Consider the following 71,753-nt stretch of genomic DNA (forward strand, 5'->3'; position numbering starts at 1 on the left):
CGATCGAAGATCCATCGCAAAAGTGTATTAGGAGCGCGGGCTCCCGGGTTGCGGCCACGTGGCCGCCCACCTGTAATTTATCATTTGACACCGAATAAATTAGTTCGAGCCATAATCGTTTCGAGTTTATTTCCGACCTGCGAGAAACGTCCTGCCGCGAGGGCTGTCCCCGTTATCCACTGTGTCCGAACTCCTGGCCGTTCGTGTCGTAGAATTCTGTCGGCGATTGCGAGAAGAGTCGAAGCTCGTGTTCGACTTCCGCGAACACGAGACTTTGGTGTTCTTTAGTGCGGTACTTCCGAGTACCTGGCGCCCGAACAATTGTTCAGTTAGTGTTCCCTTCGAGTATTCTCGTCAATCGCATTTGTCCCGAGAGGACCGTGTCCGCGCGGCAGCGCACGGCCCGTCCTCAGCGACTGTAAATTCTCGGGGTTGACCCCTTTCGCCGGTCAGAAAGCCGAGCGAAAAGAGGCAACGTCACAATATATATATATGTATATGTATATATATATATATACAGGGTGTCCCAAAATTCGTGAAAATCCCGCAAGGGGGTGGTTCCTGAGACCATTTTAAGCAACATTTTCCTTTGCAAAAATGTTATCCGCGGCTTTGTTTAGGAGTTATTAACGAAAAACACGGACCAATCAGAGCGCGACCTAGACGCGAGTTGGCAAAGTCGGCCCTGCGCGCCAACTGTCTATTGGCCGACTGTGGCAACTCATGTCTAGATAGCGCTCTGATTGGTCCGTGTTTTTCGTTAATAATTCCTAAACAAAGCCGCGGATAACATTTTTGCAAAGGAAAATGTCGCTTGAAATGGTCTCAGGAACCACCCCCTTTCGGGATTTTCACGAATTTTGGGACACCCTGTATATATATATATATATAATGACATAGGATTATATTATATATAATATACATACATTTACATTGTCTATAATATACATACATTCATATTATATTTTTGTATATAATATATTAGGACCTTGAATAAGTTCTCGCTGTTTCTTCAAAGATGGCAGTAGCAGTAGCCCGTTCGTGAAATTTCGAATGGTAACACACATGCAAAGCAGTAGTGTATCTAACCTTAAATTTCAGTGTATGGTAGTTCACTTTAGTGTAAACAAAGTAATTTTTTCTTAGTTCTGAAAATGTCTACTTTTGTGCCAAATAAAGTGTATTTGCGGGGAATTTTATTGCACTACTTTATTCAAAAGAAATCTGCAGCTGAAGCACATAGAATTCTTGTTGAGACTTAGGCCGTCCACACACGGGTCGATTGTAATCGCGTCGTGAAGTTCGTACGTCTTGCTCGTCATGTACGATTCATGCGACGGACGCGATTGGCGTCCACACACGGGTCGATTGTAATGGAGTCGTGAAGTTTGCACGTCTTGATCGTCGTATGTTTCATGCGACGGACGCGATTGGCGTCCATACACGGGTCGATTGTAATCGCGTCGTGAAGTTCGTACGTCATGATCGTCATGTACGATTCATTTCACGGACGCGATTGCCATTTGCACACGGGTCGATTGCTGTCGATTTGTGTTTTTCACACATCAAGAAACACGTTTTCATTTTAAAAAAAAACTTAAAAAAAAATTAAACCGACTTCGAAAAAACGCACTAAAAAGTATAAAAAAGTGTGAAATAAAAAAAAAACTATTTAAAAAGAAAAAACGCACTAAAAAGTATAAAATAATTTCCATTTAATTTATGTGAATACACACGAACTTAAATACAATACAATCTTTTTGGAGGCGGCGCAAATATATTATTTAAATATAAATATATTAGTATTTAGAAGAATTAAGGATTTTCGTAATTTCAAGTGTCGAAAATTTTCAATTTTGCGCTGCCTCCGAAAAGATTGTATTGTATTTAAGTTCGTATGTATTCACATAAATTAAATGGAAATTATTTTATACTTTTTAGAGCGTTTTTTATTTTTAAATAGTTTTTTTTTATTTCACACTTTTTTATACTTTGTAACGGTTCTGCTCCCGACGGATGTGTCGCCGCGACGTCGTACTCTCTCGTGCTGCGATAGCTCGTCGTGCCAGGGTCGTGAATCGGCGAGAGAATCGACGGAAGCTGAAATTGGACGAAGTGCGCGGGGCGTGAAATAACGACAGCGGGTTTATGTACTTTCGGGCTCACTATACGCACGTTCGCGAGCTAGGTGTGCGTACAAGTCGTGTTACCGGGCCGTGCTTCTACTGGTGTTTACTACGTGAACATTTATCGCGGCGCGACGCGATCGCGTACACCTGGTGCAAGGTTTCGACGGTTGGGTTCGGAAGGAACGGTTCAGGAAACCCGGCCACGAGTTGGGAAACTCCTCGTGGCGGTTCTACGGCAAATGTAGAGGATGCTGCCCCTACATTTAATCGTCTCCGGATGCTGTCGGAGTTCTCGGGATGCTGCCCGAGACGGGTGTTCGGGATGCTGCCCGAACGACAGAGAAGGATGCTGCCCTCTCTGTTTGGCGTGCTTGCTGTCACGCCGGTAGGAAACGCCGGTGTCGAGGAGGCCGATGCTGCGGACAGCTCGACGACGAGCGTGGGAAAATAGGAAAGTACCAGTAACACTTACCGATACTTTGGGATGTGCCCAGGATGCTGCCCAGGCTGGAAAAGAGGCCCGTGCCTCGTTTGCATCGCCTTTTATAGGCGAGGATTCGTGGTGGGGGAATGGTGTGTAGGAAACGGATGTGTGACGTCGAGTTTCCGTCTTCCTCAAGATGGCGGAACCTCGGCGTCCGTTTCCCGCCGAATATGGTTTGGAGCGCGGGACCGCGCATCGTAGCGCGTCGTATACCGACGGCGCGTTCGGTGATCTTCGGCGTCGCTCGGTTATGTTCGGCGTGTGTCTCCTAGTGACAGGCCTGCACCGTACAGGTCTGTTACACCCCCCTCCCCCATCGGAACAGCGAACGTGCGTGAGCGAGCACCCTTTTATTGGAGAGAAACAAGAGAGAACACCGAATACAGCAGATGGTTGTGTCGTGACATCGTGTACGCATCTGAAACGCAGGGAATGGAGCGGGGGTTGTGAATAAGACAACACAAGGAATTGGTTTCCACACAGACAAACGTAGTTGGTTATATTCACACATAGTTAATCAAAATTTCAACACCATTACATTTATAGCCTGGTTGGACTGGTTCCCGTCGTCGTGCCGGCGGTTGTCGGCGAAGAGAAAAAAAAACAAACCGCAACTGAGTGATTATTCGCGAGTCACTACCTAACTATTAATGATGCGAGGAAAACGGAACTCGCGTTGCAGAGCGCTGCCGAGGGAAAAAAAAAGAAAGAGCTTCTGGCGCTACTGTTTGGTCAGCCCGCGGTAGCTGCCGCGGTGCGTGACACAATGTATAAAAAAATATGACGTATGAGAGGAACGACTACCGTTTATGACCCTCCCCGGCGCGGGGTTCGTGTTCATCTATGGTCCTGCCGTGTCTCGGCGCTTACACCGGCGGAGGCGCCCATCTCGCTCGAACAGGAGCATCCAGCGCTCGGTGTCGAGCGACGCTCGGTACTCCCTTCTCGCCACGAACCGCGTGGGTACCTCCACGTGGCGGCCGGTCGGCAGCAGGTACCATGCGGTTGGGCAGGGCGCATGTACCCCCGTGTAGGTTATTGGAGCGGGTGCTCCCGGCGCCCTCCGCCATGGTGCTACCGGCTGGCCGTCGTTCCCTGGGCGCTCCTCGTCTGGCAGTTCGGGGTCCCTCGTCGCCGTTGCCCGTATGGGCCGGATTACCTCCTCTGGTCCCCCTCCTGTCCGGACTGCCGCTGGTGTCCGGGTAGTCGTTCGCCCCTGTGTCCGGCTGGGTCCCGGTGTTGCACTGGGCTGGTGTGGGCGTCTTGTACCCCCGGTGCTGCGGGGATCGTGCGGTCTTTGCCCTGTGGGTGAGCGGGTCCGCTTCTCTCGCTCTCTTGACGCGGCGAGGGCCGATGGCCGTGGGTCGGTGGCCGCGTCGGCCGTGTCGGTGGTCTTTGGTTTCGGTGGCTCGAAGCCCCCCGGCTCAGAGAGTTCCGCCTGACTCCGCGTCGCCCCTTGTGTCTTGTGCCCTCGGTTCGGCCTCGGTGACATGGCCGAGTGGCGTCGCGCCCTGGAAGCTGACCGGCTCTTTTTCTCCGCCTTGGGCACCAGTGGCTCGTCGGGCCACCATTTGGCCGGTTCTGGGGTTTCGATCCGGTGGGGTTGGATCGCCGGCGGGTGGCCGATTTGCTCGCGGTGGTCGTCTATAGACAGCGTGGGTAGCTGCTCCGCCGGGGTGAGGGCACTGGTCGACGCCGTGGCCGGTTGCGTGTCGATCACCCTGACTGGCCTGGGGAACCACGTGACCGCCCGTATTTTGGGCGTACCCGTCGTCCGCCGGACGGTGGTCGTCCCTTCTCCTGGCTTCGTGGCGGCGCCCTGTCTCCGCGGGGTGACCACTGGCTGTGGTCGCGTGGGTTTCCTCGCGGCCACCTCTATCTTGCGCTCCGCCGCTGTCCGCGTGCGGACTGTGTGCCGAGCGCTGGGGCCCTCGGCCCCCTTTGTGCCCGTGCGTAGGCGTACCGCTTGGCGCACGGCTGATTCCGTCGTCGTGGTTGTCGTCGGCATCGGCATTGGCGTCGGCATGCTGGCGGTTGGCGGGGTCCCTCTGGGGCCACCGGTGGCCGTAGCTGCGGTCACCGGTGGTCGCATGGCCCATTCCGGAATCGTTGGCGTGGGTGGTCGTCCTTCGGTGTTCGACGGCTCGTCGAACAGTTCGCACAGTTCGCCGTAGAAATCGTCCATCGTGGTACGTGGTAGCGGCTGCTGCGAATCTTTTCCTGGACCTGCTTGCCTGTGACATAGATTAATATCGTTCGTTATTTTCCGTGGGCGGCCGCGCCGGCGTGGTGGTGGGGCTGACTCTGGGCTGGTGTTCGCCGCCGACCCCTCCGTGGTGGCCCTTGCCGTGACCTCCTCGAGTTCCCCGGGGTCGGCGTCGCCCTTGGTATGGGGCTTTAGGTCTTGCACATGTATGTGCCGAGCCCACTTCCCTTTGGCGTCCCGGAGGTCGACTATGACCGGAGACACAATGCGTCCGACCGTGTACGGGCCGCTGTACTTCGGCGCGAGTTTCGCGGCGATGCCTGCCCCTTTGTCCGACAACGTATGCTCCCGCTTCCATACGCTCTCGCCGACCGTGGGTTTCCATTCGCGATGTCGCAAGTTGTAATATTTTTCCTGTCGGCCGAACGATTTGGCCAAGTGCAGTTTGGCCAGTTCCTGGGCCTCACGGAGGTTCTTCCACCTCTGTGCTGCCGGTTCGGTGTTGTCACCCGTCACGGGCTGTCCCGGTGGCCGCAGCTCTCTCCCCTGGTTGAGGTAGGCTGGGCTGTACCCTGTGGCCTCGTGCCATGCGGTGTTCATGGCGAACCGTGCTTCGTCCAGCTGTTCGTCCCACTGCTCGTGGTGGTCTCCGGTGTATTGCGCCAGCATGGTCTTAACGACCTTGTTGGCCCTCTCGACCGGATTGCAGTGGGGAGAGTACGGCGGCGTGCGTCGATGTTGTGTCCCGGCGGCCTGCAGCATTGAGGTGAAGGGTTTGCCAATGAATTGACGCCCGTTGTCCGTAATGATGATTTCCGGAGCTCCGTGTCGAAGGATGACATCCTTCAGAATGGCCGCGGTGACGGCGGTGCTGGTGGCTTTTCGAAGTGGGGTGAGTTCCACCCACTTCGAAAAACGGTCAAGTGCGACGAGCAACCAAATGTGGCCTCGCCGTGAGCGTGGCAAGGGGCCCACGAGGTCGATTGAGACCGTGTGCCATGGCCGTGTCCCTGGATTCGCGTGTAGTTGTCCCGGGGGTTGTTGCTGTGACGTCTTATATTGTTGGCACTTCGTGCACCCTCGGACGTAGCGGGCCACCTCCCTGAACATTCCGGGCCAGTAGTACCTCTGCGCCAGTCGAACGATTGTTTTCGCTATGCCGAGGTGTCCGGCGGCGGGGTCGTCATGGTTTTGGCGGAGGAGTGTTTCCTTCTCCCCTGCCGGCACACAGATCTTCCAGGCATTGCTGGACGTTGGCTCGTTGTAGTCAAGCTGGTGTAACAGGTGCCGAAACAGTTTCCCCTCGCGTATCTGGTAATCGGGAACGGACGCGGGGTTCTGGTGGACTGCTTCGATTTTTTTCTGGTACCACGTGTCGGTGCGCTGTTTGGACTGGAGCAGATTTACCTCTGGTACTGGAATGTTTCTGGAGAGCGCATCGGCGACGTAGTTAAGTTTTCCTGGTCGATATTCGATATCGAAATCGTACTGCTGCAATTCGAGGGCCCATCTTGCGAGCCGTCCCGTTGGGTTGTCGATCTGTTGCAGCCAGCGGAGTGCCTGGTGGTCGGTTACGACAGTAAATTTGTAACCCTCGATGTATGGCTTCATCTTCCGGATGCCCCATACTACAGCGAGGCACTCTTTCTCCGTTGCGCTGTAGTTTCGTTCGGCCGAGCCGAGGGTGTGGCTCGCGTAGGCAATGACCCTTTCCTCATCGCCTGTGCCTTGTGTCAGGACCACCCCTAGCCCGTAATCGCTGGCGTCCGTTTGGAGCGTGAAACGCTCCGAGAAGTCTGGGCACGCCAGTATTGGAGCTGCGACGAGGTTCCGCTTCATTTCCTGGAAGGCCGTTTCCTCGGCCTCGGACCACCGCCATTTCGCGTTCTTCCGCGTAAGCTTGGTTAGTGGTTCCATCAACTCGGCAAAGTTTGGCACGAACCGGCGGTACCATGACGCCATCCCGTGGAATCGTCGTACGTCCCGGATGTTCTTGGGCGTGACGATTTTGGCGATCGCGTCTGTTTTCTCCGGATCGGTGCGTATTCCTCGTTGGTCTACCACGTGTCCCAGGTATCGGAGGCTGTCCACGCCGAATCGACATTTCTCTGGGTTCAGCCTGAGCCCGGCGGCCCGCAGGCGTTTGAAGACCTCACGCAGATGCTGCTGGTGGGCTTCAAATGTTGGGCTGACGATAATAATGTCGTCTAGGTAGGCGAAGGCGTAGGGTTCGAGTTCCGGTCCGATGATACGGTCTAGGAGTCGCTGGAACGTTGCTGGTGCCGAGTGCAAGCCAAACGGCATTACTTTAAACTGGAAGAGCCCTTTGCCGGGCACCGTGAACGCCGTCAGAGGCCGACTGCTTTCCTCTAGTGGGACCTGCCAATATCCGTTTTTCAGGTCGAGCGTCGTTAGGAACTTGGCGCCGCGCAGCTTGTCAAGCGTTGCTTGTATGTGTGGCAGCGGGTACGCGTCCTTCTCCGATCGCTCGTTTAACTTCCTGAAGTCGACGCAAAACCGTGGCTTCCCGTCCTTTTTTTTCACGACGACGACGGGCGAGCTCCAGGGGCTGCTGGAGGACTCGATTACCCCGTCTCGTAACATGGTTTCAACCTCAGCGTCGATGACAGCCTGCATCGCCGGGTTTCGGGGGCGGTACCGTTGTTTGACCGGGGTCTCGTCCTTCAATTTAATACGTTTTGCACGAGATTGGTACGGCCGGACACGGTGCTGAATAACTCCATTTCTGCGGCGACGAAACTGTCCAGTCGTTCGCGGTCGGCGGTGCTGGGGGGGCGTAAGCCCTTTTCGGTCTCTGGGGACGGCTGCGCTTCGGCGATGTACGCCACGGGCCACGTGGCGATGTCGGCCGGGGGTTGTATGTTAATTCCCAGAGCGGCTATTGTCTGTATGCCCAGTAGTACCTGCGGCCCCATCTTGGGCAGCACGGTGAATTCGTGTTCCCATTCATGTCCCATGGTGACGAATGGAAGCCGTAGTGTGCCGTTGGGACGTGTATTTGACCCGTCCGCCATCCCGACCAGGCCGGTGGTTGCTTGAGGGACGATGCCCTGTTCCCGGGCCCATGCTTGCACGTCTTCGTTAACGCAGGACAGTTGTGCACCCGTGTCAAGGAGGGCTTCTACCTGTCGGCCAAGAATTAGTATTGATAGCCGTGGTCTGGGTGTAAAGTTTATTACCGGGGCCTGCGGTCGGTCTACTGCGACACGCCCCTTGGCCCGTTTCCCGACGCGTTCCCGGTGTAGTTGTTATTCGGCGGGTGACACTCCCGCGTGAGCACTCCGTCGCGTCCGCATCGTGCACAGAATCGGCGGTACACGTTACGGCATTCGAAACGGTTGTGGCCCCGCTGTTTGCATCGCCAGCAGTGTGTAACGGGGCTATAGCGGTCGTTCGCGGGGGCTGCTGGTTGTTGGCCGGCGGTGCTCGTGGCCGCGACGTCAGGTGTGCGGTGTTCCGGGCCGACTTCGTAGGCCGGGCCCCGGCCGAGCGGCTTCTGGGTCTTATTCTTTCGGTCGAGGGCCCTCTCGATGCGTTGGACCTGGCTTAGCAGGTCGTCCAGGTCCTTAACGTGCGCCGGGTTTATCACGACGGTATGTTCCGGTAGCATGTTCTCGTATACCGTCTCCAGGTAGTCGGTGGTCGGTATGTCGGCCCGTCGCATCAGCGTTATGAGGGCGTTCATGTACTTTTGGAACGGCTCTCCTGGTCTTTGGACTCGTTCCCGGGCCTCTCGTTCCCGCTGTAATTGCGTTTGTTCCGCGGAGAAGTTCGCTATGAACTTCTTCTTGAAGTCCGCCCACGTGGTAATCCCGTGTCTGCTATTCCGGTACCAAACCTGTGCGTCTCCGCGCACAAGCTCGGTAACTCCTCGCAACAGTTCCGCGTCCGAGAGGCAGTAGGTTTCTTGCAACTCGGCGAGGCGTTCTATGAACGTATGTGGGTCCTTCCCATCAGTGGTACATGCCCATTTACGCATGCGATCCATGTTTTTCCCTGGGTCGTCCGGTGACTCGACGGTGATGAAGGTGTGTGCGGGTGCTTGCGTGGGCGTTGGTGCGGGCGGCCCGCTGGCCGCTGGTTTTGGTTCGTCCATTCTGAACAGTTGCTCGGGTACGCAAAACAAATCCTCCGTTTGTGTGCGGATACAGTTCTCCCAATGTTGTCGGAGTTCCTCCGGGGTCCCGGTGATTGACAGTTTCAGGCGTCGCAGTTCGGCCAGAATTCTCTTGACTTGTATCCTGGTGACTCGTGCAGAGCAATATGGCATGCCCCGTTGCCGGGACTTGGTCCTTGGTTTGCGCGACGCGTTCAAATTCCGCCCGCGCGCTCGTGGTACCGCCGCGTACTCCGAGATGGCGCTCACTCGCACTCTCGGTCACCGGCACTGTCACTGGCGATCGGCGCTAGATGCCGCGGCACTGTCACACTTGTCTGACTTTCTTTCACTGGTCTTCCGGCTCGAACGCGAGATGTCGCGCGCGATGCATCACTCCCGACCGGCGAGGTGGCCGCACGTTAACCTCGAAATTCTGCCACGTGGCCGCTATTCCGACGCGTGATTCTCGCACCAGGTCCCTGTTCGGGCGCCATGTAACGGTTCTGCTCCCGACGGATGTGTCGCCGCGACGTCGTACTCTCTCGTGCTGCGATAGCTCGTCGTGCCAGGGTCGTGAATCGGCGAGAGAATCGACGGAAGCTGAAATTGGACGAAGTGCGCGGGGCGTGAAATAACGACAGCGGGTTTACGTACTTTCGGGCTCACTATACGCACGTTCGCGAGCTAGGTGTGCGTACAAGTCGTGTTACCGGGCCGTGCTTCTACTGGTGTTTACTACGTGAACATTTATCGCGGCGCGACGCGATCGCGTACACCTGGTGCAAGGTTTCGACGGTTGGGTTCGGAAGGAATGGTTCAGGAAACCCGGCCACGAGTTGGGAAACTCCTCGTGGCGGTTCTACGGCAAATGTAGAGGATGCTGCCCCTACATTTAATCGTCTCCGGATGCTGTCGGAGTTCTCGGGATGCTGCCCGAGACGGGTGTTCGGGATGCTGCCCGAACGACAGAGAAGGATGCTGCCCTCTCTGTTTGGCGTGCTTGCTGTCACGCCGCACAGTGTGCCAAATGGCCTTTTTAGCTGGACAAAACTCTAAATCGCCTATTTCTCTATATTTATCAATTGATATGTTTACAGTTGTATAAAATATGAATAATTATTAACTTTTTACAACATTTAGTTGGTTTTTGTTAATTAAACAATATATTTTAAGTTATTTAAAATTAAATATAAATTACAACAAAGTTAGTAATGGACCTATATAGCACAGAATGATTTAAATGATGTAATTTTTAATTATGGACAAACTGAATGTAAATATAATTTATTTATTTATTTGTTTTTTGCAGATTCAGATATATTCTAACGGGAAAAATTTATTTTTTGGTTTAGTATAAGGTTTCAATTTACAAATAACAAATCTGGTTCATATTATAGTTTATTATGTTAATAAAAATATAATAACAAAAATATAATAACAAAAATATAATAACAAAAATATAAATTATACAAAAATATAAATTATACAAAAAAAATAACAGAGATCAAAATCAAAGTATTAAATAGTAACGTTCGATTGCAGGTACAAACATTTTCTAATAAATAATTATCAAAAAAAATATTAAAAAATTAATCGATTTCAGTATTATAACAAGATTTTAAGGAGAGTATTATAAGGAGATTGCCTTCTGAAACTACGTATCTTCACAGCTCGAATCACCATCAGAAGATTCAAGTTCTGTGAAACAATCTGTTTCTTCAATTCTCGACTCTACATTATCTTCTAATAATTGAAGATCTTCAGGGGACAGAGAACTTTTTTTTTTTTGTGGGATTGTGCGAAAATTATTTATTAATGGGTCGGACGTTATTAATAACATTGCTAATAAATCGAAATTGGTATCCGATCTCGACGTTTTTCGTGCATTTTTGAGTCTAAATCTACGACAATCTTTATGTCGTGCTTCTTGCGTCTCCTCTGTCATTTGACCAATTGGAACGATAAACGATTTAATAACATCTTTCGCGTGATAAAATAATTTATGTATCGATACGGGCATGTAATACCATGAATATAACTTTATATATAAATCTTTCGTCGATGAACAAAACTTTGAAAATTTTTTTATATTTATTTTCCGGCCACAGGATAACGTTCGTAATAATATTCCTAAATTTTTAATTAATGTTCTATCTACTCCGGTTATATCTGAACTTTTTTCAAAAAATTTAAAAAATCTTCTGGCTGTATTGCCATCGTTGGACGTGCCAAATCCTTGTTTTGGTTGATCTACTATTAAACCCATTTCCTTTTTAAATCTTTCTTGTATTAATAATTTTCGTTCTTTAAAATCTACTTTATCCACTTTTTTCCTTATTTGCCATTTTTTAATATTTAAACGATAACTTATATGTAATAGACATTCAAAAGTGCGGATCCATAAATGAAGGATTGATAACCCAAATCGATAATTTTCAATATTTATATTTTCTTCTTTAGGCTCATTATTTAAAAATTTCGGTGTCGCTCCGCAAATGTAACACGTCATCGATGAAGATGTTTCTGTAACTACATTACACACCTTCCCATCTACCATTGTCAGAAAAAATTTATACTTTATTGTTACTTCCTTTCCATCAATTTCTAATTTTGTTGGGTTTAAATTATTTATTTGATTCTGAAAATTATCTATTTCGCTTTTAATTAAACTATCGCTTTCTTTTTCAAATAGGAATTTGTGCGGGCGGCAATATCTAGTTGAACCAGGGCTCGGATTTTCCCAGACTGAATGTGCTTCATTTGACATTTTAATTGGTACAAAAGATATTAAAAATAAAAATTGATCGTTTCCCTCGGTGGACGTATATTTCTGTTTGTATGCGCTGTGCCCTGCGCTCCCGTCACATCCCCATTTACAAAATAGTTCCAAATTATCTTGGTCATTGAATAGAATTGTATTACCATTTAATAATCGGGATGTCCAAAGGTTTAATCCTATTTGTAAGGGAATTTCTGCACTTTTTTCCGTTAAAATAATGCTGTTTTCAGGCGGTAGACAATTATACTTTGCTTTTTGGACTTCATGATAGGACGGATACATTTTATGCCCTATGCTTAAAGCTTTTTTTCTATTTATTTTATATGCATGTACAGTACTTTTTGTGTCTATAAACAATGCTAAAGCCTCTTCCGGAGTCATTGATCTTTGCTGTGTCTTTTTTTCCCTTAAATACTTTAATTCTTTTGTGATCGATGAAGCATTACCTACTAAACTTGCAACACTTCTTTTTCCTTCTGCTCGTAAAGCGACTTCTGTAGCAAACGTTAATTTAGTCGCAGAATTTTCTTCGACAAGTGTCGAGACCCTACGCTTTTTAGTTTTATAAGAAGCATCTTCGAATGATGTCATTTTCCTTCCAGAAGAGCTTGAGGTTGAAGGTATTGCAACGTTTGCGTCAAATACACCTTCAAATAAAATAAAATTTTCTTCCTGAAGCCAGTCCGAATATCTTTCTACGAAATATTCTTTTCTTCGCTGACATTTGTTCCAGCGATCTCTCACTCGGCTTACTATTTTAGATATATTTTTCCTTATTGTAAGAATAACTGTGCTTGATGCATTAATACAGCCAATTTTGTGTAAAATTTTTTGGCACAATTGATCGAAATCGTCTTTATTTCGAAAAGGTATCCAAATTTCAAAAAAATCCATCCTTGCGATAGTGACTAAAAATAATAATAAGATATACCCATTAGAACTAAAGAATCACTAAATCTCAACGGAAAAATTAACATTAATTAAATTACAGAATGGACTAGAGTATTACTTTCTATAAATAAAACATGTACAATACGTAATTACCTCGATTCATTTTAACGGTCTTAAGTGTCCTTTCAGTTTTTTCCCTTATGTTGTTTATACGAATGTTGTTAGATTAATCTAAAAATTTGTATTTCCTATTTAAACTTTCCATAATTTTTATAAAGCATGAAATGTTTTGATTCAACGTACCTGATTATATCTAAGGAAGATTTTGATATAACGCTATCAAGCATAAAGTGATAACGTAACACATAAAACACTAACAACACTCACAGTAATAATAACAATAACAATAAAAAACAACAACAACAATAAAAATAAAAAAACTGAAATATATATGAAAAACGCAAGGGAGATGTAGACTGCACGCTGATCGCTCTTAGACTGAAGAAACGAATTTTCATAGGAAGAAAGTTCAGAGGAAAACCTGACGATAGTATCATTGTATATTTCTTATATATACAATGAACGAAACCAATCCATAGGTTTCAACGAGTAGACTAAACAAATCGCTAAGTGGCGATGGTATCGGCTGCGTTCGGAACGCGCGCCCGGCCCGGGCTGTGATTGTCACGAGCGTGAACGTAAAACGACGTAACTTCATTGTAAAAATTAGTATCCATTAGCAGCGATTAGCAAGCTAAGTTGGGTACCAAAATAAAGTAGAGAATCTCTACTTTATAATAATGTAAATTTCATCGCGTGGACCGACGTGGACCATATACTAATTCATTAACGAAGAGGAGTAACATAAGCGTTTCTGTGGAAAAATAAGTACCGTCTTTGACACTTAATTTACAAAAATAGAGGAATGTTATCGATAATTTGGAATTACTAAAGTGAAAATACATGTTTTAAGATGCTATATCCATTATACAGAGAAAATTTAAATACTCCTTAGTACATTTTAACATATTTCTAGCGCGTATGGCAATGTGCCCATTCATTTATAGGTTAGGCGTCCGCTTTTTAGGTGAAGTTTACACGCTCTGTAAACATATAACAAAAGAATTTTCAGTTTTAATATTCAAGGATTTTAATCCAGGGTTATTTTAGAGCATATTGGCCCAGTTAGTTTTTGTTGATTTGAAAGTTCATTTTGTCCAGCTAAAAATGCCATTTGGCACACTGTGCGCCGGTAGGAAACGCCGGTGTCGAGGAGGCCGATGCTGCGGACAGCTCGACGACGAGCGTGGGAAAATAGGAAAGTACCAGTAACACTTACCGATACTTTGGGATGTGCCCAGGATGCTGCCCAGGCTGGAAAAGAGGCCCGTGCCTCGTTTGCATCGCCTTTTATAGGCGAGGATTCGTGGTGGGGGAATGGTGTGTAGGAAACGGATGTGTGACGTCGAGTTTCCGTCTTCCTCAAGATGGCGGAACCTCGGCGTCCGTTTCCCGCCGAATATGGCTTGGAGCGCGGGACCGCGCATCGTAGCGCGTCGTATACCGACGGCGCGTTCGGTGATCTTCGGCGTCGCTCGGTTATGTTCGGCGTGTGTCTCCTAGTGACAGGCCTGCACCGTACAGGTCTGTTACAACTTTTTGGTACGTTTTTTCGAAGTCGGTTTAATTTTTTTTTTTAAAGTTTGTTTTTATTTCACACTTTTTTTTATCTCTGTCAGCCGTCACATTCCAAATCGTAATTTATAAATATCTGAAAGCCGCAATCGATAAACATAAACATATCACAAAAAAAAAGAAAGCGAAGAAAAAAAGGCACATACAGATCGAATTGAGTAACCTCTTGCTTTTTCGAAGTCGGTTAAAAATGAGCAGTTCTAGTGATGAGGAGGCCTGCTTTATGTATCTGTGGTACCGGCGGATGAAAAGAAAAAGAAACCGCAAATTATGGGTGCATCCGTATATAGAAAAAAATTTTAACACGCGTTTATTTGTTGGTGCACGAGAAATGCAACAGAGTGACGATAAATTTCTGGCATTTTATAGAATGACCAAAGAAACTTATACACATCTCGTAGAAACTATTTCTCCAGCCATTCACTACACGAACACAAATATGAGGGAATGTGTCAGCGCGGAAGAACGCATACTGATAACACTAAGGTAAGCTTTTTATTTATATAGTTGAATATAATAATGTAATACGAAAAACAAAAACATTAGGCAAAGTAAAAACAAAATTTAATTAACAGGGATTAAGGAACAAACTATTGTACAATATTTTAAAAAGTATTTTCACTTGGTGTATTCGGCGTAGATTGAGCTAAATTCGTAGAATTTCCTCCAAGCTCATCTATGAGTAGCAAAGCTCCCCTTTTGTAGCTCCTCAGTTGTATATCACTCAATTGTACGAGGTCTGGCACAAGGCTGATTAGAAAATTTTTGATTCCTTCCTCTCTCTTGTCCCCTATATTTACTGGTGTAAGGGGGTTTGATAGTTTTGCATGTTTAGCTGAAAAATATGCTGCAATAGCTTTATCTGCTGCATCATAATTTAAAACTTTTCTTTTTCTTATCGGCTGCCCATGTGGACCTCTTGCTCTAATAAGTATTGATTCCGATGGAGGAATCGCCGCAACTCCGTCCCCCTGATGTGCCAATGGTGGCGTTAAAATTAGGGCAGGCTCTCTTAGCATTTCCTCTGTAATATCAGTACTTTCTTCTTCCTTATCTGTCTCCTCGTCAATTTCTGCTGTTGATGTGGTGGCTTCAGTTAAATTACCCGTAGGGTTGCCTACAACTTTTACATATGGAATCGCAAACTGCATTGCGTCCATTAGGTAGTAAGGCTTTTTCTTTGTTGCGCCACTACCACTCGGTTTAGGTTTGAGGTGTCTCACAAATGTACTCCTCAGGTTCCTCCATTTTTCCTTGCATTCATTCACTGTAATACGGAAAAAAGTAGGTAAGTGCCTCGTTAAGTAAGTACAGTACAGTAATTTTTCGATCGGAGTCCCAACACCCGGGTTTTGGACGGACTTGGGTAGCGTACAGTGGCTATATTTTTATGACTGCGTCTACCGCGCCGAGACTTCAAACAACGAGCCGAACATAGAGAAGGACAGAATGAAATAGGATCACGTGTCGCCGTCGCCAGCACAGTTTAAAGGCCCGTGCGTCATCACAATGAAACACCAAGACCTCAGCTTTTTTATTTTCTATGATATCATTATGGAACTTTCACCAACATATTCGTGGCATTTCTCTGATTAAAATGATACCAAACACGATATAATTTGGCCAATATTTAGTGGTTTAATCGACGATGAAAGTTTCGAACGCAACGAAGAAGAGCGTATTGGAAAGAAAGAGACGCGAACAGTAGCCGCCGCCGGCACGCATCTCTTTCTTTCCAATACGCTCTTCTTCGTTGCGTTCGAAACTTTCATCGTCGATTAAACCACTAAATATTGGCCAAATTATATCGTGTTTGGTATCATTTTAATCAGAGAAATGCCACGAATATGTTGGTGAAAGTTCCATAATGATATCATAGAAAATAAAAAAGCTGAGGTCTTGGTGTTTCATTGTGATGACGCACGGGCCTTTAAACTGTGCTGGCGACGGCGACACGTGATTCTATTTCATTCTGTCCTTCTCTATGTTCGGCTCGTTGTTTGAAGTCTCGGCGCGGTAGACGCAGTCATAAAAATATAGCCACTGTACGCTATCCAAGTCCGTCCAAAACCCGGGTGTTGGGACTCCGATCGAAGAATTATACTGTACCAAGATGTCTTCATCTGGATGCTTATTTTCAGGTACTTGGCCACGGGTTGCACATTCGTTTCGTTGGGACTATACTTTTGCCGAGGAGAGTCTACAGTTGGGAAAATAGTATCTGAGACGACAACGATTATATGGAATGAGCTGAAAGATGTCTACATACCCCGCCCTACCTGCGACCAATGGAAAAGTATTGCTCATCGTTTTCAGACCCTATGGAACCTTCCAAATTGTATAGGGGCCTTGGATGGCAAGCACATCCGCATAGAGAAAATACCTAATACTGGGTCCACTAATTTTAATTATAAATCGTACCACTCAATTGTACTACTAGGATGCTGCGATGCTGATGGTATTTTCACTATGATTGAAACTGGATACGCTGGTAGAAACAGTGATGGAGGCATTTTCAGAGCCTCTGCAATTAAATCCATGTTATCCAATTCACAACTTGATGTCCCACCCCCATCTGAGCTTCCCTGCGCTGATTGTTTGTTCCCTTATTACTTTGTAGGAGATGAAGCTTTCCCATTATGTCGATATTTATTAAGACCTTACTCAAAACGGATTCTAGACAATATAAAACGAATTTTTAATTATCGCTTAAGTCGGGGAAGGAAAACAATTGAATGCACGTTTGGTATGATGACAGAAAAATTCCAAGTACTCAGTACAGCGATACGTTGCCGCGATGAGAATAAGGTCAATGACATTATAAAAAGTGTTTGCGTGCTTCATAACTACATTAGAAAAAGAGAAGGGTCTCAGTATTTACCGCAACAAGTGGAAGAAAATGTCAACATCACTGGTTCTGCCAACCCCATTGATCTAACAGATCGAGCCAATATAAGCATTTATTCAGCCCCTTATGCTATTAGAGATTATTTAGCAAAATATTTTCTGACCCCAATGGCATCACTGCCTTGGCAGTGGAATTATTGCATTTAATGTGCTTGAATAAAAGAAATTGTAAAAGAGATGTAAAGCAGTGTATTATTAATAGTACATACTCTGTACTCAAGTACAATACCTACAGCTGTAAGATATTGAATTTACTAATAAATTAAAAACCTTACCTGACAAGTTCACTTCCTTTGTAACATTCCCCCAAGCTTTTTCAGTGGCATCCCTCTTTGAGTACGCTTGGAGGGTGTAATTATATAGCTCCGGGTACTTCTCCACTTCCCCAACAAATTTGACATTGAAAGCCTAAGGCCGAATTAACCAAATATCTCTTATTTCTTAATTATTATAATTTCTAATAATAATTTCCTATCTTTAAATTGATTAGCAATTTTATCACATTATTTTTATTTAACTTATCATATTGACTATACCCCTCACGTTTAAGAATATTTGGATTTTTAACTACTTTCCGATAAACGCTTTTCTCGATAAAAAAAGATAATAAAGATAATAAATAAATAACCCATATGTAACCTAAATACATAGACCACATTGAAGAGTGCAATGCACTCAAACTACAAAAAATATTGGCAAGAACTGCACAAACTTACCTCCATGAGTCGCGCGAATCGTACGATGCACACGATTTTCTAACTTCGCTGCCGATCGCACGTGATTAGAATCGAGGCGATTTCAGTCGAGCCGATTTCAGTCGACCATGAATCGACCCGTGTGTGGCTCTACAGTCATTTGCATTGGAAGTCACATGGAGGGGGGAATCGCATGCGACTGTTCTCGCGTTGACCGAATTGACGATCGACCCGTGTGTGGACGGTTCATTTGACGGACGCGATTGCCATCTGCACACGGGTCGATTGTAGTCGATTTGTGTTTTTCAAACATCAAGAAACGCGTTTTCACTTATTCACTTTGAAAAAGAATTTAATAAAACAAAATTAAACTGATTTCGAAAAAACGAACTAAAAAAATTCACTAAAAAGTAAGAAATAATTATAAGTATAAATAATTATGTGAATACACACGAACTTAAATACAACACAATCTTTTAGTGCGTTTTTTTGGTCCATCCATCTCGGCGAAATCGGTGAACATACATGAAATAATTCATTTTTCGCAAATAAAATCGTACGGAATAAAAAAATGAAAAATTTTTTTCACGAGACCACCCCGGAGACATACTCTACAAGATGCAAAAGGTTTCGTTCCGATTGGTCCATCCATCTCGGCGTAATCGGTGATTTCTTACCTCCATGAGTCGCGCGAATCGTCCGATCCACGCGATTTTCCAACTTCGCTTCTGATCGCACGCGATTAGATCGCGACAATTTCAGTCGAGCCGATTTCAGTCGACCACGAATCGACCCGTGTGTGGCTCTACGTTCATTTGCATTGGAAGTCACGTGGAGGGGGGAATCGCATGCAACTGTTATTGCGTCGACCGAATCGACGATCGACCCGTGTGTGGACGGCCTTATGGTGACAATGCTTTGTCGGATACGACATGCAGAGACTGGTTTCGACGCTTCAAAAATAATGATTTTGAACTTGAGGATAAAGAACGTTCTGGCGCACCGAAAAAATTTGAAGACGAAAAGTTGGAGGAATTACTCGATCAAGACCGATGTCAGACGCTAGCAGAACTTGCAAAACATTACAATTAGATGAGTCAACTGTTTCAAAACGTTTAAAAGTTTTAGGAATGATCCAGAAGCAAGGACATTGGGTACCGTATGAATTGAAGCCGTCGAGAGGCGTCGAACGGCGTTTTCTCACGTGTAAACTACTGCTTCAACGGCAGAAAAGAAAAGGTTTTTGGCACCGCATCGTGACTGGCGATGAAAAGTGGATACACTCTACGATAATAATCCAAAGCGTAAAAATTCGTGGGGTAAGCCTGGCCATGCATCAACATCATCTGCAAAACCAAATATCCATGGTTCGAAGCTTCTTCTCTGTATTTGGTGGGATCAGCAGGGTGTAATTTATAATGAGCTGCTCAAACCGAATGAGACTATCACGGGGGAGCGCTATCGACTCCAATTGATGCGTTTAAGTCGAGCCTTAAAAGAAAAACGGCCGCTATAGGAGCAGAGACACGACAAAGTGATTTTGCTACATGACAACGCTCGGCTTCATGTTGCAAAACCAGTGAAAACCTACCTGGAAACGCTTCAATGGGAAGTTCTACCCCACCCGCCGTATTCACCCGACATAGCCCCTTCTGATTTTCACCTATTCCGTTCGATGGCACATGGCCTAGCTGACCAGCGCTTTCATTCTTATGAAGAAGCTAAAAAATGGATCGATTCTTGGATAGCCTCAAAAGACATGTCGTTTTTCCGACGCGGAATTCATATACTACCAGAAAGATGGGAGAAAGTGGTCGCTAGTGATGGGCAATACTTTGAATGAAATGTTTTTGTTCCTTATAATTTAAATAAAGCTTTTATTTTGTAAAAGAAACAGCGAGAACTTATTCAAGGTCCTAATAAATTTTTGAATAACATACAATTGTCAGCCGTAGGCGACACAAAGTACTAAATAAATAACATACAATTGTCAGCCGTAGACGACACGCAGTACTAAATAAATAATAAAAAAAATTGTATTGTCAGCCAAGGGCGACACTCATTTTTTAATACGATACAATTGTCAGCCGTAGGCGACACAAAGTACTAAATAACATATTGTCTTGTCAGCCAAGGACGACACCTTTTGAATAATAAATAGTATACAATTTTCCGACAATACGAAAATGAAGGTAAAACGTCAATCACGAAAAGCCATCAATAAAAAACGAAAATATGATTATCTCTCCCTTAATAATAATGTTGTCAATGAGAGCGAAAAAGAAGAAAAACGGAATGCACAAATAAGACAGGCCGTGCAAAAATTACGGTCTAAAAGTACATATAATAAAAATAATGAATATGAGAAAAATAGAATGCGAAACAGAAAAAAATATCGTGATAATATTGATTGGAAGAAAAAATACATTAAATCTACTCGCAAACAAATGCAACGGAAACGACTGAATGACGATTTTCGTAAAAAAGAAAATGAAATGAGGCTAAATCGAAAGAAACGAACAAGAGAAAATGACGATTATCGTAACAAAGAGAATGAAACAAATTTAAATCGAATTAAACGTAAACGAGAAATTCCAGAATTTAAACAATTGGAAAATAGAAAAACACTAAGTAGGATGAAGATATTGAGACAAAGAATAAATTATATTGCAAAAGAAATTGCCAAAAATTCTGCAAGAAATAAAATACTACGGCATAATGATGCATATAAGTCCCGAGAACTTGCCAAAAATTCTGCAAGAAATAAAATACTACGGGATAATGATGCATATAAGTCCCGAGAACTTGCTGAAAATATTGCACGAATTAAGATGTTGCGGAGGAATCGTGTGCATAAGAAAAATGAATTACAACAAAATATTAACCACATGAGAATAATGAGGAAACATAAAAAATACAAATGTAAAGAAAGACTTAATAATATTCACAGAATACGAAAATTAAGACAAAGCTTGAGATATAAATATCAAGAATCATTAAAAAAAACAATATGTCAACAAGAAAAGAGAGACATTGATGTATTAAAGTTTCGAGATTCTTTATATAACTGTTTATTGAATCAAAAAGATGATAATACCACTGCGAAATTGAAATGGCAATTTATCAAATGTCGTATGGAAACGCCTTCGTTCATATGTTGCTGTTGTGAAGGTCTTTTTTTAAAATCTACCGTTGTAAAATTAAATGTATTGAGAATCGATAAAGCAAATGATGAAATATTATCTCAAATAAATAATTTTCCGTCAGTTTTTATTTGTGGAACTTGTAAAAATTATGCTTATAGAGGCAAGGTATATAAGTTGTCAACAAGCAATGGTCTCAAGTTTCCCACAGTTCCAAAATCAGTGAAAGAATTGACTGATCTTGAGGAAAGAATGGTATCACCGATTCTGAATTTTATGCAAATTCGCGCACTGAAACCATATGCTTTAAATCCACAATTAGGCCTCAAAGGTAGTGTTGTTAATATTCAAATCGATGTGAATAATATGTTAGAAGTATTGCCTCGAAAATTTACGGAAATGGAAACAATTCAACTGAAATTGAAACGTCTGTGACGTGGCAGATTCCGCCTACGTCACTCCGAACCTTAAGCGAAAGACCGGGTCACTGAAAAGCGGCATAATAGCGAAACGACAATTACGAGCGCTCTCCCTGGGACATCCGAACGCCCAAAGAATAGAATTATCGCATTTGAATGTCGCGCCGCGGGGCGCGACAAGAGTTTTCAGAAACCACCGAAATCGGCGAGGAGCCCGATATCTGTCTCCGGCCGCCGATTGGCAGAAGGCCGCAAGCAGAGACGCTCGGAACACCAATCACAGGGCGCCGCTGGCGAGGAAGACGGCGAGGATTGGACCGAGCCCGGATCTGTCAACCCGGAGAAAGCGACGAGGCTGTTAAACATAAGGACGACCAGCAGTCCACCCTCGTCGACGTCTCATCCGGAAAATGCCATGAGAGCTACACCGGAACGGCTCGGATCCATGGATGCCGAATAACCGCCTTATATCGGCCGGGCTTCGGAAAATAGAAAATACCGAAGGCCCGGGCCGACATGTCATCAAGTCGTCCCTGCGCCCAGAAACAACGTGATTGGCCCGAGCGTCGCCGAAGACGAGAGTGGGGGGAAAACTCGCTTCCGCGTTCCGAACCATCTCGAACTGGGCCATTGGGTCAGGGAGGGCAATCTCCCATGTATAATGTATTGTGGGAATGCGGTATGCAGTTACCAGTGTATGCTAACCACGGTAGGAAGGATGATGATTTTCAGAAGGAATTGGGAGAGTCCCACATACCTCTCCACGTGTTGGATGTGAAGGAAATTGAGAGTTACAACGAGCCTCAGTCACCAGTGTTTATTCACGATGACGGTCAATATAATCATCAGTCAGAACTATGACTGAGAACACACAATAGCATCAGAATGATGCAGGAGCAAACACGTTTATAAAACTTGGCTAACACGCTGGAGTACTCGCTGACAATGTTGAGCACGTCTGTACTCATTGAACGTTCGAACAGAAGAGAGCGAGCGTTCGCTGCGCTCAGCAATTTCGGCGGAAAGCCGCGAGTGCGCAGGCGCGGTACCCCACCAAGGATCGGGGTAAAGCCGAGCCCACACACTCCCCCCCTAGTGCAAGGCACGATTCACAATAACATGGGGTGATGTAATACAATAAAGAGAACTTATGCAAAATATCCATTTACAATTTCATTTTTAAATTTCGCAGAGCATCACAACAGGATGTAGGCGGTATCAACCAGCGCTTCATTACATTCATAGCTTAATAGAAACTGCTTTTCGCGAATAAGTTTTTAAATTGGCGGGGGCCAGACCGCTCGAAGCAGGGTCGCTATCGACCGTATCGTCGAGTGCTGGATTGACCAGAAAGGCTGGTTTCAGCAACTCGATGGATACATTTTTCGACGTGCCATTAACGTCAATTTGAAATACCCGATCAGAAGGACGGGAAAGAACTCTGTGAGGTCCCGAGTATGGTCTCTCCAGAGCCTTTTTGGCCATGTTACGCATGAAGACATGCGAACACTGATACAACGATTTGAAAATGAATGCGCGCTTCTTGTTGTGATGAGCTGCAGGTACCGGACGAACCTGACGCATGTGCTCGCGATGTTCCTCCAAAAATATATTTGGGTCCGGCGTGAAATCCTCCGGAAGAAAGAATTCTCCGGGGAGACGAAGCGTTGTTTCGAAGATAAACTCTGCGGGAGACGCATTCGTGTCCGTACGGACATGGGATCTCAAGCCAAGTAAGACCGTGGACAGCGAGCGCGTCCAGTCAGTGTCACGATGACACATTAGGGCCGCCTTTAAGGGACGATGCCATCTTTCAATAAGTCCGTTAGAAGCCGGGTGGTATGCAGTTGTGCGGATTCTCTCGCATCCGACGAGAGATAAGAGTGCCGTAAATAGACGCGACTCAAATTGTGCACCTTGGTCCGTCGTTATGACTTTCAGTGCGCCATAACGCGAAATCCAGGTATCGAAAAACGCACGAGCGATGGTCTGAGCGGATGTCTCAGTAAGTGGGACAGCCTCGACCCATCTAGAAAAACGATCGATCATCGTCAAAATGTACTGCATACCACGTCGAATTGGCAAAGGACCAACAATGTCCAAATGTACATGGTCAAAACGACCATCAGGGGCAACTATCTTGTCAGGCAACATTTTCACGTGCCTGGATATTTTGGACTGTTGACAGTCCACGCACTCCTTGCACCATCGCTGAATATCGCGATGCAAGTTAGGCCACACATATCGGTGCCTTATCAATTTATCGGTCACTTGAGGACCAGGATGCGCAGGCAAGTGAAAAATGTTGAAGACAGTTCGGCGCATCTTTGCAGGAATATATGGCCGAATGGCCTCCGCTGAGATTTCGCAACTGATAGTATGATGCTCAGAGCCCCATGAAATATCTTTAAGAACAAGGGAATGATCGGTTGACTTGCGGAGTTCCGCCAGTTCACCGTCATCCTTCTGGCTTCGAGCCAAGTCTTTTAGGTTAATTTCGCAGGGGAGTCGGAGGGACTCTACCCGCGACAAAGCGTCTGCGACTACATTCTCCGGGCCCTTCACATGCTCAATGCGTGAAGTGTACTGCGCAATGTAAGACAGCTGAGAGAGGCTTTCTCGGGACGCTGTAAAAACGCGTACAATAGAGGCTTGTGATCTGTCACAATTTTAAACTCGCGCGCTTCAAGCAGGTACGAGAAATATTTGATAGCCTCATAGATCGCAGTTAATTCCCTATCATATGCGCTATAATTCTGCTGCGCAGGGGTTAATTTCTTCGAGAAGAAGGCGAGGGGCTCCCAGGCCGGGCATGTGTTCCCAAGAGGATGATTCCTCTGTTCAAGGACCGCGCCTATTGCAAAATCTGACGCATCGGTCACAAGCCTAAGCTCTGCCCCAGCATGGGGGTGCACAAGAAGGGTAGCCTGGGCAAAATCTTCTTTGATTTTGCCAAAGGCACGCTCCGCCTCGCTATTCCATGGAACTTCTCTCTTATCATTCCTCTTTGAATCAGAGAGGTAGGCATTTAAGGGTGCCTGAGTGGCGGCTGCCTTAGAAATATTGCGGTGATAAAAATTTATCATGCCCAAGAACCTCCTAAGTTCCACAATGGTCTTGGGTTTGGGGAAGTTCAAAATTGCCTCCACTTTTGATGCCGTGGGGCGAATGCCCTTGGCATTTACGAGATATCCTAGGAATTCTAGCTCCTGAACTGCGAAAACGCATTTGTCAACATTTAACCTGAGATGGTATTTTCGCAAGCGGTCAAACACCGTGCGTAAATGAGAATCATGTTCTTCCATCGAAGACGAAGCAATAAGAATGTCGTCTATATACAGAAAGACAAAGTCCAGATCCCCCAGCGCTCGATTAATGTAGCGCTGGAAGGACTGACTGGCGTTTCTGAGACCAAAGGTCATATACAGAAATTCAAACAGCCCGAAAGGGGTTGTAATAGCAGTCTTTTGCACATCTTCAGGGGCAACCGGAATTTGGTTAAACGCCTTGTGCAAATCTAGGGAGGTGAAGACTGATTTCCCCGCCAGATTATTTGAATAATCATGCAAGTATGGGGTCGGATATCTATCCGGAACGGTGATGGCATTGAGCTGCCTATAGTCACCGCAGACGCGCCATGAGCCATCCTTTTTCTGCACCATGTGCATTGGACTGGCCCAGGGACTACTGGAGGGACGACAAATGCCGTTCTCGCACCACTGTTTGAATTCTGCTTTAGCAGCAGTAAGTTTGTCCGACGCCAGACGACGCGGACGCGAAGATACAGGAGGCCCCTTTGTCAGGATGTGATGATACACTTCCGACGAGGAGGGTGGCAACGGGTTAGAACAACCCGTGATCTCCGGATATTCAGCTAAGATCGCAGAATGCGAGGATTTAGCTGCGCTAGTATGCACAAACCTTACAAAAGAAGCGTGATATCTTCCAAAGGAAGTCACGTTAGTTGCCTTATCGACCAGACAATGACTTTTTAAGTCGACAGAAATACCATAATGGTGAAGCAAATCCGCACCTATGATAGCGGTGGGAACGTTGGCAATACAAAAATTCCAACGGATCACTCGTCTGAGGCCAAGATCCAATACACGGAATGATTCGCCAAAAGTGTCGATCCGGGAATCATTGGCAGCGAGTAATTTCAATTGAGCAGGCTTGCAGCGTATCTTTGGATCTGCCGGAAGCAGTGATATGTCTGCGGCTGTGTCAATTAAAAATTCTTGACCAGAAATTCGGTCATGAATGTGGAGACGACGAGATTCCCTATATCCCCTACCAACGGTCTCCATGCGGGAGGGAGAATTTAGTTTTTTGACGCTGAGAATTCAGCGAACTTAGGGCATCCAGGTCTACAGGACGTAGGATTGTGCGGGTAACGCGCATGCGCTAAACACAACGCACCTTTCCTGGATGAAGAAGTAGAGAGTGAATTTGATGGAGATTTACTCCGGAATGGTCGCGGATGCGACGGCGAACGCGCATTAGCGCGAGCGCGGCCTGGATCTCTACTGCGCCCAGGCGGGGCGTCTAATTTCGAAATAATCGATTTTAATAACGTTTCAATTCTGTGAAACTGGTTGTGCGATGATCTCGAGGGAACCGATGTGTCCTGAGAACACGAGGGAAGTGAAGTGTCCTGAATGGCAACACTCACCTTGGGCAACTCGCCTGACATTGCAACTAACTTGTCAGCTAATTCTGCCACTTTATCCAAATCGGTAAAACCAGTGGCAACCAGGATTTCACGCTGATGCCCAGTCAGCTGCTCTAGAAAGATTTGTTTGAGCACCGTATCGGTGCATTTACATGCGGCATTCAATTGGCGTAATTGCCTCAAAATCTGCGAGGGACGACAGTCTACGTTGACTTGCCCTCGAAGAAGTTTTCTAAGGTTCTCTTCATCTGAGGGAGCATAGACCTTGATAAGTCTCGCTTTTGCGCTCGAGAACATGTCAGAGTAAGGGGGTTCCTGCAAAACAATGTCGCTGATGTTGGCCATACCATCATCATCGAGGGACATGGCTAGATAATCAAACTTCGCCGTTTCAGAATAAACGCCAGCACGGCGCAACGACGCTTCAATCTGGTGAAACCAGAGAACAGGATTCTTCCTCGAGAAGGGAGGAATTTTAGGAATCTTAGCTACTGCGACCTGGGTAACCCCTTCAGACCCTCCCCTTTGGGAATTTACTGCTGAATTTACACCTGACATTGAGGCTTTAAGAGCCGCTAATTCGCGACACACGTCTGCTAGCTGCGATGCGAGCAGAGTGGACGCATCGTTTTCGGAATCGGAACCTGACATGGTTATCGCAAATGCAACAGGACCTAACCTTACCTTACGCGCGAGCGTATCACAACCTGTCTAATGTCGCGCACAAGCGCGTTACAAATATTTGTGCTAATGAATTTATCGCGATAAAAATGCGAACTAGCAAAGCCAAATAACGGAATTTGCTTCGAAAGCGTTAATGAAACACTAGAATGAACGCGGACTCTAAAAAGATCGCGTAGAACGCACGAACTGTCACGCGATTCTCTAACCTAACCTCTTGGAACACCGCGAGCACACGCGCGCGGTTCACGAAACATGAGGACCGTGTACACATGTACACCGGTTAGACGCAGTTCAATGTTTTTTCATGCAGCAACGCACGCACACAGTCACTAGGCGCCGGTGTCGATGTACAGTACGGCTGATGACACCTCAAGGACAATCTCGCCAAATAGCAGGAACGATGTCGAGGTGTTGACAACAAAGTTGTCCTTGGCAAGCAGCGACCAGCTAACAGCACACAGCAACGGCTTGGCAACAGGCACGATGCTGGATTTGACAACAAACGTTGTCCTTGGCCGCAACAATGGCGGCTAACAGCTTGGTAACAGGCAGCGTGACGATGTTCATCAACAAGGCTGACCTTGAAGCCCAAGCTGGCTGGAAACGGTGAAACGACGAAAATGGCCGTCTGACTCAACCGTTGGTAGAATTACCCGCTGAAACAGAGTTTTTTGCCAAATAGCACGGCAGTTTTCTCACCAAAAAAATGCAAGATTTTCGCCGGCTGCTCTTCCGTCCCGTTAAACGTCTGGATCCGAAGAACCAGGGGCGACGATGAAACGCTGCACACCTGTTGTTGGACCGGAATGGCCAGCCACGTGTTGTAGAATGCCGAGGAACCTCTTCTGCGGCGTATCGACGATGGAAACGTTGGAAGGCGGTCCTCGTAGACACGTTAATCGACGGATGTCGAATTCAGCTCCTCCAAGGAATTCCTCGATGTCCAGGTGTCGATGCAGACCTCCAGGAACACTCTCTCTCCGGCATGCAAATGCACGATTCCACGAGACACAGAAACAGTGTCAAAATGGCCGACAACTCATCACGTCGGGGTCACCAATGTGGGAATGCGGTATGCAGTTACCAGTGTATGCTAACCACGGTAGGAAGGATGATGATTTTCAGAAGGAATTGGGAGAGTCCCACATACCTCTCCACGTGTTGGATGTGAAGGAAATTGAGAGTTACAACGAGGCTCAGTCACCAGTGTTTATTCACGATGACGGTCAATATAATCATCAGTCAGAACTATGACTGAGAACACACAATAGCATCAGAATGATGCAGGAGCAAACACGTTTATAAAACTTGGCTAACACGCTGGAGTACTCGCTGACAATGTTGAGCACGTCTGTACTCATTGAACGTTCGAACAGAAGAGAGCGAGCGTTCGCTGCGCTCAGCAATTTCGGCGGAAAGCCGCGAGTGCGCAGGCGCGGTACCCCACCAAGGATCGGGGTAAAGCCGAGCCCACAGTATTGTGGACTCTTGGTCCAGCGTAGGAAAAGTCGGAGGAAAGAACGACACACACTGTTTGAACGTAACTGAATAACTTTTTATTTAGGCGTGCGCTTTGCACGAGGCACGTTCGTAATCTCTCTGAATTTCTTCTTTCGAGCGGGAGGCTTAAAACTAAGCTTACCAACTGCTTAACCTAAAACTTAACTAGTGACTACAAAGGATTGGTAACTTAAAAACTAACTAACCTAGTTACAACTATAACGCGCGGCAGCACTGTCGATCTCATGTCGCCACAGTACTCCCCCCCGAATGAGTTAATATATTTTAACTTGTGAATCTGACACTTCTTCGTGAATACGTCTTTGGTATCTCTTTATTTGCATTCTCTTGTGTGTATTCACAAAAAGCGGGTTTAAGCCGCTCAACAGAAATGTTGACCTCTCTGTCATTGTACTTGATTTTGAAAATACGATCTGTCACCCGTTTAAGTACTTTAAACGGACCCTCGTAAGGCGCCTCAAAAGGTTTCCTTACCTTGTCGATTCGAACAAATACATGAGAGCACGAATACAAGGTTTTATGTGTAAATGTCTTTGGTTTGCTGTGATGTCTAATTTGCCGCGGTTTAATCTGTCTTATGTGTAGTCGCAGCTTTTCTAGAAATATCTGTGGATCAATTTCTTCATCTGGATTTACAAAAAATTCTCCAGGCAGTCTCAAAGCAACACCATATAACATTTCTGCAGCTGAGGCTTCAATGTCTTCTTTGAAGCTAGTTCGGAGTCCCAACAACACTGTAGGCAAGATCTCTACCCAATTTTCAGTTTGATGGCACATAATGGCTGCTTTCAAAGACCTGTGCCATCTCTCTATCATGCCATTTGACTGAGGATGGTATGCCGTTGTCCTAGTTTTGTTTGAACCTATTAATTTTGTGAATGCTTGAAAAACTTGGGATTCAAATTGTGAGCCTTGATCTGTGGTTATTGTTGTTGGAGCCCCGAATCTTGCAATCCAATTTGTATACAATGCGGTTACCACCTGGTCTGCTGAACCATCCTTAAGTGCTACCGCCTCTGGCCACCTGGAAAACCTATTTATGATGGTTAAGCAAAATGTGTAGTTGTTAACTACTGGCAACGGTCCCACTAAATCTACATGTATGTGTTAAAATCGACTTTTTGGTATCTCTATTTTCTCTGGTACCAATTTGTTGTGACGATGGATCTTGCTTCGTTGGCAAGCTATACAATTACGTGACCACTCGGATATATCCCGGTTCATTAGAGGCCAGACGAAATCCTTCCCTATCAACTTCCTAGTTGTTCTTCCGCTAGGATGTGACAGGTCATATACATTGTGAAAAATTACTTTTCTTAAATTCTGTGGCACGTAAGGCCTTATGCTATCTTTTACAATGTCTCCGTACAGGTATTTATCTGAACCGTCCAGAAATATTTTCTGGAAGTTCCACCTGTTGGAATTTTCTGTTATCAATTTAGCCAGCTCTTGATCTTCCGCTTGCGCCTGCATTAACTCTTCTGTTGAGACAATAACAGGCATTTGAATAGACTGCAGTCTGGAAAAGGCATCGGCCACTACATTCTCTTCACCGTCTACATGAATGATTTTGGTGGTAAATTGGCCGATGTAATCCAACTGCCTAACTTGTCGCGGACTGGCTTTGTCTGCTTTTTGGAGGAATGCATATACCAACGGCTTGTGATCCGTTTGTATCTGCAATTCCTTGCCCTCTACAAAGTGCTTGAAAAATCTGAGGCTCTTGTAAATGGCTAAAAGCTCTCTGTCGTACACACTATAATTCGTCTGGGCCTTCTCTAACTTCCTCGAGAAAAATCCGAGCGGTTCCCATTTACCATCTCTACATTGCTCAAGCACTGCTCCGATAGCCACGTCTGAAGCATCCGTGCGTAAAGCCAATGACGCGTTTGCTTTTGGGTGACATAATAATGATGCCGTGGCTAATTGCCTTTTAGCTTCCTGAAATGCTTTTTTAGATTCCTCGTCCCAACAAACCGGTCTCTTATCCTTTTTTCTGGCTCCCTTGAGGTGTTCATTTAAAGGGGCCAACCAATCTGCTGCTCGGCGTAAAAATCTCTGGTAAAAACCAATTACACCTAAAAAGGACGCAGATCATTAATTGTTTCCGGTTGTGGATAATCTTGAATCGCTTTCACTCGTTCGTCCAACGGGGCGATTCCCTTATCACTAATCTTATATCCTAAGTATTGCACGGAGCTTTTCGCGAATGTACATTTTGCTAGATTAATGGTAAGTCCGCTTTCCTTAAGTTTAACAAACAATGTGCGCAGGTGCTTCTCATGAGTCTCCATATCCGGGGATGCTACTATTATATCATCTATGTAACAATTGCAAAAATCTAAACCTCTGAGTATGGAGTCCATGAGCCTTTGGAAACTTTGGGCGGCATTGCATAAACCGAATGGCATGACCGTAAACTCAAACAGTACGAAGGGTGTGATCACTGCTGTTTTTTTAATATCTTCAGGCGCTACCGGTATCTGATAGTACGCCCTGTTCAAATCTATTGTTGAAAATATTTTGCATCCGTCGAATTGATGCGACACATCATGGATATGTGGTAGTGGATATTTGTCTGGTACGGTCCTGCTGTTCAGTCCTCGGTAATCTCCACACGGTCTCCAAGCACCAGATTTTTTTGTGACCATGTGGAGAGGACTAGCCCATTGGCTTTTAGACGGGCGACAGATGCCATCCTTTAACATTTGCTCGAATTCTTTTTCAGCCGCTTTTAACTTCTCCGGAGGCAACCGCCTAGCTCTCTCCGCGACCGGGGCGCCCTTTGTCTCTATATAATGGCAAGTATTATGTTTAATATTTCTCCTGGCAACCGGCTTTGTTATTTCCACAAATTCCTTTAACAAATCATTGAAGAAACTATTCTGGTCAATTGTGGAAATTGTGGGGACGCTACTTTTCGTTATTGCAGCATTTTTGTAAATTTTTGTGTTTCCATCTAACAATCTTCCATTTCGCAAATCTACTAATATATTATAAAAGTGAAGGAAGTCTGCGCCAATAATTGGCTTTGTTACTTCCGCCAGAATGAATCGCCAGGAGAAATCTCGGCGAAGTCCTAAATTTAATGACAATAATTTTTCGCCGTATGTGTTTATGACTGCTCCGTTCGCGGCATAAAGTTTGAAAGCATCGACTTCCAGGCTCTTACCTTCGAAATTCCTAGGAACGACCAAAACATCTGCACCCGTGTCCACCAGGGTCTGTGATGATGAGGCGATACTTCCACCGGTCGTCTCCCACTGCCTCAAGCCGAGACGCCCTTTCTAGTTTCCCTGGTGCTGTTTGTCTGTGCCTGTCCAAGTACATGGTTTGCGGCACTTCCAGGATTCCGCGCCGAATCTATTATGATAAAAACAGAACCCATTGCCGGTTCTCGTTGTTTCCCTGGATCGCGAGCTGCTTCTCTGCCTGAAGTACCGTTTCCTGCTGTTGCTACGGCCGTGCGGTTTGTTCAGCCGCGTCTCCAGTCTGGACAACCGTTTCACGATGGCAGCCAGTTCGCCATCTTGGAGTCTTACCACGACGTCATCGCGCGCTTCCCTTGTAGCATGGGTCGCGTCGGAAATGGCGGCCATCTCTGCCACCCCCGATCTTTCTGTTACCTTGTCCGCAAGCTTCGCCAACTTTTCCAGATCGGTGTCGTCGATGATTGCCAATATTTCTTGTATTCGGGTCGGCAGTCTCTGGATCCACAGCGTACGTAGTGCCTTGTCTCCTACGCTTTTTCTGGCTAGTTGGGACATCTCCCTTAAAAGCTCGGAAGGCTTTTTGTTTCCCAGCTTCACGCTGGTGAGCAATTTTCTGAGGTTCGCTTCATCCGACTTTGCGAGTCGATCAATCAGCGCTTCCTTTATATGCTCGTACGTGGATCTGTCCGCCGGGCCTTCGATCACGTCCAAGACGGTTTTCATCGTTGCTTGATCGAGGTTCCTGATGATCGACGAACATTTCACCGCGTCTGCTTTGACGTTATATGCTATAAATTCTCTTTCCAGCATCGTGAACCACAAACGCGGCTCATCTTTTCAGAAAGCTGGTAGCTTCACGTTTCTGAACTCGTGTGCCTGGACTTCTTGCTTGCTCGGTCCGCCTTTGTCGGTCATTTTCTTTCTTCTCCCGGACTTTTCCACGAATTTTCTTTTCCCGGGTTTCGGCACCAATGTGGACTCTTGGTCCAGCGTGGGAAAAGTCGGAGGAAAGAACGACACACACTGTTTGAACGTAACTGAATAACTTTTTATTTAGGCGTGCGCTTTGCACGAGGCACGTTCGTAATCTCTCTGAATTTCTTCTTTCGAGCGGGAGGCTTAAAACTAAGCTTACCAACTGCTTAACCTAAAACTTAACTAGTGACTACAAAGGATTGGTAACTTAAAAACTAACTAACCTAGTTACAACTATAACGCGCGGCAGCACTGTCGATCTCATGTCGCCACAGTATGAACCTTAGCACCGCCATCTATCCTAGTACCCTCAACTAAAACCTATATATATAGCTATACGATTCTATAGCTATATATAGCTATAGATATATAGCTATAGATATACCTAGTATACCGCTTACTTTAAACTCTAATTGTAAGTACAAGGATACAATAATTTTGTATAAACATAGTTTAATATAACAATTTTTTATTTTAATGTATTATAATAATACATAATAAAATAATAATAAACATAATAAAATATACATAATTTGTCTTGAGCACTCATGGTATCCGCTTGACGGTGAAGATGCTCCATCACAACTTGTGATACTCCAGTCTCGACTGGAATTTTCCTTAGCATCTTCTTCAGTGTTGTTTCGCTGGGTAAATTACACAGCTTCCTCAGTAGCTTGTACGATTTTGCTGACTGCTTCAGAAGTGCCAAGGCCAATATCTTCTCATCCGTCGTGTAGCGCCTTCCCTGAAAACATATTTCATAAAGTTATAAATAAGTTACAAGTAAATAACGCAATGAAAATACAGCATTCTTACCAGACTAGATTTTCCAGTCGTGTCTTTAAATCTTCTCTCTTCCTGTTTGCATAACGGTTGCGTTTCAGTAATTTCTTCACAACGCTGTACAATCTGGCTGCAGTTGGGGTCAATTGGCACTTTTTCATGCCCCGCAGTAGTACATTTTGGCTCTTCTGTGTGGTTGAACACTGCTGTAACTGTCCTGATGATGTACTTGGACCAGCTTCGTTGTGTCCATCAATATCCCACGCTGTTTCTTCGTAAACCATATCTATACTTGGCGTAATCAGTTCTTCATGATTAGTGTCTTCATTTCTCAGCGGTGTAGCAGATGCTGGATATTCTTCTGCTTCTATATTATCATCTGCATATTCCGTCTTCTCACTTTGCAGATGTGTCTTCTGCACTATTATTTTTTCATGCACTTTTTTCACTTTTTCTTCTAACTGCTGCACTCCTTTGCACCTCACTGTCCACTATCCTAAAAAAACTTTAAAACATTTTGTAATTTATGCACAAAATTCCAAAAATAAGCTCAAAAATAAGTTTCCTGAGTGTCGTTCAATTTTGCAAAATTATTTGTAAAATTGATTTAACACTGAGCAAACTTCTTTTTTCGAGGTTATTAATGTTCTTTTGTGATGATAAAATATAAAATATTATTTTAAAAATCCTGTCAAATCGTCGCTTTTGCAATGGTTCACACAATCTGACACAATCACAGCACGGGGCACGTGATTGACAATTGAAAGTTGATTTTGGCGGTAGTAGGTAGTAGTCAAATATTAGCGCCAAATTCTCCGCCCAATAGCGACAGGGAATGAAACAGTGCTGTGATCGTGGTGCCATCTAGTCTAGTTCCCTCGACCTATACTGGGCGGTCCAAGGCCATACATAAGAGTTTTCTCCCCCTGCACTGGGTCGAAAGACTACGATTAGTCAGAGAGTATATGAGAGTGCTCACGCCCGGGTTTTGGCCGTGCCGCTTTTGTCTCCACATCATGTTTAGCCTGGAACAGCTCCTACATCATCTTTAGCATGGAACAGAACCTACATCATCTTTAGCAAGAAACAGAACCCACTTTACTGTTAGCACATCTGACGACATCTGTGTCGCTCGAATATTTCTCTTACGCCCTCTAGGATATATTCTGACTGGAGTGAGGAACAGGAGGCCACCAGAGGCCACCACAGAAGACACTGTATCGTGTTAGCAACGCGCCCGCGCGCTACACTCACCAGCGTACCTTTACTATATCCGTGTGCGCTGCTTGTGCGCTTATGCCAGCCACAATCTATTTTTAGCACTTGCCATGTTGCCATGTTCTATTGCTTTACGGCGGAAGCGAAACTGAAATTCGGCTGTCGAGCCGTCGAGCGTATGAATCGCAATCTGGAGCTAGCATTCGAGTCCCCGTGCAGCGGGGATTTTTTTTTAATTTTTATTTTTCATTACTTTTTTAATTACATTTTTTAACCTTCCAAAAAATTAAAAATGTAAAAACTATGTTCAAAATATGTATTCATTTTAAATAGAAACGTTTTGTTACTGTCATAATTGCATTAATAAAAATTGGTATATGATCGAGAACAGGTTGATGGTATTTATTTGGACTGATTGGAGAATACGAAAATGCAGGAAGTATTTTTTATATAGTTTATGAAACAATTTGTAGATTTATTAGTTGTCAAACAAATAATAAAATAAATTGTATAATATATATAAATTGATTTTATACTAGCATACACAAGTTTATTTATTAAAAAATACAGTCATAACTATAATTATAATAGAATTTCATAAAATGTATATTGAGGTTATTGCAAACTCATCTTTTTTCGCAATGATGCTCTAATTTCATTGCTTCTCTCGAATGTCCATTTCCTTCCGAGACAGTGGCGTTTCTAGCAGGTGTAAATAAAAAATGTTGATATAAAATGTATCATAATTAAACTACAATTATTCTAATAACGTGGAATGTAGTACATATTAAGTTTTAGTTACCCGGATTTTCTTCTTCGACGTTAAGCACTCTTTACTGCTTCTCGTAATTTACGTATATGCAACATTAGGGTGGACCTTATTTTTCGACCATGAAATTTTTTTGGTCCCGTAAACCAGAATTGTGACAAATGTTGAGAAAATGGTCTGGAAAAATTTTGGGGCCGTTTGAATAATGGGAAAATGAGTTTTTAATGGAAAATGGGAATTTTTTAAATCTTGACATAAATAGACGTTATGATATATCGTTGAATTTGTCTTTTTTCTCTTTAAGAATCCATATATAGCATAAACAGTTGTTGATAGAAAAAACATCCGTGACCTTGAAAACTTTAAATAATGACTTTGAAAAAATTTTTTTCCTTTGATACTATATCCACCTCCTTATATACTACAACTTTTGTTTGAAGAGTTTTTTCATATATACATAACTGGCAGAGATATTACATATAAATAAATTCATTAATACGATCCAATCTACAAAAGAACAAGAAAGCGAGCTAATAAAAACGTGGTAAGAATAGTTCTAATATCGGAAAAAGAAGTTATTATGAATAATAAGTAGTCTGACTGAAACATGGACTGAAGGTGGTCAATGATACCGCTGAACGGGGCGTTAAACTAATGGAGGATCATAATAAAATTTTATCTAGAAACAAATAGAAGAAATAATATATGTATACTATACAAACTGTGATGGAAAGCAGTATCCTGACGCCACAAAGCAGAATTTGTCAAAGGATTTGTAAATATTTTTTAATATCGCGAGAAACACCTGATCAATCCCTACATGATTAATTGCATTTTTAAGAGGCATTGAAGACAGCTTATTAACTGAGAGTTATTAAATTTTTCATTTTCCTCAGAGTCAGTAAGTTCTTTATTTTTCTCGGAGTCATTAAGTTTTCCATTTTTCTTGGAGTTATTAAATTTTTCATTTTCTTCAGTGTCGTCAAGTTTTTTCATAGAGTCATTGAAGTTTCCATTTTTCTTGGAGTCATTCAATTTTTCATTTTCTTCAGAGTCATTAAGTTCTTTATTTTTCTCGGAGTCATTAAGTTTTTCATTTTTCTTGGAGTCATTGAAAAGTCCCTCTTTGTCGTTTACGCGCTGTCGTTAAAAAAGTTCTGGTATGTTGCTAGTCTAAAAATATGATCAATGCTATTTTTCAGTTTCTCTAAAAAATCTGAATTTGTCTAATTTTTGCGTGTTTTTCAGTTTGTGTAATTAACATTTTGAACCAAAAAATCGGGAAAAAATCTCAAATATCAATTTCAATTAAATGCACTTACATGATTAAATTAATGCAAGTAAATAGGAAAAATTGACCGAAAATTGAATGGCGCAACGGCTGTTTTAATAATTCGAAGGACTACCTCGTCCGGCTAGACCCTTCATTCCAAATTGTAATATTCCAATATTTCAGTATCATTTTAAATATTTCAAGTACTATTTAAAACTATTAATGAGTTTTAACAACAAAATATTTTAAATGGAAAACTAAATTTTGACAAATAAAATACGATTATAGCAAGCTTGCTATAAATGTCGAAAACTCGAGTCTGGCCAGAGACATTATTTTCAGGAAACACTAGTCTATGATGACGAACGGAAAAAAGGGAAGTGAAGCTCGAGGGCTTCGGTTGCCGCGGAGTGGAGTGAAACATTGTAACATGATACGGGTCGGGTCGGGTATATCGATGTAAAATAACACAATATTTTTTAAGAATTATTATTTTATATTAAAACGTTTGTAGCTCATTGCAACGTTGACCGATTTTGACGAAATTTTCAGAATATGTTTAATTGACACATATCTATAAAACGTATTTTTTAAATTTTCAATGTAGGCCCATATAAAGATGTTGTAAAATGCAACTTTTAGTAAGTAAGTAAATACGTATTTATTTATTTATTTCAGCCTCGTGGCCCAGAAATTGGACTTGGATTATAATTCTCGAAGCCATTCATCCCTCTATTTATCCATTCATCCGTTCCTCCACCCATCCATCCATATCGCATGCCACATCAAATACCTTATTGTCTATGTTGATCTATCCCAATCCCAATGTCTCCCCGCTAATCCCGCCTCTCTCTTGATTATCTCTTGTGATTAATTCTTTCCTTTTTTTCTCTATACTCCTAACCCATTCTACAATTTCTCCCACTCTTTTCTCCTGTACTATCTTTTCTATACTTATGTTAATTTTTTCTACCCCTTCACAGTCTTCTGCCAGGTGTTTTAGTTTCCCCAAGTGTCTCTCATTTTTTCTACAATTCCGATCAGTTGCTATTTTTGAAAAAATTATTTTCACATCCTGTACTAAACTAATTGTTCTAGCTTCCCAAAAAGTTCAAATCGTATAGTACAATATTAAAGAAGTTATCATTTTTAGAGCGTCCGAAAATTTTTGCGAGTCACAGTATGTACATATATCGCACAGAACACAATTCTTCTTTCTATTAAATCGCATTTCTTAGGTCAAACAATTGCGTTTTGTAATGTATAATAACATGTAATAATAATGTAAAATGTAATAACGTTAAAAATTACTTAATATACACCCGCGGTAAAATCAGTAAGTATAACTTTCGTCCTCACAGCAGAAACGTCGAAAAAATTTTGACAATGATGTCCCACAATAAAAAAAATCTGAAAAAACTTGACGACACTGCCTGCTGTAGTACTTTATCAAGGAACCAAACAGTAGAATAGCATGTTTTCATATTTTCTAGAAATCTGCATTTTTCCGATTTTTGGGGGTTTTTCATTGTTTACGACTACAGTTTGCAACCAAAAAATCTGAAAAAATTCTATAAAATGCGTCTTAGGATCCAAAATATGTAACATTTTTTTTAGAATTTTAGAACGTATTTGAGACCGGAAAATTGCGCTCGACTGTGCAACAGGCCTAACGGTTCTGGAGAACCGATTACACTGTCCAACACCAAATTTGTTTTCAATATACTGTTGGGTCCTTTTTATAGAGTTTTTTGCGCTGATTCCGAATCTGTCCTTAATTTTTCTCCTATACGCACAGTTTTTGAAAAACATGGCTTTGAAAAAAAACATATTTTTCAACTTTAAACAAATATTGTGGTTATTATAAAAGATATTGAATTGTTCTTTACAGCAAAAGATTCTGTAGACTTTCCCGAATACAGTGATATCCATATTAATACATTATGATTGTTTAAACATGTTTAAACAATGATTAAAGACGGAGAGACACTACTTTTGCACCAATTTTTGAGGATATTTTTCAATTTATCTCAAAAAATTAGGGTCCAGCGGAAAATCGAACTATACCACGCGATAGAGCAGACTTTTATCTTGAGAAACCACCCTTTCAAGTTTGTAACGTCGACGTTTTTTTCGAACCAGAAAACAAAATAACTAATATAGAATATTAGAATGTAATGGAGAAGCGTTTGAGCATCTTCTTCAATAAAGACATTTTTTGAAAATATCTCGAGATCTAATAATTTTTTGCCATGTGTACCCCAATCATTTTTTATGTAGAATGAACAGAAGAATCGATCTGTGTAAAAAACAATATGCATTTCTATATAAAGAAATGATGCAATTGTTAATTGCACATGCACTGCTGCATCCAAAAAAAGTTAAAGACCTACAGATGTAGTTTTCTTCGAACCATTTATCTTTCTCCTTTTGCATTTTTTTGTAAATGCAATAATAACCGAGTTATGACTTGTAACAATTGCGTGAATCACCCTGTATACTTAAAATTTAAAAAATACGTTTTATAGATTTGTGTCAATTAAACATATTCTGAAAATTTCAGGGTAACCCTAAAGTTATTCTTCTAAATTTTCGTAGAAAAAATTGGTTTTCAATTTGGTTTAATTAATAATAACTGTGCCTAAAAATATGAAAAAAATTGGAGACAGTATTGATGACAGTAAGTATTTCATCATTAAATTAATTTCCAAGATGGTGGCTTTTAAACTTCGATATAAAATCTGTGTTTCTTCGAAATCTTCCGGCTTTTCTATTTTTTAAAACTAGAGTTTGCAACAAAGGCTCGGGAAAAATTAAAATACTTCTATGAATATAATTTATATTATTAGAGATTTGTATATTAGTTACATATTTGATATAAAACAATATAAACTGTATGTCCTAATCCTGGCCAATGATGATGTACGATCTGATCCAGTCTAAAGATGATGTAGGATCTGATCCAGGCTAAAGATGATGTAGGATCTGTTCTAGGCTAAAGATGATGTAGGATCTGATCCAGGCTAAAGATGATGTAGGATCTGATCCAGGCTAAAGATGATGTAGGATCTGTTCTAGGCTAAAGATGATGTAGGATCTTGTCCATGCTAAAGATGATGTAGGATCTTGTCCATGCTAAAGATGATGTAGGAGCTGATCCAGGCTAAGTACTAGACTAGGGGGCAGCACTATATGGGCACGGCCACCGACGAGATACTATTAAAGACTGCCAGCCCCTGTGTCACCGACGAGATACTGTTAAAGACTGCCAGCCTTATGGGAGTTGGCGGGACTCGAATTTTTCGGTATTTCTTACGCCCTCTAGGATATATTTTAGCTCCATCCAGAGAAACAGAAGGCCAACGACGGCATTTTGTCGGTAAAGAAGACCACTGAGGAGATTCTCGTCGCGATGCATCGGTGTGAATGCGAATTATTACGAAACCATATCGATTATTATTAAATGTTACATTCTCCGCCATATTTCAGACGATGTTTTGGCACTATTTTAACACTATTTAGAACTTTTAGCGATGTGGTATATCAGATCACTGTACCTTTCACGTTATCCCCGCGCCCACTCGCGCCCACTTACTGGTCCCGCGGAATAACACAGGGGCTGGCAGTCTTTAATAGTATCTCGTCGGTGCCTGTGTTATTCCGCGGGACCGGTAAGTGGGCGCGAGTGGGCGCGGGGATAACGGGAAAGTTACAGTGATCTGATATACCACAGCGGTAAAAGTTCCACAATCGACGAGATATTCGTCAAGTTGAAGAAGAATGATATAGTAGAATGCTGACATTACCTATTCTGTAATTGCCTTATAATACTATATATAATTCACTTATTGCATTCTTATTTTCCTTATTATCACCATTGTAATAATTGTTTACAATATAATCGATAGTTTATAGATGTAGGAAAAATGGAAGTAATTACTACGTAATATTCTACAAATGTATTGGAATTTAAAAGTAATTTGAACATTATTGCGTTATATATAAAATAATGATTCTTAAAAAATATTTTGTTATGTTGTGTAATGACAAAATTCAATCGTTCTTATTAAGATCCTTAGTAGGAAACAGAAAATTAATTTTTTTACTTATTTATCCCATACTTGTAATGCTCGACAGCATTATTGACTGCAATTATTAAAGTAGAGGTAGTAACAAGATAAAAGTATTAACTAATTAAACTAATTTTCGACGGCTCCTATCCATACAATGTTATTTAGAGGCAGTATTTCGTACGAAGATATCTAAAAAAATAATTCTATTTGACTCTATACGAATATTTCTTGCACCATATATGACGCTATTTAAAAAGTGCTTGTAACATTATTTTATTTCATTCTGAACTGAACCACTTCCTGAAACATGATTCATTTATGAGTACATTGTGCGACGAGGCGAAGATCTAGCAGACGAAGTCGAAGTCGAAATCTTAAAAGAATAAGGACTCTCCGCGTCTCTTCTTTTCCCGACGCTGTCCTTCTTTGTGTCCGAAACTTGCGTCGCTCATTGCATAAGCAAATATCATCGGAATTATATAATTTTGGTATCATTTTCATAAAAAGAAACAAAATTCACCAAATATGTTAAGGAAAATCCTATAAAAAAGTAATGATAAATAATTAAGCTTTGTTGTTTGATTAGTAGTCTCACACCGATATACCCGACCCGACCCGTATCATGTTACAATGTTTCACTCCACTCCACGGCGACCGAAGCCCCCGAGCTTCACTTCCCTTTTCTCCGTTCGTCATCATAGAATAGTGTTTCCTGAAAATTGAATGTCTCTGGCCAGACTCGAGTTTTCGACATTTATAGCAAGCTTGCTATAATCTTATCTTATATGTCAAAATTTAGTTTTCTATTTAAAATATTTTGTTGTTAAAACTCATTAATAGTTTTAAATAGTACTTGAATATATTTAAAATGATATTGGAATATTGGAATATTACAATTTGGAATGAAGGGCCTAGCCGGACGAGATAGTCCTTCGAATTATTTAAACAGCCGTTGTGCCATTCAATTTTCGGTCCATTTTCCCCATTTACTTGCATTAATTTAATCATATAATTGCATTTAATTGAAATTGATATTTGAGATTTTTTCCCGATTTTTTGGTTCAAAATGTTAATTACACAAAGTGAAAAACACGCAAAAATTCGACAAATGCAGGTTTTTTAGAGAAATTGAAAAATAGCATTGATCATATTTTTAGACTATCAACATATGTACCAGAACTTTTTTTACGACAGCTCGTAAACGACAAACAGGGACTGAGGTACGAGGCAGCCGACACAGTTCAAAAGGCTGCGTACCGATTACATCAATGCACATAGGAAAGTTTTTTATTTTTCAATCTTTTTTTACGGAATTACCAACGTATTTGTGAGATTCTTCTAATTAAAATGAGCCTAAATACGGCACAATTTGAGCCATATTTACTTATTTAAAGTGTGATCATAATTACCTAATATAGGTTATTATAATATAGGTCATTTAATATAATATATTTATAATTATAAATAATTTAGGGATGTGCGGGCCGCTCGATGTTCGGGTTCGAATCGGGTCGGGTCGCAGAAAGTCCGGCGGCGGCCCTTCGATTCGACTTCGAATTCGTCGGGCGGGTACGAAAAGAATAGAACAAGTTCGGGCGGACGAGTTATTGCGTTATCCGAGATTCAAATACTCTGCGTTCTTATGACATAGATAATGGTAATAATGGTTTTCTTTCTTTACTTATAACGTGATTTTTAATATACTTGGTTTTTTTATAACTACATTAGGTATATTCGCCAAACGCGTGCTCTTTATTTGTATTAAAGCTTGAATAATGCACGTTTCATGTGAAAAACTTAAAAGACAATATTTCTAGCTTTTTAACGAATTTTCTCCGAATGAACTTAGATATGTATCGATAATATCATTAAAATGTCTTTACGGAAGTTATACAATACACCTAGAAGATTACAATATGGTAAAGTATGGCAATAATTAAAAACGAAATATAAATATAAACATTATACGTATTATATTTCGTGTTTATATTTTATTCTGTATTATCTATAGGCTCTATATAATTAACTTCCCGATTTTATAGGGAAGTTATTGTAATGACCCCGAAAATGGAAAATCGATTTTTTAGCAGATCTTCACGTTTCATGGTCATTGCAGTCATTTTAGACTATTTTCAGCAAAATGTTCGTATATGTGTGTGTGTGTGTGTGTGTGCGTGCGCGCGCGCGCGTATGGCCGTTTCGATGTAATCAAATTTTTCGTTAACGTTTTCAGAAAAAGTAACAACGCGATCAGGATGATGAATGATGCAATCGATATGCCCCGCTGTAACTTAGAGCTGATTAGATTTTGGTCCATTTTGGTCAAGTAGTTTTTTAGTTTTTTTAGTTTTTTCGAAAGAAGTTCATTCAACAATGTAATTTATACGAGAGAACGGAAAGTTTCCACCGAAGAAACAAACGTAATTACACAAAAAATTTTTTTTTCGATTTTTTAAAATAAAAAAAAAATTTTTAAAAAAAATTTTTTTTTGTACCTTACGATGATGTTTCCGCTTACAATAATCGAAAATTATCCCAATGCAAGAGTGAGTTAATCATCTCTACTCCCGAGAATACATTTTCAAAGAATATCGATGAAAGTACAAAAAAAATTTATATTACAATCTTTAAAAAAACAATCAGTTCAAAACGAATTATTAACTGAGCTTAAATTGAAAATTAATATAAACTATATGATAATTATTAATAACATTGATGTTGAAAACGGATTTATTAATGGAGCACACATGCGGAATATTAAAATTTATTACTTTTCAAGAAAATACTAAAATTCCGTCTATATTGTGGTTAGATTTTCAATTGGCCAGAGTAGGAGTGAAAGTAAGAACTCGTTATCGTGATTATATGAAAAATGCACAAATATTGATCAAAATTTTACACCAATAATAAAAATATCGAATCAAGTAAATATGTCGAGTGAGGAAAAATATCAAATCACACGTAGTCAATTTCCAGTGGTTCCTGCTGAAGCGATTACGATTCATAAAAGTCAGGGACAAACATACGAGAAAGTATGTTTGGATTTTAAAAAATCAGAAAGGCGAACTTTACAAATATTGTATGTAGCACTGAGCAGAGTTTCAAAATTGAGCGCAGTTTATATATTTTGGGACAATTTAAATTAACAGTATCGAAGAAAACCAAGATCACTACTGCAAACCCGGATAATGAGGAGTTGTATCGTTTGCGAAAAACTAATTAAGACAATTTATTTTGCAACATTAGTATGCTATAACAAGGAACCAAGCGAGCAACGAGCATACGATGTTGGTTTAATGTGACGCCATATAGCAAACATTTTGATAAGTAGAAAACTATTGAATTTCCCTGAAAACGTATAATCTTCTTAAAACGTACACTTAATAATGATAATAATATACTGCAACTAACGAATCGGGAAGTTCTTTGTGTGGCTCGTGGAGAGTCACACACCAAATAAAAAAAAAACATTAATAGCTATAGGTACTACTAGCCATGCGTACCACTAACCCTTTCGCAAGAGCAGTCCTATCCGCGAGCGAGCAAAGCGAGCGAGCAAAAACAACCCTACTCGCGAGCGATCGAAGCGAGCGAGCAACAATAACCCTCTAGTTTTTTATTTTATATGATTTTATTTTAAGTTAATTTCTATTTTATTTTATATTGTATACTATATATTATCTTTTAAGAATTTGTGTAAGATTAATGATAGTTAAGTAGGTTACTTAACAGTTAATAAAAACATCACCCACTGAAAAGTTATCATAACTTATTACATACCACGTTGTAAATATTTTCTTATAATTTTTTCACGTGAAACGTGCATTATTTCAAATTTTAATACAAATAACGATCATGCACATGTCTGCCGAATATACCTAATGTACTTATATAAAAATCACATTATGGACAAGTTATGAAAGAAATACGTACCATTATTATTATTATCTATTTCATAAGAACGCACAGTTGATTCTCGGGTATCGCGATAACTCGTTCGCGCGATCTTGTTCTATTGTTTTAGAAGCCGCCCGACAAAGGTGAGTCATGAGTACACTGCGGATCTTTATGCAAAATAAAAAATGTTTGCATTGATTGCACGGCACATGAGCCAAATATAAATTGTATTCTTCTTTTAATTATCCTATTAAGCTGAAACTAATACATTGATGTCCTTAAATATTTTTAACATGTCCACTGCTTTAAATTGAACGTGTACATTTTTGTCATACATGCATAAAATCCGCAGTCTAGTCATAAGCTTCCCGATGTGTCTGATGTATCGCGTACCCGACTCGAGCCCGATATGCGAAAAACCAAGACAAGGTAATAAAAGTAGTGGTTTTTCCCCCTCCCCAAGTTAGCACAGGGTCCTCGATGTCGAAAACTGAGATTCGACTCCCCAGAGTACCCCTAAATGACGTGTCAAAATTTCATTAAGTTCGGAATACTTTCCAGGTAGACGCCTTTTTTCGACCTGCCGACTGGACTATATGAAAAAACTTGACGACACTGAGGAAAATGAAAAATTGAATAACTCCAAGAAAAATGGAAAACTTAATGACTCCGAGAAAAATAAAGAACTTACTGACTCTGAGGAAAATGAAAACTTTAATAACTCTCAGTTAATAAGCTGTCTTCAATGCCTCTTAAAAATGCAATTAATCGCATGTAGCGATTGATCAGGTGTTTCTCTCTCTATATTAAAAAATATTTAAAAATCCTTTGACAAATCTGTTTTGTGGGGTCAGGATACTGCTGTCGATATTCCATCACAGTTTGTATAGTATATATTATTTCTCCACTTTGTTTCTATATAAAATTTTAATATGATCCTCCATTAGTTTAACGCCCCGTTCAGCGGTATCATTGACCACCTTCAGTCTATGTTTCAGTCAGTCTACTTATTATTCATAATAACTTCTTTTTCCGATATTTTAACTGTTTTTCTTTTGTAGATTGGAGCGTATTAATGAATTTAGTTAAGGTAGTAGAGAGACTTCCAGGATTGCAAGATATTCATTTACTCATTTCTCGATAATACAAACACGGGGTTTTTCACTAGTCAAAAACGCTAGATAAAACATCGATCTAGGGCGCTATCTGCCTCAAAAGTCCTATTTTTTCGATTACGAGGCGTAATTTTCATTATTCGGCAGCATGTAGCTATGAAAATAGCTATATGCGCAGTTGTATGCTTCCGAATAATGCAAATTACGCCCCTTAATATCTCTGTCAGTTATGTATATATAAAAAAACTCTTCAAACAAAAGTTGTAGTATATAAGGAGGTGGATATAGTATCAGAGAAAAAATTTTTTTTCAAAGTAATTATTTCAAGTTTTCAAAGTCACGGATGTTTTTTCTATCAACAACTGTTTATGCTACATACGGATTCTTAAAGAGAAAAAAGACAAATTCAACGATATATCATAACGTCTATTTATGTAAAGATTTAAAAAATTCAAAATTTTCAAATTTGCTGCGCCTTATTTTCCCATGATCCAATCGGCCCCAAAATTTTTCCAGATCATTTTCTCAACATTTGTTACAATTCTGGTTTACGGGACAAAAAAATTTCATGGTCGAAAAATAAGGTCCACCCTAATGTCCATATACGTAAATTACGAGAAGCAGTAAAGGGTGCTTAACGTCGAAGAAGAAAATCCTGGTAATTAAAACTTAATATGTACTACATTCTACGTTATTAGAATAATTGTAGTTTAATTATGATACATTTTATATCAACATTTTTTATTTACACTTAGAAACGCACTGTCTCGGAAGGAAATGGACATTCGAGAGAAGCAATAAAATTAGAGCATCATCGCGAAAAAAGATGAGTTTGCAATAACCTCAATATTTTATGAAATTCTATTATAATTATAGTTATGACTGTGTTTTTTTATTATAGGAAGACAGAAGATCAAATAAACTTGTGTATGCTAGTATAAAATCAATTTATATATATTATACAATTTATTTTATTATTTGTTTGACAACTAATAAATCTACAAATTGTTTCATAAACTAAAAAATACTTCCTGCATTTTCGTATTCTCCAATCAGTCCAAATAAATACCATCAACCTGTTCTCGATCATATACCAATTTTTATTAATGCAATTATGACAGTAACAAAACGTTTCTATTTAAAATGAATACATATTTTGAACATAGTTTTAACATTTTTAATTTTTTGGAAGGTTAAAAAATGTAATTAAAAAAGTAATGAAAAATAAAAATAAAAAAAAAATCCTCGCTGCACGGGGACCCGAAGGCTAGCTCCAGATTGCGATTCATACGCTCGACGGCTCGACAGTCGAATTTCAGTTTCGTTTCCGTAAGCCGTAAAGCATGGCAACATGGCAAGTTCTAAAAATAGATTGTGGCTCGCACAAGCAGCGCACACGGATATAGTAAAGGTACGCTGGTGAATGTAGCGCGCGGGCGCGTTGCTAACACGATACCAATACAGTGTCTTCTGCACCGACGAAATGCCGTCGTTGGCCTCCTGTTTCTCACTCCAGTCAGAATATATCCTAGAGGGCGTAAGAGAACACCGAAAAATTCGAATCCCGCCAACTCCCGTAAGGCTGGCAGTCTTTAACAGTATCTCGTCGGTGGCACGGCCAAAACCCGGGCGTGAGCACTCTCATATACTCTCTGATCATACGAACGTATCGAGATTATCAACAAAAAGAGACGGTAGACGGCGCGGCGCGCGGCACAGCGTCTTTGACTTTGACTTTGACACGTCGAAACGATCTAACCATTCTAACCTAACTACCTACATAATATCTACATCGATATCGATATACAATCTATGTACATTTGACATTTGTACATATACAGTATACATTATACAATATTATCAATGATACTAATGATATTAATATTTATTGTATGTAAAGAATAGAGATAATTACTTTCCAAAGTTTGACAAGAAAAATCTAATCCACATAATCAAATTATGCATTACTAATTAACTATAATTGAATTAACAGTTAACAGTATATTATTCTAATGAGACAATGAATTTGTTAAGAAATTTGTTACACAAACAAATGTAACGCGAGAACACGTGTAACGTATTTAGTATTTATTCATGTATTTTAAATTTTAGTATATTTACTTTATATTAGGCGACACAGAAGGAAATTATGAAATGAAGAAAAAAATGAAGCAATCACAAAAATATATGTTTTATTTTAAATTGTAATGTAGGAAACAAATTTCCTCGATATTTGTTGATAACAATCGGGTCCGATTTGGAGTTACTATGTTCCCAGCTGACGAAAACAAGCGTTCGCTTGTACATTGCGTCGCGGGAATGGCAAGATAATTTCTCGCTACTTCACGCAATAGTGGATATTGAATTTGGCATTTCCACCAATTTGCAATATCTGTTACACTCGGAACAACTTCGACACTTAAATACGTGCGTATTTCTCTGTCTTTAATGGTGTCCTGCGTTCCTGGTCCTTTGCCTGCATTGCCAAGTTTTCGTTCAAAATATATAGACAGTTTCGACTGTGGTGTGGCTAAAAAATAATAACATATCATACTTATGAGAATTGCTATGTAATTTTGTAAATTTCAATTGTTAGTTATTCGTTTTACTTGATGTGCTCGGAATACTTTGGTTTTCAGTGTCGTCTGTGATTGTGATGCAATTCATCTTCTCTTTCAATTTTTGTATTGCTTGCTCCCTCATCTCTTCCGATAAAAACCGATCTTTAAAACGAGGGTTCAATAACGTCGCTATAATGATCGGATCACTTTTGGCGATAAGATCGAACCGTTCCTAAAATTTAAAATTTAGAAAATTACAAGATTTAATTAAATTCTTTTTTCCTTTGTAAAATTATAGTATGTAAATAAAAAATCACAAATACCTTTAACGCTTGGCAGAGATCTCTACAAATTTCGGCGTTCATATTTGATTGCTCTATTTCTTCTTGTAGTATTGTCATTAATCCGGTATACATTGGTAAATATTGCGATAACGTAGGATATGTTTCCCCGCTCATAATATCTGTTGCTTCTTTCAGTGGGTTTAATGTGTTGACTATTTTTTCTATTGTGTTCCATTCATCATTATTTAAATTTTGGGGCATATTATCTTCGAGTAACGTCATATTTAAAGGTGCTCTCAGTAACAGTAGTCTGTGCATCATATTATGTGTTGAATTCCAACGTACATCTACTTCTTGAATTAATTGTAACGGTGTCTGGTGTGGTTCTAACAATTTTTGTGTTTCCATAAATTTTTGCCGGGCTGTGGATGAGCGTGAAAAATAGGTTGCTATTGCTCTGCATTTCTTGCGGATATCATTATACTGTGGTAATTTTTGCAACGTGCACTTGATCGCTAGTTGCAGGCAATGTGCAAAGCAGGGCATGCGCGACCATTTTTTGTTTAGTTTGATGGCTTTAACTAAATTTCGCCCATTATCGGTGGTGAAAACTATTTCTTTGTCCATGGAATTTATCCCCCAGGAACTTAATAAATTTACCAATGTTTTTTGAATGTATATGCTTGTATGTGATTTTGGTAAATAGTGTAAATTTAACATATAGCGGCGGATTTCAAAATTCGTTGTCGTGTAATGCAACGTTAACGATAAGTAACTTTGGACAGCTCTCGATGTCCAACCATCTGTTGTAAGGGCAAATACAGTAGTGCCTGTAAATAATATACAATTTTGTTATAATATTAAGAAGGAAAGTGTAAGTAATATAATTAGTGATAGATTCTTACCGTTATGCATATCTGCATATATTTCCTCTTGTACTTCTTTCCTTCTTTTTTTGTACATTTCAGGTATCACACTTCGAGAAAATGTTGTACGACACGGAATTTGATACCGCGGTTCCGCGGCACTTAATAATTCGCGGAACCCTTTCTGTTGCACAATATTATACGAGTGTAAATCCAGTACGATCATACGTTCTATTGCACGTGTAATTTGTTTTGCTCTCAATGAGTCTTTGGTTAACCAGTTGATTTCTGAAGTACACGTAGTATAATTTGTTGATGCTGTATGCGTACTTGTACTTATTGAAGGGATGACTGTCGTCGGATGTACGTATTTTAGATGTCGCGATAGTCCGCTGGTGTTGCCGTATTTCATCTTAAACAGTCGTTTGCAAATATTGCATTTTGCTTGTGTGTCGTCAATTTTTGCAAAATGGTCCCACACCGTACTCCTCCTACGATTACTTCGTCTAATTGCCTCATTCCCATTCCCAATTTCTCTCATACACGCGTCAGTCACTTCATTTACTATATTCACTTCACGCACTTCATCCACTTCATTTTCATTAAAACTGTACATAATGAATACTTAAAATAAACCATAACTACTACTAATAAAAAAAATAACTACAATAAAAAGGAATAGAGAGAGGAAGAGAGAGAGAGAGAGAGAGAGAGAGAGAGAGAGAGAGAGAGAGTCGGAAGCTTGTGTTTTATTTTGCCAAGTATCTACAATAAAGTTCTGTATTTGTTAATCGACGACTATAACAGCATTTATCCTACACTGTTAACTGTTAATTCCATATATAGTCAATTAGTAATGCATAATTTGATTATGTGGATTAGATTTTTCTTGTCAAACTTTGGAAAGTAATTATCTCTATTCTTTACATACAATAAATATTAATATCATTAGTATCATTGATAATATTGTATAATGTATACTGTATATGTACAAATGTCAAATGTACATAGATTGTATATCGATATCGATGTAGATATTATGTAGGTAGTTAGGTTAGAATGGTTAGATCGTTTCGACGTGTCAAAGTCAAAGTCAAAGACGCTGTGCCGCGCGCCGCGCCGTCTACCGTCTCTTTTTGTTGATAATCTCGATACGTTCGTATTGTTACGTCGCAGTGTGGTGGGATTAGGGAATTTATAGGGTTCGGGTGCCCGTGGAGCGCTAAAGCACTCTGCTCGTGGAAGGTTTTCAGAACAAACTCTTAGCAAGAAGATGTAACGAAAAATAGACTTTATTTAATAGTGAAACGTTGTTGACTCTAAGATCTCAGACAAGAATCTGCTCGTATCCTCGTGTATCTGCTTCGTATTTTCCTCGTCCTGAAGTTTTCTCCTTCCAGGTTCCTTTTCCTTAGCCAATAGGAAAATTCGGATCTTCCAGCTGGACGTTGATTCGTCGGGTGGCTCGTCCTCGGTTGCAGGTCGATGGTGATTGGTGGTGGAGGTGCCTCAATAGCGCGCGCACGAGAGTGGGGTACGCGCGAGGGTGAAAGCCCGCCAAAACAAGGGTCGTGGGACCGAGCGAGAGAGAGGTCCGAGGGAGTCCCAAGAGGTCCTTGACTGTGAATTTACGACTTCCTGTCCTCGACCGATTCTAGACTTCGACTGTCTCTTTATGCGAAATTGGAGAACTCCTCCAAAAGGTTACGTGACTTTACCCAAATTCCTCGATTAGTCTCGCCCATCTGGTTTCGTCAAGGATCTCTGTGGAAGCCCCTTGTTTCCCTTACTTATTCTAAGCCTAAGCTATCGTGCCTGAATAAAATATGTGTATATGAAATATACGGTTTTGAAACATTAAGTTTTATATTCAAATTTCCCTCTCAGCGCCATTAATGGAACATACAGGGCAGTAGCGCTATTCGCGGCTATGTTCGCGTGATCAACGGGTCACGCTACACCTCCCCCCTTATTGAAAAGGTGTTTCCTATGGGAACAGCTTTTACTACTCTATGCTATTTGTATAAATAGTTAATTACACGGCGTGTGATTTGAATCTACTGTAAAATTTCCAATAACCTACGTTTGAAAACTGCATACGAACGTGTGTGTGAGAACGCATGTGTACCTACGACTCGGAATTCCTGGTGTACATATATTTATGTATGTTTGCATTACAATTATTTAGGTGAGGTTAAGTTTATTCGTAAATACAATCATTTCTATTAATCTAATCGTATGTAGGCTAGTTTTAATTTATTCGCATGTACGGTTTTAAATTTATTATTACCTATTTCTATCTCTATTGTTAAATCGTTGTATACATTAGTTATGCTGTATGGCCCTGTCCAATCGGAGTCGAATTTTGATGTTTTTGGTTCCCTAACTAGATAAACATACTCTCCTACATTAAACTCACGAGGGTTAACATTTTTATCATACAATCGTTTACTTTTCTCTTTTGCTTGGTTTAAATTGTTTGCCGCCATCGCTTGAGTAGTAGTAATCTTTGTAAATAGTTCGTTCAAATAATGGAAGAATGTACGAGGGATTTCCTGTTTGCTGAATTCAGAAGGGATCAAGGCCTTGACGCCAAATACTAATTCGTGCGGGGTAAATCCTGTGGCTTCATGTACCGAAGTATTATATGCGAACATCCCAAATCTAATCCAATCATCCCAATCTGTTTTTGTGCAATAGTGTTTTAAGTATTCTACGAAGACTCTATGGGCACGTTCGAGGGACCCTAATGATTGTGGATGAAACGCGGTGGAGGTGATCCTTTGGATCTTGAAGATTTTGCAGAAGGTCTTCATAACTTCACTCGTGAAGTTTCGTCCCTGATCTGTATGAATAGTCCTGGGACATCCAAATCTACTAATAAATTGTTCTGCCAGGGCAGTGGCAACGGTTATTGAATCTATTCTGGCTAATGGAATGGCATCTGAATACTTCGTCAAATTATCCTGTAGAGTGAGTAAATATTTATTGCCTTTGTTGGTAATGGGCAGTGGACCTACGATATCCATTTGTACCTTTTCGAAAGCTCTACTTGGGGTATCAGTGATGCGCATGGGTTGTCTAGTTCTCGCGGAAAGTACTTTGTTCTGTTGACAAGAAGGGCAAGATCTCACAAAATCTTCGATTTCTTTTCCCATCCCAGGCCAATAGAAGTTTTCCCTAATACTGTCACGTACCTTGGTCATGCCATGATGACCACCGATGGTAGAATTGTGGTGTTCCTCGATGATTTTTAATCTATCTGATACTGCGGGGGTGATTATTTCTCCGGAACAAATGGTTATGACGTATTGGGGGTCAGTAAATATGGATTTTATTGACTGTTCCAGAAGGTCCCAGCCGATAGGTTCTAGTCCATTGTATTTTCTAGAAATGCTGAGAGTTTTTGTGTTTGTCCTGTCTACGAGCCATTTGAGGGATTTTAATGAGGCTACGATGTTCTGAAGGTCAGATCTTTCCTCAGAGGTAGCTTTTACGAACAAGTGAAATATGTGAAATCTATCTCCGGGTATGGTTAAGGCGTCTCCAACATTGACATTGTACTGTTTTAAACTTTGGATGAGCGATTTCTCCCGTTTCATGATATCTTTGGTAGTTTCTGTAGCACATGAATAATCTGTGGGGATGAAGTGTATAAGGTTGTCCTTACGCATGTAGAGGTAATCCTTAGAATATTTCAAAGTTGGGAGAGGAGTGGGGTGAGGGTTGAGTATACTGTCCGTGACTCTAACAGGTAATACTTCATTCGCCTTTGGCGTTGTATCATAAAGATTCTCCATTTCTATCTCAGGTTCTAATGAGGTCGTCCCTATTCCGGATTGCGTCCCTATTACAACCGGCTCGTCAGCCCAATAAACCAGCGCTTTACCACGCAACACACCACCAACGATGGCTCCCTGAGACGGGGTCAGGGGGTTTCCCGGAGAGCCGATTTTCCAGGCGTCCGAGTCGCGGCAAGCCAACGATGCCCGAGACGGAATCCGAATATCTACACTCTCTTCACGGTTGCCGTGTCTTTCAACGACCTCGTCCAGATCAGAGAGTGGTTCCTTCCCTCCTACGTGAAATTTCATTGAGGGCAAAGGCGTCTCGTCTTCGTCAGCAGTATGGTAATCGTCACTGTCGTCATTATCACTGTCTTTATTATTGAATTTACTGCAACTGTCTTCGACCTCATTTATAACTACTGCTTCCCCGCGCGCAAGGAAAACAGAAGCAACCTGTTCTTCACAGTACCACTCTAAGCTTTTGTCTGGGTTTGGATTTGTCTGAAGGTTCGTGAGCAGCACCTCGCCGGCGCCTGCGAGGGCCACCCCCGAATTCTCCGGACAAGGATCAGTTGAGTTCGTTTGGGGAGTTGGATTATTTTGGAGGTCAACAGGGTTTCGGGACAATGCGTCAGCGTTGGAATTCACCTTACCGGGTATGTACACGATGTCGTAATCGTATTCATTTAATTTAATTCGCCATCTCATAATCTTTGATGTGGGATCTTTGACGTTGTGTAACCAAACCAACGGGCGATGGTCGGTTACTAGAGTGAATTGATGACCGTAGAAATAAGGTCGAAAATGATCTACTGCGAATAAAACTGCTAATAGTTCCTTTTCTATGGTAGAATAATTGCATTCTGCTTCATTTAGGGTCCTAGATGCATACGCGATGGGGAGGTCTTTCCCTATAGGCCCTTGGCTCAATACGGCTCCTAACGCGAAATTTGAAGCGTCTGTGGTAACTACGAAGGGTTGTGAAAAATTTGGAAACTGGAGGAGTGGCTCAGAACAGATAATGTCCCGGAGGGTTGCGAAGGCAGTCTGAGCTTTATCGTCCCATACCAGATGAACATCTTTTTTTAATAGCTGAGTAAGAGGTTTGGCGATTTTCGCCATATCCTGAATGAATCGTCTATAATAACCTACGAGGCCCAAAAACTGTTTGATATTCTTCTTAGTTTTAGGTATGGGGAACCGTTTAACAGCATCGATTTTTACTGGATCAGGTTTCACACCATCACTAGTAATGATGTGGCCTAAATAGGTAACTTCTTTACGGAGGAACAAACATTTTTCCGGTTGAAGGGTTAAACCGGCGTTTTGCAGTCGGGCTAGCAAGTTCCGTAATTTCCGGGCATGTTCTTCGAGGGAATCAGCATAGATGACAATGTCATCCATGTATACGAAAAGTTCTACCCCTTGCAGACCGGACAATACTAAATCCATCATTCTCTGGAATGTGGCTGGCGCGTTTTTTAATCCAAATGGCATTCTATTGAATTCGTAATGACCGTAAGGGGTTGAAAATGCAGTCTTTGCTTTAGCCTTTTGGTCGATGGGAATTTGGTGGAACCCAGAAGCTAAATCTAAGGTACTGAAATATTTTGCTCCACCAAGTTGATCTAATATATCGGTGATGTTAGGGAGAGGGTACGCATCACTAACCGTTTCCTCGTTTAGCTTACGGTAATCAATTACCATGCGCCAACGAGCTTTGCCGGAAGAATCAGGCTTTTTGGGAACAATCCATACAGGCGAATTATAAGGGGACATTGAGGATTGAATTGTTTCGTCTTTAAGTAAACTATCCACCTGTTCGGTAATTTCGTCTCTATGGGCAGGAGGGAACCTATATTGTCTAGTGTTAATGGGCTTTTCGCCAGCTGTTATTATAACATGTTCAGCCGCATTAGTACAACCTAACTTATCCCCAGGGAGATGAAATTGATATGGGAAATCGCCTATTATTTCTAAAATGCTATCCTTTTCTACTTCGTTTAGATGGTTTAAATTGAGGCCTTTGAGTAGTTCGGCAACTCTTCGACCATGGGCCCTAGATCTTTCCGTATCGGGGTCTCCTTTCCGAGCAGATCGCGGAGATGGGGATGCGACATCAAAATCCTCCAATTCTACGGGAGGTAATTTAAGAGAAACATGGCTGGGAGTAGTATTGATTGCGAAGATTTTTGTAAATCCACCTTCTTGCCTGGCCAGGACTTCCCCGATGAAGATTCCTGGTCCAGCGTCTATCCTACGAATGTAACCGAATTCTCTATCTGATTTTACAGGGACTGTTACTAAAACTTTAGTGCGAGGAGGCAATTCGACGGACGCAGAGGCAAGAGGGTAACGTCTGCCTCCGAGTTGCAAAATATTGGGGTATTTCTCCCTAAATATCAAGGTGCCCTCGTGCTTTACTAAGAACGACACCCCTAAAATTCCAGTTTCCCCGACAGGAAAATTGTCGTCAACAATCTGGAACTCCACTGGAATGTTATGAATGGGAACGCGAATTTGTCCGTGGGTACGTAATACTCCAGATCCGACTCCGGTCAAATCGTATACAATATCGGGGTCAACTAACGTTCCTTTACCTATTCCTTTCCGTTTAATTAGATTTATCTGAGCTCCTGTGTCTATGAGGAAAGAAGCCGTTCCTTCGTTAAAAGATTCGTGCTTCAACGTAATGACTGGTGATTGGACAATCTCGTTGGTATCTAGGTTTAGACAGATTCGGGAGGACCGGTGCGTGCAATAAGGGCTTCGTTCCGCGGTGCGCCTCGACGCGGTGGCCCTTGCCAGTTTAAAGGCCGCGAGTTTTTGTTAATCCCGGATGTTGAGGGTTGATTGTACTTATTCGCGCGACACTGGGACTCCACATGACCGGTCTTCCTACATGCGCGGCATCTAATTTCCCGGGAATTCCGTGCGTGGTTGGGAAGGTTAGTAGTGCAATGAGCGCGATCATGCCCCGGTTGATCGCATCTAAAACACCTTCTGTCGGATCGCGAATTTGTCACGTACAATCCGGCGTCGCGCACGGTGAGTTTAGAAGAGGTATATCGACGTTCCTCAGAAATTTCGCTTTCCAATCGAATTGCGGTTTTTATAGCGGATTGCAAGGTCTTTCTCTCTTAACCCTTTTGTGAAACCCGTTATCGCGGCTTGATTGAGGACAACTTGCGCGCCTATAAATTCTTCCGCGGTATATTTCTCTTTCGCCGCCTCGATTCCCCTATTTAAAATTTCGCTAACCCGGGCTCCATAAACTTCGACTCTCTCATCATCAATTTGTCGTATGTCTTTTAATTCGTTGTGAATCAAATCTACCTTAAAAAAACGCGCGAATGTCTCCTTTAAGAGGTTTATTAGGTCATCTAAACTGTTGACTTCGCGGTGATCCGAAACTAGGAAGTCGGCGTGCCCTACGATTTTATTCCTAATCAGGGCAAGAAGATTAGATTTATCGGCGGGTTTGACTCTATCGTTGGCAAGTTTGCATTGCCTTATAAATTTCATGACCGAACAAGATTGTCCATCAAATTGGGGTATAAGATCAATAGCAAGTTTTAATGGCATAAAAGAGTGTTCGGGTAAATTAACAGGAGAACTTGTTCCGATAGCTGCGGGGCTGTTGATATTAGAGGAGGCGCTTATACCATAAAAAGTAGGAGAATTAATTGGGGTACTCTGTATTGGAAAACTATTATCGGGTGGCGAAATGCTCATTTGAGGAAGAGCAACTGTAGATACTATTGGGGGTGACACAGGAGCTATGTCGTCAACAATAAATGAACTACCACTACTACTCAAGTTCATCTTACGTACTTTCCTACCTCTACGCGACATTTTGAAGCTACGCGACATTCTACGCGAGGTGAAAACAATGTAATTTTATCTTATCGACTTACAGGGGCTGCGCTGCTCGGATTATGCTAATATGGTCCACCACCAATCGTAATTTCCTGGTTCCTTGCTGTTGAATTCTCCGGCTGGATTCTCCTCGTCGTTGGCCGGATTCTCCTCGTCGTCGGCTGGATTCTCCTCGTCGTCGGCTGGATTCTCCTCGTCGTCGGCTGGATTCTTCGGGGGTGCGTGTGACAGGCAGGGTGTCTTGCACGGCCGCTGACGTCACTCGCTCTCTGGTATTTACCCAAGCTCCTGGGGAAACCGTGCGAAAACCCAGGAGAGAGAGATGCACCTTTCCAGGGCCTTCCACAAGCCGGCAGTATTGTCTCGTTGTTGATGGTCCAGTTGATTTCCGAAATTTTCTTCAAATCCCACTGCTGTCACCAAAAACTGCTATATTACGTCGCAGTGTGGTGGGATTAGGGAATTTATAGGGTTCGGGTGCCCGTGGAGCGCTAAAGCACTCTGCTCGTGGAAGGTTTTCAGAACAAACTCTTAGCAAGAAGATGTAACGAAAAATAGACATTATTTAATAGTGAAACGTTGTTGACTCTAAGATCTCAGACCAGAATCTGCTCGTATCCTCGTGTATCTGCTTCGTATTTTCCTCGTCCTGAAGTTTTCTCCTTCCAGGTTCCTTTTCCTTAGCCAATAGGAAAATTCGGATCTTCCAGCTGGACGTTGATTCGTCGGGTGGCTCGTCCTCGGTTGCAGCTCGATGGTGATTGGTGGTGGAGGTGCCTCAATAGCGCGCGCACGAGAGTGGGGTACGCGCGAGGGTGAAAGCCCGCCAAAACAAGGGTCGTGGGACCGAGCGAGAGAGAGGTCCGAGGGAGTCCCAAGAGGTCCTTGACTGTGAATTTACGACTTCCTGTCCTCGACCGATTCTAGACTTCGACTGTCTCTTTATGCGAAATTGGAGAACTCCTCCAAGAGGTTACGTGACTTTATCCAAATTCCTCGATTAGTCTCGCCCATCTGGTTTCGTCAAGGATCTCTGTGGAAGCCCCTTGTTTCCCTTACTTATTCTAAGCCTAAGCTATCGTGCCTGAATAAAATATATGTATATGAAATATACGGTTTTGAAACATTACGTTTTATATTCAAATTTCCCTCTCAGCGCCATTAATGGAACATACAGGGCAGTAGCGCTATTCGCGGCTATGTTCGCGTGATCAACGGGTCACGCTACAGTATGATGTAGTCGGATAGCTTCGGGGTCCCGAACAGACAGAGGAAGCAGGATACTTTCGGGAACCCGAAAAGGACATAGGTAGCCGGATACTTTCGGGAAACCGAAGCGTATCATACGTTCGGGAGCCCGACAGTTCTCGCCCGAAAATTCCCGACCCGACCCGAGCGTCGGGTTTCCCGAGATTTCGGGTTCTCGCACAATCCTGATTGTGACCAGTTCGTGTTGGTTCGAGGACGTTATTCGAATTCGCGAAAATTCGTACCGCGCTGTGTCGCGTGTTTCCCCGCGTTTACCGTTGACCAGGAGTCGCTCTCCTGAGAGGCTCGCGAGGCCGCGGATCGTGTGTCGCCGAATCCTCGTGCACGAGCTATTCGTGCCCTCGTGGCTTGTAAATTCACGCGAAGTCCTGTGACGACCGAGCTCAACGCGATCGAAATTATTCCGCGCGATCGGCCGAACATCCGCCGTCACTTTCGTGTTCGCGCCGGCAAATCTATTGACTACCGCCGGCATCGGCCGGCGGATTGTATGACCACCTCGTTTTAATAAACGACGATATTTTGCCCGATAACTACCGAGTAATTTCATCCCTCGTGAGAAACGTTCTCGTCGCGGGGAATGCCCCGTTCCTTTCCTCACGTGTTTCCCTGGACCCGTTCGCGGCCGTCACCGGCCTAAACGATGTTCGCAGATTCGACGTCATTTTGAGAACCGAGCGAATCGTTCGAGAGTTTCGCGTGGTACGGTATCGTACCTGGCGCCCGTTCACTTCGTGTACAATTTTGTCGTTCCGTTCGAATCTGCGAAGATATTTGTCTCGAGAGGACCACGTGTCGCGCGACCGAGCGTGGCCCGGTCGCAAGGCCATAATTTCTCGAAGTCGGTTATCTCTCTGTTCGCAGGGAAATAACCGGCGTGACACGTCATAAAGATCATAAAAGTGATTATATGTTCGAATCAGTCAGACCAGGAGTAATTTGTAAAGCATTACAACATTTAGTTAAAACACCATTGTATGTGAAATATGCTATTAAAGTAGATGATAAGTATTTCCAAAATTATGCAAGTTATGGTAGCGAAGAAATTAATTTCATAGTTGACAATAATGATGAAGTAGATGAGAAAGAAATGATTGACAATATTGAATTGGAAAATAAAAATGCAATCATTTTAGATCAAATAAATAATGATGAAGTATTACTTGTTGATAATAATGCTGCAGTAGCAGAAGGGCATTCTTCCGTTGTGAATATTATTGCACCAGGACAGGGGAAATATCCATTACCATGGCATAAAATGGATGATTTGGATGAATTGTGTTTCCCAAGAATATTTGCTGGATATTCTTTCAATTTGCCGAAATCAGTATCCTATTCGGATCGTATAAGATCCGAGGTTAGACGGTATGATCGAAGATCATGCATTCCTTCTAGGATTTTATTTATGGCTAAAAAATGTTTAGAGATATCATGTTTATCTAGTATAAATGTGTAACAGACCTGCACCGGGCAGGCCTGTTACTAGCAGAACCAAGTATCAAGGCGCGCCGAGTCGAAACGAACCGGGCCGAACTAGACCGAACCGAACCGTCGCGCACCACCGATACGCGCCCTGCGCCGCGCGACCACCGCGCCACGAAACCGATACCGATGGGAACGAGTCGACAGTGTTTCCCCCACGCGTATGAGAAAAGTCGAGAACATTCGCGAAGTCCAGCACCGCATCTATAAAAGCCGCTACGCGACCCCGGGAGGGCCTTCTTAGTTGAGACGAGACTCAGATCGGATCGTTCCTGTTAATATCCCTGCAAGTATCCCTTCCGGTGAAGAACTACGTTCCACCAAACCGAATACGGCGTACCGCCATCTTGTAACCAGTATTCCTGTTCCATGGAGGCATTCCACCGGTGACGAACTACGTTCCACTGCAACAGGGTAAGGCGTACCGCCGCCCTGAAAGGCCAAGGTGTACCACCAGCCTCCTCGTCACGACGTACCGTCCACGAGAACGACCGACGAGCACGATGAACCATCACTCGTCGCCGTAGAACCGCCTGAGAGGACGTAAACGCACGGTGAACCACCACGTTGAAGTCCGACCGACCCGACTCAGGCAGGGAGCCCTCCTCCCTTCCCGAAAATGTCCTTTTTCCCGTAGCATAGCCAGAGCACGACGTACCGTCACTCTATTCGCCAAGGTGTACCACCAGCGAGCTTGTTAAGGCGTACCGTCGACAAGAACGAACGGCGAGCACGACGAACCGTCACTCGCCGCCGTAGAACCGCCCGAGAGGATCATGACGTACGGCGAACCGCCACGTCACATATCCGACCGACCTGACTCGGGCAGGGGTTTCCTGACCTTCTGATCCTTCCGTTTACCTGTCCCGAAAATATATCCGCGTCGCGTCCGAGAAAGTAACGCGTTCCGTACCTGAAAACCGCGACGTGCGCGTCCGAGAAAAGTACTCGGAATCGTATCCGAAAGTCGCGGTTACCGAGTGAACATTCGCGACGAGCGAATCCAGAAAACCGCGTTCGCGAACGCGCCGGTAGCGAGCATCGTCAGTGAAACCGCCTGTGTCGTTATTTCGAAACCCGCGTATCACGTCCAGTTCCCCATCGACATTTTCCTCTCGTTGAACATCGAACTCTGGATCGGCGAGCTATAAGGACGAAGAGGAAGTCTCCGAACGTGACGACGAAACCAGGTTGTTACAAATGTCTGTTTGAGACGAATAAAAATGAATACGAATAAGAATTTACGTGCTCAAGATGTTTTGAATCAGGATTTTATGAATAATTTGATTGAATTTGATGACGGATTCAAGTTACTTAAAAATATTCGTTCATCGCCAGCATATTGGCAACAAAAAAAGGAAGAGTTACTAGCAATGATCCGTCAATTGGGTAAACCCACTTTCTTTATGACAGTGTCGGCTGCAGAAAGTTACTGGCCTGAGTTATTGCAGACATTGATGAAATATCGCGATGATGGTAAAACGTTATCTGTACAAGACGCATTCAATTTGGATTATAATACCAAAACTGATCTAATTAGAAATGATCCCGTTACATGCGCTCGATATTTCGATCATAAAGCACATAAGCTTATGTGGTTATTAAGACAAAAACAAAGTATTTTCGGAGAATATGAGGTTGTGGATAGTTATGAACGAGTGGAAATTCAGCAACGTGGAAGTCCACATGAACATATTTTTCTGTGGTTGAAAGGAGCACCTATGTACAATAGTGTTAAAGATAGACTCGATCATGTTGATAACAAAGAATTGATTGATTTAATTGACCGATTTATCACATGTAGATATGACAAAAATAATCCATATATTACATTTCAAATGCACAAACATAATCATAGTTGTTACAAAGGACAAAAGAATAAGCGGTGTCGATTTCATATCCCTTATCCAGTAATGAGAAGAACGATGATTCTGAAACCATTAAATAAAAATGAAATAGCACCTAAATCCTATAAACTTATTGATGAATTTATTAAATGAATTTTATAAGAAAAAAATAGTTATGAGCTATGATGAAATTCTAGAGAAACTGAATATGACTGATGAAGAATACCTATTAGCTATTCGAAGTGGTTTAAAACAAAAACGGGTATTCTGAAAACGATCCAGCCTTGAAGTAAATATTAATGGTTATAATGCAGATATTTTACAATTATTCGAATCGAATATGGATTTACAGTTTGTACTTGACGAATATTCGGCGGTGAGTTATGTAACTAATTACATTAGTAAAATTGAAGGAGGTTTATCAAAATTATTAAGGGAAGCTGCTATTGATTGTGATAATAACAATAAGACTGTTAGAGAAAAACTTCGAAATATTACCAATGTTTTTTTAAATAGTAATTTAATGTCTGCACAGGAAGCAGCCTATCATGTTTTATCATTACCTTTATCAAAGCAAAGTAGAAAGACAGTATACATTAATACCAATCCGATATCAGAACGTGTATTAATGTTAAAATCTGAGAGTGCTTTAAAAAAATTAAATGAGGACTCCACCGAAATTTATATGGATGATATATTTGATAATTATGGTAGAAGAGATATTGATTTACATGATATGTGCCTCGCTGATTTTGCAGCGAATTACCAAAAGATCAGGAAAAAGAAACAAGAGGAAGGTGATGCTGACAATAATGACGAAAATGACGAAGTAAATGATTTCAGATTTCGGCAGCAACCAGCTATTATTAGATACAGACGATATAACATGAAACAAGATCCATCAAATTATTATAGAGAGAGAATATTGTTATTCATGCCTTGGCTGGATGAACCAAGTGAAGTTGAAAATATTGATCATGAAATGGTTTATAAAAATAATATATATGTTATTGAAACAAATCAAGAAAAATTTTCAATAACACTGTCCAACAAATTTCAACTTTTTTTGTGATTTCAATATACTGTTGGGTCCTTCTTATAGAGTTTTTTGCGCTGATTCCGAATCTGGTTTTAATTTTTTCCCTATACGTCCAGTTTTTGAGAAAATAGAGTTTTAAAAAAAGACATATTTTTCAACTTTAAACAAATATTGCGATGTTATTATAAAAGATATTGAATTGTTGTTTACAGCAAACGATTCTGTAGACTTTCCCGAATACAGTGATATCCAATATTAATACATTATGATTGTTTAAACATGTTTAAACAATGATTAAAGACGGAGATGCACCACTTTTGCACCAATTTTTGCGGATATTTTCGAATTTATCTCAAAAAATAAGGGTCCAGCGAAAAATTGAACTATACCACGTGAAAGAGCAGACTTTTATCTTGAGAAACCCCCTTGTGAAGTTTGCATGGTCGACGTTTTTACCGAACCAGAAAGCAAAATATCTTCGCCCGACATGCGTTGACGCCAGTGGTGCTCTTCCACTAGCGCGGTCGTTCGTCGGGATACGGCGCGGCGCGCTGCGGTGAAACGGCGCGTGGCTATAAGCGCGCAATTATGTCAGCTTACTTAAATGTAATATTTTATTAAATGTGTTATACTATTGTTATTTATTATTTATTAGTATATTTATTCTGTATAAATTATTTTATGTATTTTTTAATGTTAGTCTCTCGTTTATAGTATATTTAATACAAAAAATACCTTTTGTAACAAAAAAATAATTTATTCACACACTACACTATTACACTATTTACAATGCTAATATATATTTGTACACTATTCAGATATAATACACTATATCGATTTAATATGGAGCAAACTATTTTAATTATGTATTTAAGTCAATAAAAATAGTCCCGTTTATATTGATAGATATGATAGATATAATATAGATTGATAGATATAATACACTACTAAAATACATATATTATATACACAACAACTAAAATACTATAAATAACTATAAATGTTTTTTATGAAGTTTTATACGTAGCAATGCAGATTTGAAATGCTTGACACGACTGATTTCAACAAACACAAAGCCGAAACTGAACTCTAGCATCAGTTTTCTTAAGAACCAACACGATATTTTGAAATAAATGACGGTCTACGGACAACGGAATACATACAATGTAAGGAAAGTCTGCAATGCGGTGACTGAAAAATTTTATTTTCAGTAATTGTCGTCTTATCTATGTATTGTGATCATAGTGCCAATGAACACTCGAGATTCTTCCGAGTAAAATAAGTCCAAACACAATATAAACGGGACTATTTTTATTGACTTAAATACATAATTAAAATAGTTTGCTCCATATTAAATCGATATAGTGTATTATATCTGAATAGTGTACACATATATATTAGCATTGTAAATAGTGTAATAGTGTAGTGTGTGAATAAATTATTTTTTTGTTACAAAAAGGTATTTTTTGTATTAAATATACTATAAACGAGAGACTAACATTAAAAAATACATAAAATAATTTATACAGAATAAATATACTAATAAATAATAAATAACAATAGTATAACACATTTAATAAAATATTACATTTAAGTAAGCTGACATAATTGCGCGCTTATAGCCACGCGCCGTTTCACCGCAGCGCGCCGCGCCGTATCCCGACGAACGACCGCGCTAGTGGAAGAGCACCACTGGCGTCAACGCATGTCGGGCGAAGATATTTTGCTTTCTGGTTCGGTAAAAACGTCGACCATGCAAACTTCACAGGGGGGTTTCTCAAGATAAAAGTCTGCTCTTTCGCGTGGTATAGTTCAATTTTTCGCTGGACCCTTATTTTTTGAGATAAATTCGAAAATATCCGCAAAAATTGGTGCAAAAGTGGTGCATCTCCGTCTTTAATCATTGTTTAAACATGTTTAAACAATCATAATGTATTAATATTGGATATCACTGTATTCGGGAAAGTCTACAGAATCTTTTGCTGTAAACAACAATTCAATATCTTTTATAATAACATCGCAATACTTGTTTAAAGTTGAAAAATATGTCTTTTTTTAAAACTCCATTTTCTCAAAAACTGGACGTATAGGAAAAAAATTGAAACCAGATTCGGAATCAGCGCAAAAAACTCTATAAGATGGACCCAACAGTATATTGAAATCACAAAAAAAGTTGAAATTTGTTGGACAGTGTTATTTTGATAAATTGCCCGGCGGAGATATGGATAAAATAATAGTATTATTATGTGCTCCTTCCGGCAAGGCTGCTTTTTTAATTAATGGAGTAACAATTCATTCTGCTTTCGCTTTACCAATTAATCAATTTGGAGTTACTTTACCACAGTTGTCAAGCGACTTAGCCAACAATATTCGTGAAAAATTATCAAAAGTACAATTACTCACAATCGATGAAATATCGATGGTAAGTTGCACAATACTAGGCTACATTGATACACGTTTAAGGCAAATAAATGGTAAAAATGAATCATTTGGTGGTCTGTCTGTATTAGCAGTTGGGGATTTAAATCAATTACCACCTGTACGAGATAAACCTGTTTATCAAGTCTCGAGACGAAACGAAATGGCTCCCTTTATTGATATTAATCCACTATGGAACGAATTTGAATTTTATGAATTGACGGAAGTTATGCGACAAAAAGATGATTTGGCGTTTATAAATGCTCTAAATAATTTAGCTCTCGGAGAAATGTCTGAAGATGACATAAAATTAATTAACTCGAGAGAAATTAAAAATCAAAATGATATTCCAGATATAGCAATAAGATTATATGCAACTAATGCTAATGTTACTGCTTACAATAATCGAAAAATATCCCAATGCAAGATAGGTGATTTCAATTACAATATATTAAATTGCAAGGATAATGGTAATAATTATTTGATTAACCTTTTGAACAAGTACAATTTAAAAACTAAATTACCATCCAATAGTATAACGACCAATTTGAATACGCAAATGGATATCATTTTCTCAAATGTCGATGATATAGATTGCGGTGTTTATGAAACATATTTCAGCTATCATAAGCCCATTTATGCAATCCTCGATAAGAAGGTTGTCAAATATAAAAAAGAAGAGAATGTAGAGAAAACAGATGTAACAATCGCAAATAAAAGGGGGCGCCAGGAGGCACTGAGAGAGTAAGGACGTGTGTCAGAGTGTTAAGCGATTTTTTGGAGTTTTAAGTGGGAAAACTAACGGAGAAAAATCAGAGAGCAAAGGTAGAGGAGGCGGAAGCATCAAGGGAAGGATCCAGATGTAAGAGAAAGTAAGGAGAAACAACGTTTAGGCAGAAATAGGAGGAAAAACCTCTCCATAACACGTGGCAAGTAAGAAACAGTCGGTATAGTGACGTGTGACAAGCAATTAAGCAGCGAGATAATAGGTGGAGCTAGGTGAGAGGATCAAGAGGAGTAGAAATATTGACCGATAAGGCATCGATCGGTCGATAAGGTGGGTAGCCGGAAAAGATTTAGGCTAACTAAAATAGCACCTGCTACTGAGCTCCACACATAAAAACAACAACGATAAACTAGGAAAGAAAGGAAGACCAACGTTGGCGGTACAGCTAGGACGTCAAAGAGCTGGAAGCGTGGGAAGTATAGAGGAATCTTTCAAAAGAAAAAGAGAGGGGATAGAGAGAGAGAAAAGGCAGAAAAGGAAATATTAGAAAACTTCCAAAAACAAAGAAAAAGAGGGGGAAGGAACCAAAGAAGAGAGAGATACCTGTACCGCGGCAGAAGACAAAGACAAAAATATGGAAGAATTAACTGAATTAATAAAATCAATAAAGAAAGACACAATGGAAATAAAACAAGAGAACAGTGAGATAAAACAAGAATTGAAAAACCTAAAAGAAGATTGGATCCGTAGACAAGCAGAATGGGGAAAAGAAAAAAGAGAAATAGAAGTGTTGTAAACTCTAGCTAATGACAGGATAAACTAGAGGGGTGTTGTTGCTCGCTCGCTTCGCGAGTTTCGCAAGTAGGGTTGTCGTAGCTCGCTCGCTTTGCGAGCTCGCGAGAGGGTTAGTGGTACGGATGTTATTTGGTGTGTGACTCTCCACGAGCCACACAAAGAACTTCCCGATTCGTTAGTTGCAGTATATTATTATCATTATTAAGTGTACGTTTTAAGAAGATTATACGTTTTCAGGGAAATTCAATAGTTTTCTACTTATCAAAATGTTTGCTATATGGCGTCGCATTAAACCAACATCGTATGCTCGTTGCTCGCTTGGTTCCTTGTTATAGCATACTAATGTTGCAAAATAAATTGTCTTAATTAGTTTTTCGCAAACGATACAACTCCTCATTATCCGGGTTTGCAGTCTTGGTTTTCTTCGATACTGTTAATTTAAATTGTCCCAAAATATATTATATAAACCGCGCTCAATTTTGAAACTCTGCTCAGTGCTACATACAAGATTTGTAAAGTTCGCCTTTCTGATTTTTTAAAATCCAAACATACTTTCTCGTATGTTTGTCCCTGACTTTTATGAATCGTAATCGCTTCAGCAGGAACCACTGGAAATTGACTACGTGTGATTTGATATTTTTCCTCACTCGACATATTTACTTGATTCGATATTTTTATTATTGGTGTAAAATTTTGATCAATATTTGCATTTTTCATATAATCACGATAACGAGTTCTTACTTTCAGTCCTACTCTGGCCAATTGAAAATCTAACCACAATATACACCGAATTTTAGTATTTTCTTGAAAAGTAATAAATTTTAATATTCCGCATGTGTGCTCCATTAACCAATCCGTTTTCAACAACAATGTTATTAATAATTATCATATAGTTTATATTAATTTTCAATTTAATCTCAGTTAATAATTCGTTTTGAACTGATTGTGTTTTTAAAGATTGTAATACACATTTTTTTTTGTACTTTCATCGATATTCTTCGAAAATGTATTCTCGGTAGTAGAGATGATTAACTCACTCTTGCATTGGGATAATTTTCGATTATTGTAAGAGGAAACATCATCGTAAGGCACAAAAAAAAATTTTTTTTAATTTTAAAAAAATCGAAAAAAAATTTTTTGTGCAATTACGTTTGTTTCTTCGGTGGAAACTTTCCGTTCTCTCGTATAAATTGCATTGTTGAATGAACTTCTTTCGAAAAAAACTAAAAAACTACTTGACCAAAATGGACCAAAATCTAATCAGCTCTAAGTTACAGCGGGACACATCGATTGCATCATTCATCATCCTGATCACGTTGTTACTTTTTCTGAAAACGTTAACGAAAAATTTGATTACATAGAAACGGCCACACACACACACACACACACGAACATCTTGCTGAAAATAGTCTAAAATGACTGCAATGACCATGAAACGTGAAGATCTGCTAAAAAATCGATTTTCGGGGTCATTACAATAACTTCCCTATAAAATCGGGAAGTTAAAAAATGGAAAGATAGTGAGATTAAAGGGTGAGTCAGGTATGTGTAACAAGAAAGTATATTTTAACTGAATAAACAAAATTACAAAAGGAAAATGAGATGAATGTGTGATGGTGTGATGATCGACTACGGTCGGTGTGGATAGCGAGTATCGCGAGGCTAACCGGGCGTAACGATGTGAGCGAAATAGTAACGTGTCAGTATGACAAGAAGGTAACAGAACTTCCCCGATGAGCGCATGTACATCTCTTTTATACCCGCGTGGGCCCTCGGTTTTGGAAGGATTAAGGAGTGGGGACTTTAAATTTAAGCTGGTAGGATCGCGGCAACGTTCATTAGGTTAATGACCTAATAAACGGTGCCGCGGGGGAGACAAAGGAATAGGGTAACGGAATTGGAGTAAGGAAAACATGATGCGATGGCCCACGGTACAATTTTCCGGGTTCAATGAACGCTGCGATCCGGCGAGATTTACATCGGCGGTCGATCACCTCGCCGGTTGTTGTCATTTCGCCCAGCTGATATCGCTGTGGCGCTGGGCAAAAACTCTCGCACGCGTTCTTATGTCGATTGAGCGTATACAGATGATGCGATCGCTTTGACGGTTCGGAATCGCCTTGCATATTAACAAGAAAACTGGACCGCAGGTTTTCGAACATTCCGCCCGCCTTCGGCTGTCGCCGAACATAATAAAAATTAATGTAACAGGAATTCGAAGTTAAAATTACTGGCTCTGATCGCGGTACAAAGGAACAATCTTCGTGATGGGGCGTTTAAATTGACTTGTCGCGGTTCGTACGGTAACGACTCGAACAAGCCCGTCGGATCCCGGATGTACCTCTGTAACACGAGCTAGCGGCCACTTGCAAGGTGGTGTCAGCTCCGACTTGATTAGAACCAGCTCCCCGATGGTCAGTGATGGATGCGTGGTGGTCCATTTTTTCCGCGTCTGGAGCTGGTGCAGGTATTCGCTGGACCAGCGGCGCCAGAAATGCTCTACCCGTTGTTGTTGCTGTTGCCATCGGGAGAGCCGGTGCGTCGGGACGTCCTGCAGCGTTGGTTCGGGCACGGCCAACAGAGGTTCTCCAATAAGGAAATGTCCTGGCGTCAGGGGACTGAGGTCCTCTGGATCGTCGGTCAGCGCCTGCAGTGGGCGTGAGTTGAGGCAAGCCTCCACCTGACAAAGAACGGTGGTGAGCTCCTCGAACGTCAGGGTTGCGTCGCCGATGACGCGCCGCAGATGATGTTTGACGGAGCGGACAGCAGCTTCCCACAGTCCACCAAAGTGTGGTGCGGCGGGTGGAATTAATTTCCATTGCACACCGTTGTTGGACATGTGATGGGAGATGGCCGCTGCCTCCTTGGACGAGGCGGTGAACAATCGTCGCAACTCCTGGTCTGCTCCTTCAAAGTTGGTCCCGCAGTCGCTGCTCAGGGTGGAACACAGGCCGCGCCGATCGGAGAAACGGCGGAAGGCAGCTAGGAAGGCGGAGGTTGAGTAGTCGGAGACAGCTTCGATGTGTACGGCTCGAGTGCTGAAACAGACAAAAATCGCAACGTATCCTTTGGTCGCTTTGTGTCCTCGTCCTGCCGTCATCCGGATGAGCATCGGGCCAGCATAGTCAACGCCGGTGTGGAGAAAAGGTCGCGCCGGAGTCACCCTTGTTGAAGGGAGGTCACCCATCATTTGCTCCTTCGTTGCCGCCCGCCATCGAAGGCATACGATGCATCGGGAGATGCACTGTTTCACCATTCGCCGGCCTTGTGGAACCCAAAATCGTTGACGAATGGAGGCCAGCGTGAGTTGCACTCCTCCGTGCAGGGTGCGCCGGTGGTGATGGCCGATGACAAGGCAGGTGAGGGGGGACTCCGGAGCCAAAATGATCGGGTGCTGCTCGTCGAATGATAGCAGCGAATGTTTCAGGCGACCTCCAACGCGTAGAATGCCTTGGCCATCCAGAAATGGTGCCATCGCACGGAGTGGAGATGACCGTCCGACCGTACCGCAGGTGGACACTGCGGTGATGACATCAGAGTAATCGCAGCGCTGGGCAAGTTGGATCACGCGAAGCTCTGCCTGTCGTAGCTCGTCTGGTCGTAACTCCAGACTTTGTGAACCTCTACGTGATATGTTTCGCCATCGTAAACACCAGGCGGTGATTCTCAGGAGGCGATCGAAGGACGAGTATCGTAGGAGAAGCGGAGGTGCGACATGGATGCTGGTGTGGAGAGATGCTGCTGTGGACTTTTCTTCTTCTGTTGTGATGAAAGCAGGAAGGGCTGAGTCCCACGTACAGGGTGGACTGATCAGCCATCCTGGACCGTGCCACCAAAGCGGATGGTCGCGCAACTGGGCGGATGATGTTCCTCGCGAGGCGCAGTCCGCCGGGTTGTCCTTCGTGCCCACATGGTGTAGGCGAACGTCTGGAACGGTAGTCTGAAACTCAGAAACGCGGTTGGCGACGTACGTGTTCCAGCGGGACGGCTCGCCTCGTAACCATGCTAGCGCGACGGTAGAGTCTGACCACAGGTGCACCTCGTCGACTGTGATCCGCTGCTCTCGGCGAATGTGGGAGAGTAGTCGAGCTCCTAATACAGCAGCGCAAAGTTCGAGCCGAGGAAGAGACACGACCTTCAGTGGCGCAGTCTTCGATTTTGCCACTAACAGCGAGGCGGAGGCGGTCTTAGTGGTGTCTTCGATGCGGAGATACGCCACTGCAGCGAAGGCCTTCTGACTTGCATCGACGAAAATATGCAGGTGACTGGACGACTGTTCGCTGGTCACTCCGATCCACCGTGGAATGCGAATCTCAGCCAAAAGGTGGGCATCTCGGTGATTATGTCCTTCCACTGCTCCGTCGCCAGGGGGGGAAGCACGTCGTCCCATTCCAGCTGCTCTTTCCAGAGCTGTTGCATCAGGATCTTGCCTCGGATGACGAAAGGCGCTAACCAGCCAAGGGGATCGAATAATTTTGCTACAGGACATGGCGCTTGGTAGGTATGGGAAGGGAGCTGGAAGGTTTCACGGAGAAGGAAAGGTCGTCCGTGTCGGGATGCCATGTGAGTCCCAGTGCGCTGCAGCCTAGCTCGGGATGCCACGGCAACGCTGACGACGTTGCCAGAGAATCAGGTGGCAACCTGGATAACAGGGTAGAATGATTGGCGTTCCACTTCTTCAGGGTGAATCTGCCCGCCCTGCAGAGTCCAATTATGCTCTCCTGCACTTGTAACGCCTCGTAGGTGGTGTCTGCCCCCGACAGTATGTCATCTACGTAGGTGGATTCCTGCAGGAGGGTTGCGCCGATCGGAAACCGTGCTCCTTCGTCCTTAGCAAGTTGGAGGAGCGTCCGGATGGCGAGGTAAGGAGCGCAGGTCAGACCATACGTGACCGTGGTAAGATGGTAAGGGATGATGGGCTGGTCAGGACTGTCTCTCCACAGGATCCGTTGGTAGTAACAGTCGTCACGATGGATCTTGATCTGCCGGTACATCTTCTCGATGTCGGCGATGAAAGCAACTCGGTGTCGCCTCCACCGGAGTAGGACGTCCATCAGATTCAACTGTAATTTAGGACCAGCTGATAGGTGGTCATTCAACGACGTGCCGGTGGACGACTTCTTAGACCCGTTGAAGAC

The 71,753-nt window shown here is 42.1% G+C and overlaps 7 protein-coding genes and 1 long non-coding RNA gene across 8 annotated transcripts in view; 2 read left to right on the forward strand and 6 right to left on the reverse strand.

The window, feature by feature from the left end:
- The first annotated feature begins 16,380 nt into the window (after positions 1-16,380).
- On the forward strand, positions 16,381-17,492 carry LOC143211316 (uncharacterized). The gene has a single exon (XM_076428844.1). It carries the CDS (start codon positions 16,432-16,434, stop codon positions 17,356-17,358), a length of 927 nt encoding a protein of 308 aa, XP_076284959.1. The 5' UTR covers positions 16,381-16,431; the 3' UTR covers positions 17,359-17,492.
- Positions 17,493-22,707: 5,215 nt separating this feature from the next.
- On the reverse strand, positions 22,708-23,250 carry LOC143211608 (uncharacterized). The gene has a single exon (XM_076429439.1). The coding sequence runs from the start codon at positions 23,248-23,250 to the stop codon at positions 22,708-22,710; it is 543 nt and encodes a 180-aa protein (XP_076285554.1).
- A 3,885-nt stretch (positions 23,251-27,135) lies between these two features.
- LOC143211609 (uncharacterized) lies at positions 27,136-27,811 on the reverse strand. The gene is made up of 3 exons (XM_076429440.1): positions 27,786-27,811; positions 27,524-27,707; positions 27,136-27,421 (listed from the first exon to the last, which is right to left on the reverse strand). Exons 1-3 carry the CDS (start codon positions 27,809-27,811, stop codon positions 27,272-27,274), a joined length of 360 nt encoding a protein of 119 aa, XP_076285555.1. The 3' UTR covers positions 27,136-27,271.
- A 3,797-nt stretch (positions 27,812-31,608) lies between these two features.
- Positions 31,609-32,367, reverse strand: LOC143211610 (uncharacterized). Its single transcript, XM_076429441.1, has one exon. The coding sequence runs from the start codon at positions 32,365-32,367 to the stop codon at positions 31,633-31,635; it is 735 nt and encodes a 244-aa protein (XP_076285556.1). The 3' UTR covers positions 31,609-31,632.
- A 15,358-nt stretch (positions 32,368-47,725) lies between these two features.
- Positions 47,726-50,025, reverse strand: LOC143211238 (E3 SUMO-protein ligase ZBED1-like). Its single transcript, XM_076428723.1, has 4 exons — positions 49,411-50,025; positions 48,545-49,335; positions 48,270-48,453; positions 47,726-48,190 (listed from the first exon to the last, which is right to left on the reverse strand). The coding sequence occupies exons 1-4, from the start codon at positions 49,985-49,987 to the stop codon at positions 47,853-47,855; spliced, it is 1,890 nt and encodes a 629-aa protein (XP_076284838.1). The 5' UTR covers positions 49,988-50,025; the 3' UTR covers positions 47,726-47,852.
- Positions 50,026-54,766: 4,741 nt separating this feature from the next.
- Positions 54,767-58,042, forward strand: LOC143211239 (uncharacterized). The gene is made up of 3 exons (XR_013009418.1): positions 54,767-55,303; positions 55,454-55,689; positions 57,079-58,042. It is a non-coding gene; the product is annotated as an uncharacterized LOC143211239 (long non-coding RNA).
- Positions 58,043-68,842: 10,800 nt separating this feature from the next.
- Positions 68,843-71,005, reverse strand: LOC143211611 (uncharacterized). The gene has a single exon (XM_076429443.1). It carries the CDS (start codon positions 71,003-71,005, stop codon positions 68,843-68,845), a length of 2,163 nt encoding a protein of 720 aa, XP_076285558.1.
- An 88-nt stretch (positions 71,006-71,093) lies between these two features.
- The window catches only part of LOC143211612 (uncharacterized), a 2,956-nt gene continuing 2,296 nt past the window's right edge, over positions 71,094-71,753 (reverse strand). Inside the window, exon 3 of the mRNA XM_076429444.1 lies at positions 71,094-71,753. This exon is cut by the window's right edge and continues 717 nt beyond it. Coding sequence (XP_076285559.1) covers positions 71,094-71,753 — 660 coding nt within the window.

This window comes from Lasioglossum baleicum, chromosome 8, assembly GCF_051020765.1.
Source record: "Lasioglossum baleicum chromosome 8, iyLasBale1, whole genome shotgun sequence".
In the NCBI taxonomy this organism is placed as follows: domain Eukaryota; kingdom Metazoa; phylum Arthropoda; class Insecta; order Hymenoptera; family Halictidae; genus Lasioglossum; species Lasioglossum baleicum.

Coding starts and splice junctions, on each gene's coding strand:
- LOC143211316 (XM_076428844.1), top strand. CDS start 16,432: ATGCTTATTTTCAGGTACTTGGCCACGGGTTGCACATTCGTTTCGTTG.
- LOC143211608 (XM_076429439.1), bottom strand. CDS start 23,250: ATGTGTCATCGTGACACTGACTGGACGCGCTCGCTGTCCACGGTCTTA.
- LOC143211609 (XM_076429440.1), bottom strand. CDS start 27,811: ATGCCGGAGAGAGAGTGTTCCTGGAG. Junction 27,708..27,785: donor GAGAGAGAGTGTTCCTGGAG/GTCTGCATCGAC, acceptor CGTGTCTACGAG/GACCGCCTTCCAACGTTTCC. Junction 27,422..27,523: donor GAAAATCTTGCATTTTTTTG/GTGAGAAAACTG, acceptor CACCGTTTCCAG/CCAGCTTGGGCTTCAAGGTC.
- LOC143211610 (XM_076429441.1), bottom strand. CDS start 32,367: ATGCTGGAAAGAGAATTTATAGCATATAACGTCAAAGCAGACGCGGTG.
- LOC143211238 (XM_076428723.1), bottom strand. CDS start 49,987: ATGTACAGTTTTAATGAAAATGAAGTGGATGAAGTGCGTGAAGTGAAT. Junction 49,336..49,410: donor ATATGCAGATATGCATAACG/GTAAGAATCTAT, acceptor TATTATTTACAG/GCACTACTGTATTTGCCCTT. Junction 48,454..48,544: donor ATCTCTGCCAAGCGTTAAAG/GTATTTGTGATT, acceptor TTTAAATTTTAG/GAACGGTTCGATCTTATCGC.
- LOC143211611 (XM_076429443.1), bottom strand. CDS start 71,005: ATGGGACGACGTGCTTCCCCCCCTGGCGACGGAGCAGTGGAAGGACAT.